At 40.3% G+C, this 72,089-nt stretch overlaps 2 protein-coding genes across 2 annotated transcripts; both read right to left on the bottom strand.

The window, feature by feature from the left end:
- Positions 1 to 1,950: 1,950 nt before the first annotated feature.
- LOC147630193 (uncharacterized) lies at positions 1,951 to 2,667 on the bottom strand. The gene is made up of 4 exons (XM_086811034.1): positions 2,569 to 2,667; positions 2,462 to 2,527; positions 2,269 to 2,373; positions 1,951 to 2,187 (listed from the first exon to the last, which is right to left on the bottom strand). The coding sequence occupies exons 1-4, from the start codon at positions 2,665 to 2,667 to the stop codon at positions 1,951 to 1,953; spliced, it is 507 nt and encodes a 168-aa protein (XP_086667160.1).
- Positions 2,668 to 24,866: 22,199 nt separating this feature from the next.
- LOC147630192 (uncharacterized) lies at positions 24,867 to 66,405 on the bottom strand. Its single transcript, XM_086810940.1, has 4 exons — positions 66,213 to 66,405; positions 65,496 to 66,112; positions 65,204 to 65,333; positions 24,867 to 26,058 (listed from the first exon to the last, which is right to left on the bottom strand). Exons 2-4 carry the CDS (start codon positions 66,080 to 66,082, stop codon positions 24,898 to 24,900), a joined length of 1,878 nt encoding a protein of 625 aa, XP_086667066.1. The 5' UTR covers positions 66,083 to 66,112; positions 66,213 to 66,405; the 3' UTR covers positions 24,867 to 24,897.
- Positions 66,406 to 72,089: the final 5,684 nt, after the last annotated feature.

Raw genomic sequence — 72,089 nt, 5'->3', positions numbered from 1 at the left:
GTACATACACATATAATAAATAGTACATACGTATGTTCTGCATACATAATGCATGCATGCATGCATTATATATGTATATATATATATATACACGAATGTATGTCATATGTAGTACATGTCATATTATATATATATCTATATAATACATATACATATACATATAAATATACATATACATACACATATACAATGTGCATGTACATACATAGTACATACACACATAGTAGTACATACATATATACATGCATACATGCATTGTATATGTATACATAATGTATGTACATACATAGTACATACACACATAGTAGTACATACATATGTTATGCATACATAATGCATGCATGCATGCATTATATATATATGTATGTATGTAAGACATTATGTATGTATGTATCTCATCCGGTACCCCATACTCTCTTATTTCCGTACAGAATCTAACTGGTTTTCCGTACGGCTTGCGGAAGGTTTCTATCCCGCATTCTTCCGTACTGTATGCGGAAGGTTCCCGTCTCGCACTCTTTCGGATCTCCTCTGTACCCGTCTCTTTGCCTCCCGGAACTCCATTCCGGTCTGCATTCCGGTTCATATAGATATTCCGACTCCTTTCGAATCCGCATTCCGGACCGTATTTTCCTTCAAAATGAAGACTAGAAGCAAACGGTGGCGTACTTCTATTACGCCCTAGACATGTTAGTAATTGACTCAAAATATATTAAGAGGCAAAATATACACAACCAAAAATTAAGTCTTTATGCCAAAATTTTGTATATACATGTCTATATCAAAAAGGGTCCTTACATTATGTAGTCATATGTATGTATGTATATACATGCATGTATGTATGCATGCACATTGGATGCATGCATGCATGTATGTATATATGTATGTATGTATGTATGTAAGCAATCCCGGCGAACGGAAATGGGGATGGACAAAAAACGGCAATTAAAAAACTTTTTTAATAATAACTACTTTCAAGCTACTTGGTACATGGTACTTGGTGCACTGTACTTGGTACATGGTAATTGGTACATGGTACTTGGTACATGATAATTGGTACATGGTCCATATAGTAACTGGTACATGGTACATGTACATGGTCCATAGTAATTGGTACATGATAATTGGTACATGGTCCATAGTAATTGGTACATGGTACATGATAATTGGTACATAGTCCATAGTAATTGGTACATGGTACTTGATAATTGGTACATGGTCCATAGTAATTGGTACATGGTACTTGATACTTGGTACATGGTACTTGGTACTAGATTCGGTGCTTGGTACTTGATTTAGTATCAGGCTCCATAATGAAACTTCGAACTCGCAATTAGACTTGGTACTTAAGTTGGGTATCATGTTGAAACCTCGTACTTGCAAATGGTTACATGGTACAGGTACGTGGTACATAAATTGGTACTTTGAAATCACGTGCTTTGAAACCTCATGGTTCGGATCTTTAAGCTTGAAAGTTAGCTTGAGTTGATACGTATCGTATAATCAGGGACCCCTGCAAAAAATATGAAAATCAAAATCTTGTTAATATTAGAGCCTACCATTGAAAAACGGTCACTGGAACTGCGATAAAGTTCTTGATTTGTCTCTATCTAGCTTTCCAAGAGCTTTTGAGAAATTGGTGATGCTTGCCAATCTTTTGCTTCTTTTGATGTGTTACATTGTGGGCTCGCCTCTTTTCTTATTTAGGATTTGTTTTGTTTTAAAACATACAGATAAATAAATAACGTTCTAGCTTCTCGCACATACTTAGGCTAATTAACTTACCGACAAATAATTAATTGTTTGACAATAGACAAATTCAACGATGCAACGAGAACATATGTCAATATATATCATCAACAAATATATGTACATGTATATCATCAACAAATATATGTACATGTGTCTACAGTGTGTGGTGATCAATCCTCTCATATACAAAACAAATCACTAAGTATCACTACGTGAGCCATCACTACATGAGTCGCTACTATCAGACTCGGAATCATCATCAACATCAGCACTGCCACCACCCGTGCTCCCAACCACAACACCACCATCACCACCGCCACCGCCCGTGTCCCCACCCAAGATCACACCGCCGCCACTGCCCGCCTCAGACTCTCGTCGTCGCCCCTCGGCCTCCTGTCGAGCCACCTCTGTCATGTCCTCCTCGCCATGTTGCTCCTGTATTACTTAGTGAAATCAAATAAGAATATATTACAATTAATATGAAAATAAACCACAAAATAAATTAGTGATACCCACAAGTGGATCAGGCCTGTCCGAAAGTGTCGTCTGCAAAGCGCGGTACCCGTAGTATGTAGCGTACTCCATCTCCTGCGCCGTAGGTGCACGACCATAGTCTTTGGTCTGCATCAAGACAGAACCAAAGACTTATTGATTTCTTCATTCAATAATAGTATCTTTGAAAGTTAAAATTAGAACGATTTATACTCACAAATGTGGCCACAAATCCATCTCGACCCATCCGGCCTAGTCTAGATGTGTGACCAACTTGTAGTCTCTTTCAAATTAATTCTAATATACATTAACAAAGGCACGCACCTTCTGCTGAGGAAAAGTGATTCGTAGGCGTCTCTCCTTGCGGAAGTATTGCCATGTCTCCATGCACATATCAGCCCTCCTCTTGTTTGTCTCCACCATACAGTAGCGTCTGTTTATTTTTCATATTGCATACCATAAAACTTGTTAGATTTCAATGTTTTCTTTCATGCATTGCTTTTTTCTTCTCAATCATTTGATTAATGACTCATGTTTTTATGGTACTTGAAAATTACCTAGTTGGCCCTTAGTTTGGGCCCTTAGTTTGGCTTCATAAAGCCGTTGGCACTCTTCAACTAAGGCCCTGGCGTCTTCGAGCTTTCTTATTTCCTTGTCAGCATTGGGGTATTCACCGACCCCCTTAGGAGTTCCAAGTACTCCTCCAAATGAGGATTTGAGAGATTGCTTAAATTTTGTAAGGGATTCATTGAATTCCTCACGTGCTTTTTCAACCGCATCATTCTTGCAATTTGCCTCTAATGACTCTTCCGTATAGAGCACGTCTTCCTCTTGAAAGGAGAAGCGATACTCCTTGGATTTTTGTATTTTGGCTGCTTTTGTACGTTGTTTGACATTATGAGGTTCAATCACAACCAGTGATCTCGTATGACACTCAACAATGCTAAGCCTGCTCTCTTGAGCTTGCTTTTTGCATTGCGCATATGTCATATGATCATGATTTTCAGTTTGGGGTGGTTGGACGGGTTCTAGTTTCTTGATTAGTATGCGAGGTTGTTAATCCCATTTTGGATTAACAAACATAATCCTCCAATTGAGGACATTAATAAGTGTCATGAAACGACACTATAAAAGTTGTACATTATGAGATATTGGCCACCCCAGGCCTAGTAAGTAACTTTTGGGTGCCCAAGTGTGAATAAGGGCCAAATGTATATAAGGCATTTTCTCATAATGAAAAGACACAATCCCCTTTGTGCTATAGAGAGCTCTCCCTTGTGTCTTGAGAGAGATTAAAGGAGAGAGAGAGCATTCTAGCATTGTTCCTCTTTTATGCTTATGTGAGAGAGTGAGAGAGAGTGATTACCTTATGCGATGGTGCGAGCGACTCTATGGTGATAGCGTGGAGGTGGAGCCGTGGAGGTGGAGCTTGGAGGTTGGAGCTTAACAAGCGAGCTTGGAGGCCTCAAAGGACTCAAGTTTGAAGCATTGGTAAGTATCCTATGATAGTTGTGATCAATTGCTCATCCTTTAGGTGAATGTGTAGAGTTCCCTCTTGGAGGTGTGGTAGCCCATAATATTTTTGGCACCATTTCTTCCGAGGAAACACCTTTGTTTCTTCCATCCTCTTGGAGTTTCAGCTCCCATTGCATAGGATTCATTATTTCCCTTGCATTCTGGTAGTACATTGTGTGGAAAATGAATGGATAAGATGTGTGTGGTAGGAAGAAATCATGAGAAATTGGTTGTGATGTTGTGTATGTTTGTGGTGGAGTGGTCTTAGGATAGAGCTTCACTGTTTGTTCTTGTAAATTTTGATATTTGCATCATTGAAAGCACCAACGTGGTAGGAAGAAATCATGAGAAATTGGTTGTGATGTTGTGTATTCTTGTGGTGGCCAAGTGGTCTTAGGATAGAGCTTCACTGTTTGTTCTTTTAAATTTTGATATTTGCATCATTGAAAGCACCAACGTGAATGAGCAGGTTGGTGTCTGGTTTTTCTTCTTTTTCAAAAATTCATAAAAATAAAAAACATACGGAACCATTGACTGTGCCAAGAACTTGCATTCCATTCCTTAGGAGTGGCACAATCAATTTGGTATCAATTGGATAAGTATTACGTACCAAAAAGCACAACTCTTGATGTGGGAAGTTTCACGTAAAACTGCAAAAAATGTTCACACCGTGAAACATTTTCTACAACTTCACGCCGCGAATCGCTCGTGAAATTAGTGCAGCAATTAACACTAGAAATCACGAGATCGCCTTGCCAAAAATAGGCAACCTTATCCTGACACCTCTGACGCCGCGAAGTCTGCCAAAATTTTTGAGCACATGAAAGTTCAGCAAAGTGTTCACGACGTGCAACCTTCTGAAGTTGTTCACGACGGAAACCCTTTCTTGTTCACGACGTGAAACCTTTTGAAATTGTTCACGGCGTGAAACCCTTTCTTGTTCAGGACGTGAAACCTTCTCTGTAGATTCACGGGTTGGCCAAATCCAACGAATAAGCAGACCAGGCCACAAAGGACGGTAAAGGAGGGAAGCCTATATCAAAGAGAGGGGATCTGACCCGAAAAATCATCGAAGACGATCTTACACCTGTGACGATAGTGCATCGAATCACCCAGGATCTTCCTATCAAAGATGTGTGGGATTAAGACATTCCGCAAGCACACACCTAAGTGTTTTGAGAAACGTGACCACCGCTGAAACTAGTATAGTGAAGAGTCCATGGAAGAAGGGTTCAGATACGCTAGGTTTAGGGAAGAGGAGAAACCACCCTCCCCAACCAGGTCCACTGGTATCATTGATATCGCCTAGGGATTTTTTAGTCTCCAAACTAGTCATGGACGAAGAAGCGCAATCTGCAGACATGGGTCCATCAACCAGCGCGCTGGACTCGGTCCACAACAAGAAGTGCCCATCCAACTGTTGAATTCTAGGTTGTCGAATACCGGCACCCCCCGAATAAGACGGGACATAGAAAGTGCGGCCAAAGGATGGGTCAAATATTCTTTCCCACCCCACCGAGGAAGTAGAGTTAGATCTCAAACGAAGTGAGGTGGAATGAAAGGTATCTACGAGAATTAAGCTTAAGGAAACAAGAGCTCGATACTCGAAGGACGAGAGCTCAGCAAAAGGAAACGGGTGGTTTTAACCCACTCCAGTCATGCGAGGGAAGGAACTAGAAATAGTTATGGGAAGAAGTGAGGGAGAAATTCCAAACTTGGAACCCATAAATGAGGAATCCAGAACGAAGGAGGGGTTTATAGCCATAGAAGAGGAGGGTAACCTAGCAAGCATGGCAGGTGAAGTAGAGGACTGTTCTATACACCAAAAAGGATATTGAGCACATGATCAATCACCCTACATTCCTACAAGACATGGAACTCCTAATTATACAAAGACATACGGAGGTGACTAATGAGGGTCACTCCAAGGTACAACGACTGGACCATCCCATGGACCAAAAATACCTAAAAGAGCCAATACAGGAAGGGGGGAGCAATTCCTCAAAGAGCTCGGATAGATCCAACCATGAACCTTACAGCCACAAGGATGGATCCAACCATGAACCTTAATGCAGCCACAAGGATGGACCTGCTAAAATATGGCAGTAGAGATGGGCTGGGGAATGGTTAGAGAACTAGGCACTGCTTTGGAATCCTGACCCTCCTAGATGAAACCACATATCATTTCCAAACTTATCCAAAAATTCTCTGGGGACGGGGATCCTATCCAACATGTAGAGATTTTTGAATCCACATGTGAAACCTATGGGCCAATCAGTGATGTGACAATGATTCATGCCTTTTCACTGACCTTGGAAGGAAATGCTCATCAGTGGTTTTATTAATGTCCTCAAATGGAGGAGTATACTTGTTAATCCAAGATGAGATTAACAATGGGAGGAGCCAAAGTTAGGAGGTTCTTGTCAAACTATGAGAACAAACAATTTATGACAGTATGGGAATGTTGGAAAGCTCTATATGAGCACACAACTAACCAAGCTAGTGATCCAATGACAAAGCTTCGTATGAGAGTTTGGATAGAGCTTAATAATTTTATAAAACTCTTACATAAGCAAATGACTTATGGTGATTATGCAAGTCAATTTGAAACAACAATCAAGATGCTTGTGAGAGTGTTTGCTTTTAAATGAGCAGCCCACACTATATACCAAAAATTACTTTGCATTAAGATAAATACTATGTAACAGAATTTTTTTAAATACAAGTAGGGAAAGACTTATTCAAAAAAGTCTTCTTTGTTTCCCCTTCTTCCTTTGTTTCTCTTCCTCAAAGAGATTTCCCTCCTTTTCGAGGTTTTCTTTGGATAGTTGTTCACCCTCCTTTTCAGGGGGTAGTCCTCTTTGGGTAATTGTTTGCCCTCATCTTCTTTAGGTAGCTTGCCTCTATATCTTAGTTACTTTTGGTTTTGGTAGCCTCTAGGAGAACGGGTATTCAAATCAAGAATTGCCTTAGCATAAGTTGTATATAACATAAAAAAATATCCTACCCTCGATACCCACAATTCTGGTCCATATCCATTTATATACATATAGCTTCTTCCTTCTTCATCAACATGATCAGGAATAAGTGTAGAACCTATGAGCTGGGGTCAAGAATAAGTGATCTGGCTAGGGTGGAAGTAGGGACCCATACGGACACATGTGGCAATCTTAAAGATACATGTGGTAGCCGTATGGATGCCACATGGCCATACATCCACACGTGCAAGCGGCACATATTCACATGTGTGACCATCAAGAACTGACACTTGGTAGTATGGCTCACACGTGGTTGGCACATGTGAGCCGTACTACCATGTGTGGTCGTACTTGGTGATGTCACATATCCCACAGTCTATAAATATAAGAAAATATTTTTTTTTCACATTTTTCTACAGCTAGAAAGACGACACGAATAGCCCACATACTAATCCAAGAATCAACCGAATTGAGCCATCATTCCCATATCACCACTTTGCTTTCAAGATCCCCACTCAGCTTTTAGGATCAGATCACCACTCAGCTTTTAGAATTAGATCACCACTTTGCTTTTAGGATCAGGATCACCACTCTACTTTTAGGATCAAGATCACCACTCTGCTTTCAGGATTCTACATCACCACCTTTTCTCTAGTCACCTTTTTCATCAGGATCCTAGATCACCCCCTTGTATTCTAAGGGGGCTTAGTTCTGATAACTATGGGTACTAGAGGTTCTGATATCTCATAGAAACAAGGCACGATATAAATAAAGAGGGGTAATTACAGTTACATAATTGCGTTGTCTTTCCATTTGGCTACAAGGTTATTCACATGCCTCTTTTTGTAATGTGGGTTTTTTATTTATGCTTGCTTGAATATACAACATCAGATTTCTTTTAATTGAATATTAAATACAATTTAAGAATGGCGCAAATAAATCAAATGGATTTGCTAAAATTTTCTAAATCGTGCCATTCTTCTATAATGTAGAATCTACATTAGCAGCAAGTTTTGTTGTGTGTCTGATACTATAATGCAGAATCTATATAAACACAAAGTTTTATTTTGTGTGTCTGATTTGCTTTCTTGTGTCTGAATTGTCATAGATGGTTGGTTCTTAAGAAGAAGAACCTTCAAGATTTAAAGAATGTATTAGGGCAACTTGTTGCTCAAGTAAAAGTTTTTCTTGATGGTTTAGAGTACCTTGATATAGCACCATCAGATACATATATGCTAGTAGAGAGAAATCGAGAAATAAATGATGTAGTAATCTTGATCTCTCTCAAGAATGCAAACTATCTTTTTTGAAAATTTTATTATTGTAGTCCTTTTTGAAGATAAATAAATATTTTATCCAGTGATTTGTTTTTTTGTACGCTACTTCGGGCCACCCTAACCCATGAGGCCTACTATCCTCTTTTTTGTTAGATCCTATAGTCTTTATTTATGTAAGAGAAATAATCACTATGAAATTAATATTGAGTTCAGTTTCTCATTTAACATTAGTCATATTATTATTTAAAATGTTGAATAACTATTTTACAAAATGAATCCACAAGACAAAATAGATGGGTGCAAAATTATATTATATTAAGAAATCTTCAAGATTACAGGGGACATACATTTCATACAGCTAGAATTATTTTCGGATCTTTGTCCCACCGTAATACTATCTACCTTAAATTTGAAGCTTAAATTTGAAGTCTGATGATATGGCATCTAATAGAACTTCCAAGGACGTGCACACATCCCTCAATGTCCATTTTGCATTCACAGGGATAACCTGGTTGTCACCATCACTCAAGTTGATCGTTAGGTCATATTGCATAAAATTTTCCTCTGAATTCAATGGCATCCAAGTCCCTCTACTCTTTTTCCATCGTCTGTACTCTAAGCTGGTGTACAAGGGTTTGCCGTCGAGAGATGTTGTATGCCATCACCACAGAATCAATACAAGCATTACATTTTATACAATCACCCCTATGGATGACTTCATTCACTTTCCATTCTGCTCCAACTGCATAATCCAAGTCAGAATTAGGTATATGTGGATAGCCACATTGCTTTTGTCCTCTTCATGTTTCCTTCTCGAAAACATGCCACAAATACATGGGGAGGCATAAACCATGATAGCTTAATCCTCTTAGAAATCCTTCTTGCTTCATGGACTTCTGAATATCCAATACAATCTTAGATTTAAATGCTAATAGAGTACCTTTGTCTGGAAAATCCCAATCTAATGAATTTAGGCTTGGTATAGGCAAACTCTCTAGTCTTCCATAAGCTTCTGGTATTGCACGGATAATATACATAGTGTTGTATAAAAATATCTGCTTATTAATGAAAAGGGAATATGGTTGATTAGAAAATAATACTTTCCCAAGATCACCTTGCATACCTTCGAAAGTCCTGATGAATGACTCCACACGTAGCCATTTAATGTTTGTTTTGATGGATAAACATCTATCAAATATACAATACATGTGAATAAATCATATAATCATAAAGAAAATAAATTAAATTATAAAAATTCTCTTATAATGAGCTTGCAATACAGATGCTAGAGTAGAAGGATGTATGTGCATGTCTCTTGTCGTGTATACATGTTGCACCTTTTCCTTCCACCCATATTTTGCTATCTTGAATTCCAAGATACACCCTTTTTCCAATGGTATTGTAGTAAGCCTCTTCTTTGCCTTTTTATCCTATGAGGACCGAAGTATATCATACATGTCCAACAACCTATAAAAAATGAGAACATATCCCAAAAAAATATGAACAAGGCATGAATCACCACTAGCAAGGACCACTACAGCCCAGCAGTAAAAAGGACTCATAGTCCAAACTACACTTTGTAATAAACAAGTCATATCAAACAAGTAGCTTACACCGCACAACCCATTGAAGGATCAATACTCCAATGGATTACACTTCAAATCAAATAAGCGATAAGAAAAGACAAAAGGACCAAAGATACCGAATAGTAGAACAACTTTGCTTTTCTGTGGGTGAGAGATGCAACACAAGAAAGGACTACAACTACCGAATAGTAGGACAAATGGTCCGATCACTCACATACATGATAATATTGCTCTATAGTAAGGACTAGCACTGTCCAATAAAGGACTCCTAGTCCAAGCTAAAGTGCCCTATGATGTAAAGTTGGAGGCATCTAAAATTAGTTTTTAAAGGCATAGTGAAAGGTGCCCTAAATATAAAAAACACTTTGCTCCCATAGTTAAAAAGTAGTCATAGTACTAGATTTTTCCTTACCAAAAAGACACTACTAGCCATTGGGGACTATAGCGAGGGTGTTAAAAATATACACCGTCGCTTACACGATGACGAATGCGTCGCTTAAGCTATGTAAAAAAATTATATAAAAAAATATGTCGCTTATGCGATGCTTTTTTTTAAATCGCTTATGCAATGCTGTTGAACGACGTTTTTTGCGACGCTTTGCAGACTGACTAGCGTCACTTAAGTGACCTTAATTTTTTTTAAAAAAAACCCTCGCTTATGCGAGGTTTTTTTGCTATCGCTTAAGCGACGGTAGGCATTTTTATGCTCCCGCGCTCACCAAGAACCTCATTTCTTTTTCGACGGGAGAGCACGAAGAGGTATGTCTATTTGTTTCTCTCTCTCTCTCTCTCTTTCTCTCTCTATATATCTGTCTCTCTCTCTCTCTCTCTCTCTCTCTATATATATATATATATATATATATATATATATATCTATATATATATATATAGATAGAGAGAGAGAGACAGAGACAGAGAGACTATACATATATATATATATATAGAGAGAGAGAGAGAGAGAGAGACGCACTCTCTCTATATATATATAGAGAGAGAGAGATGCACTCTCTCTCTCTCTCTCTATATATATATATATATATAGAGAGAGAGAGAGAGAGAGATGCACTCTCTCTCTCTCTCTCTCTATATATATATATATATATGCTCAGAAGTTCTGTCATGTTTGTAGATACCAAGCGCTGGACACCTTCAGAACATAAAAATTCTTCTTTCAAGGACTTTGTGCTCTCGGCGCGGCTGATAATGACTGCTTTAAACTGTAGCCTTTGGCAATGGTGTTAGCCACGTCAAATGCTAGTATCCCAATTTTGTTTCCTTTTGATGCAGTTGTGCAGATGCAAACCTGCTTCCAAGATTGAAGTTTGTATATATATATATATATATATATATATATATATATATATATAGAGAGAGAGAGAGAGAGAGAGAGAGAGAGAGAGAGAGAGAGAGAGAGAGTGCGTCTCTCTCTCTCTCTCTCTCTCTCTCTCTCTCTCTATATATATATATATATATATATATATATATATATATATATATATATATAAATAGTCAAGTGCATCCTCAGCAAGCCCATGTGCCACTGTATCTGCACTAAATAGGCAATCCCTTTTCTCACTCACCCCACAACAGCAAAGCCTTTACTAAGCAATGGCCAATAGTGTTTTCTTTTAGAGAATTGTGCTGCTAGCTAAGACAAAAGAAAAATCCACTATTTAAATATCTTCCTTGGATGTGGATAAAGAGAGCTTCTATGTTGGTTTTGCGTCTCCTTGGGCAAAAGACCCTTAGCCATATATATATATATATATATATATATATATATAGAGAGAGAGAGAGAGAGAGAGAGAGAGAGAGAGGGGTTGGGATAGGGCAGACATAGCTCAAGAGCTTCGAGAAGACTACATATTAGATACAGATGTACTTACAACACAACTGAGCAAAGTAGTCCCCTTCGTGGACTTAGGAGACCCTATCTCTATTATTGTAAAGGGTACACAGGCAAAAGTCTCCTATATGGACAAGAAATATAGCTATTTTTATTTTGAACCTCAATTTCGAACTAGATGCAATAGAACCCATTGTAATTTAAACTCTTAAGTCTTAAGAGTTCATTTTGAGTTATTTTTTTTCAGTTTTATGCCTCTTTGGCATCGATACCCAGAGTGGAATGTAAATAGTATAGACATGGGCAGTCTCCCTAGTGAAGTGGTATCTAGGATGCCTCGATCTCTAATGTCTGATAGGCTGTGTGGAGTAGTGACAGTCCAGGGAGAAAGAGAGGTATGCATGATCTGCAGCTACTCCAATAGGGCGTGCTAAGACTGTAAGATGATGTACATGAGGTATCAGAGATAGAGGAGCTAGTACATAGTGTTCTGTGCTGGCACCATGTCGCATATGATAGCACGTGAAATCTCCTGAAAGAGGCCATCTGGGGTCCTCTCGGTCGCAACTATCTGGATCTCTGGATCTGAGTAGCTCTCTCCAGAAACACTCATCAAGGCTTGTATACATTGCATGGTTAATCTCAGTGGTTGGTCAAAGAAGCTCGTGATGGGTTAACTGGGATGTGTATGTGGGCTGCCTGTCTCATGTGAAGTAAATGGTTTCTATGCCACCTAGGTAAAGCCACAAGCATCTCTAATCTAGATAGTCCGGAACTCTTGTGAGTGGCCCAAACCCCTCAAGGAAAAGATAGTGGAATTTCCCTCTGATCTCACAATACACTGAGTATCTGCATATGTAGTGCCCCCCCGTCTCCACCTCCAATGTGCATAGAAAGTAGATCCTACCCTCTCTGGGGATATTTGTTGCTCTCCCTGTCTCCACCCTGAGCTAGTGAGATGAAATTCTGATCTGGCCAATAGCAATCCTCATGTCACGTGAAATGTGCCTGAGCATGTAACGGGGCTCCCGAAAGAAGCCACTTGGCCTAAACTGTTGGCAACTGTCATGATAGAACTGCATCTTAGCGCCAAGCTGTTGTGGTGCTACCCATGTGATGTGTCTCTAGTCTAGATAGATCTCTATGGATGAGGTGATTAATGTCCTAGTGGGTGAGCTGTAGGAGAAGAGCATCGAGGCTGTAGTGGAAAGGAGGTAACTAGTCTATATGGAACCCATGTGCTTGAAACCATTGTGACCCTAGCGTACCAAGTTTTGCATGTGTCCTACCTCTGCTAGGCAGCGGGATGACTCGAGTTCCAGCATGGGGAGCCTATCTCTGCTCAAAACTATAGACCCTCTGGAATAGGGCATCCACCACAACTAGCAGGGAGGCTGCAAACTCTGCTGGAACAATGGCATGAGGCACTGATGGTTTACTCCTGATCATACGTGAATACATCATAATCTGTAGCCTCCACCCTCCTCCAATCCTCTCCACTAAGATTGGGGCCCCAAAAAGGTGCCCTAACATCGCTGCAGGTGTCACTAAGGTGTCAAAACACCATCTCTTGGCGTACAGTTCCTAGAAGTAAGCCTGAAAGCAGTGTCGCTCAAGTCTCGCAAGAGCTGCATATCCCCTAGCAATCCTGGCATGTGCTGCTGGTTTCATCCAGTATCGTGGCCCTATGAAAGTGACCCCCAGATAGATATACATAAGAGTGCACAATCTCCATTGTCTCCCCTACATATGCGAATCTCGTGTCTCTCGGTCCCACTGATGTGGTATTGAAGACTATGACCTTGGCTTTTCCAAGGTTAATGGTGAGGTTCCTCTGCTCACAAAAATCTTGCAATGCCTCCAGGTGCTTCTGCAACCCCTCTTTGGAGATAGACATCAGCACAATGTCATCTATATATGAAACAACACCAGATCTTTCCACAAAGCAAACATCTCTAAAAGCTGTCCAAAACTGTCACAAAACAGTCCCCAAAATCAGCTCATAAATCAGCCCGGTATGAAACCATGTGCTGCCCCAAACCCCATGCCAAATCAGTTCCAAAACTGAGCCTCGAAACTGTCCCGGATTTCTCCAAAACAGTCCCAAATCTCGGCTCCAAGATCAACCAAATGTAAGAGAGATAGGAGATCTTCTGACACCTGCACTACTGTTGCTATATCCTATACAACCAGCATAGGCAGGAGATGGAGTGCTTCACGGCTGATGTACCTACTAGATAGCCTGTGTAAGGAAAAGAGGGAAAGAGGCTTCACAGCACCTGTACGGCCTGCACACAAGAGAGGGGGCAGAACTATATAGTTGCTATACATTGTGTGGTCAGCACAAAAGAAAGAAGAGGTTGCCCAATTGCTTGTATCAGTATGGCCGGCAGAGGGGAAAGAGAGAAAACTGCCGCTTGAGTGCTCCCTGAATCGCTGCTGATTGAGAGAGAGAGAGAGAGAGATAGGTATATATATATATATACACATATATACATACTACTGATCCAAGAGGCGCCTCCCTTCTCCCCCTTTTCATAGAGTCGACCTCCTCTATTTTCAGCATGTGCTTGCTTTTCCCTTAGCTAAAAGTGGCCTTCCCTGATAAAAATATCCAAATTTGTGCTTTATATATCCAATCACTCTATAAATGACCAAACTTGCCATCTTTAGAGTCTAGATTATAAAAACACCTCATTAAAGGTAGGCGCCTGGCTTTTATTGACATTTTGAGCCATGCCCAAATACTAATATGTCCACCCCTTTGCTATTAGTGTATGAAAACACTAACTCGTCACTTTAATGATGAAAATCCCATGCCACCTTTGTCCAGATGCCATCTTCCAGGCCAAAACCTTGCTGATCCTCACAACAACAGGGCTGTGCAGAGGGAAGAGGCGGAGGAAGGAGGGGAGGCATTTAGAGGAGCGATCAACAGGAGGGCGAAGAAGGGCGGGCAAGGGTAGGAGAGAACAGAGGGGAAGGAAGAGGCGAATTAGGGCGGGCAAAGGCAAGGAGGGGAGGCGGAGGAGGATGGGGGGCGAAGCAGGAAGAGAGGCGGATGGGCGCAGCGAAGGAGGAAGGAAACGAAGGAGAAAGGAGGGGCGCAGCGATGGAGGAAGGAAGCGAAAGCATAGGAACAGAGGCGGAGGAAGGATCAGAGGTGGAGGGGAGCGATTCAGGCAGCGAAGGAGGAAGGAAACCATGGAGGAAGGAGGGGCGCAACGATGGAGGAAGGAAGCGATGGGGCAGAGGAACAGAGGCGGAGGAAGGACCAGAGGCAGAGGGGAAAGAAAGAAAGAAAGAAAGATTTTATTAACGTCTTCCAAAAGACCGAACTCGGCCTGTGCGACAAATCGGAGTACCTGTATGGGGTATCCTCTGTCATCCCAACAAAATGAAAAAGTACTGAACTAAAAAGTTGAATCTGGGTGTGCAATAAGTACAATGGGTGGTGAAGGGGATGGAGCTCTACTACTAGGAAACTCATGGTGCCTGCTCGTCTCAGGTTGGAAACTTGCATGATAGTTTTGAGCTGCAAACATGTAAGATTCCTCCCCCAGCCTTAGAGGTATACAGGAGTAAGAATCTCCCTTTCTGATCTTATAATTATTCTCTCTCTAAAATAAAAGAAAGATTCTGTTTAAAAAAGGAAGAACCTTTTTCCTGAATACTTCTCAAGAGTCCCACCTGTTTTAAGGATTCAGAACAATGAGTTCAGAAGTGAGAATCGATGTTTTGGATATCAAGGTTTTGGTCTCGAGTACGGCCCAAAAGAAGTTCTTTATCTCTTGGGAAGTATAAGAAGTTATCTCCCAGATATTGTGGACCAAAGAAAGTAGGTGATTTAGCTTACAAACTTCTTTTATCTCCTCATCTCAAAATTCTTAATGCTTTCTATAGAAAAATGTGTCAAACGCAAATCATGGAAAGACGGTAAGACTTCAGTGGCAAGTTACCGTTGGCTTCTAAGTTACGCTAGCTCCTTCCTTTATATAAGTCGTAACTTTTACTTGTCATTCACAGTAATCTTACTTTCATCGATCTTCTTTCTTTCTTAATCTCCTTCATGGCTTGGCAACAAGAATTAGTTTTATCCATGATGATTTCTCACCTTCAAGACGCAAGGGAGTCTGTGAAGAAAGATTTTATAGAGCAGTATGAGCGCTCACTTTTTCCTCACTTGGGAACTTCTGTAGCGCAGACCAAATGGCGGACCTATCAAGACATAACTAGGGTAACACCCTGGGGTCAGCAGCACTTCCGTAACAATGTCCGCTTGGCCATGGTTATTGAAGCTTTGGGTTTGGGTCCCCGATACTACTGCGTCATGAGATCAAGACATCCTGGGTTTTCTGAGCGGGTCTTCTTACTGGCGTGTTTTCTTCCTCATGAGAAGATATGCCTTTACCCCGTTTTTGGCTTGCCTCTCAGAGGTCCTTTTGTTAGAACACCTCATACCACTGAGATAGGCGCAGCAATAACCCACAGAATCATTCCCATAGATGAGTTACCTTATACTTGTGCAGCTTGTGAGGACTGCTTTTGTGACCATATGATGGACGGGCTTATGGAAGTGTAAAGAGTTCCTCTATCTTTACTGTATAAGTTCCGAGAATGAATAAAGTTTAAATCTTGTTCGTATTTTGAATCTTGCTCTCTTTAAGACTTATCTTGGTGGTTAATCTTGATTAAAATTTTTCTCTAAGTCTCATATTCGTGAATCTTGCGAAATTATCACAAGTTGCGAGATGAGGACATCTCGCGTTTTTTAAGTGGGGTAGAATGTAAGATTCCTCCCCCAACCCCTCTTTGATGTCTAGTATCTTCGAAGCCCTGTAATCAACCCTCTTCAGAAATATAAAGACCCTGTTGCTAACTATTTTAGCCTAGAGAGAGAAAAATTATTCTAGAGAGAGAATATTCAGATTTTGAATATTTTTGGATAGAAAAATATCTCTTATAATTCAGATGAGTTCCCCTGAAACAAAAATTTAAAAAGAATTTTCCAATGTGCAATTGGAATTAATTGGAAATAGGTATAAAGAACCTTAGTCTAAGGGTCTAGATTTTTAGAAATCTTTAGACTATGGTCCAATTAAGGTTCCTATGGGCCAATAGCATCAATCCATGTGTAGGGAAGAGATAAATCCAAATTTGTAAAAAGAAGATACCTAAAAATGAGTAAGTGCTCACATGAGGTGAAGAGTTGAAAATGTACAAGGTTTATTAGTAAAAAACTATGAGCAATATTAAAAATATGACATATGTAAGGAAGGGGAATTCTTTAAAGGAGGTGCATATTTCACATAAGATGAAGAGTTGAAAATGTACAAGGTTTATTAGTAAAAAAATTATGAGCAATATTAAAAGTATGACATATGTAAGGAAGAGGAGTTCTTTAAAGGAGGTGCATATTTCACATAAGATGAAGAGTTGAAAATGTACAAGGTTTATTAGTAAAAAATTATGAGCAATATTAAAAGTATGACATATGTAAGGAAGAGGAGTTCTTTAAAGGAAGTGCATATTTCACATAAGATGAAGAGTTGAAAATGTACAAGGTTTATTAGTAAAAAACTATGAGCAATATTAAAAATATGACATATGTAAGGAAGGGGAGTTCTTTAAAGGAGGTGCATATTTCACATGCTTGAATGAGTTTTAAACTCATAAAAATTGAGATATTTCATCTCTCCTCTCTCCTCATTCAAGTCTAGTTCCAAAAAGTTAGCTTAACTGACCTAAAAATGGTCAAATATTGACCAAATTGATTTAGAAAATTCTAGAATCAGTTTGTTTGGTTAGGAGCTCAATTTTTCCTATAAATAGAAGCCTCCCCCTTGTTGAAAAATAGATAGTGTTTATGCACCGTTACTCTACTCCACCTAAGCCAAGAACTGTGAATTCATTTAATAATTCACTAGTTTTTGGAGCTTCCCTCTTTCTTCAATCCCCATTAGTGGCTCCATCAACATACTTAACCAATTGATTGGTTGGGGGCCTCTACCGTGAACAAAGAATCAAGCAAGTTGTAAGGTAATTAGTGAATATTGATCTTTCTATAATTTCTCAATGTTTCTCTCTTCTCAACCCCTCTCAAGCTTGAGAAGTTTAATTGGTATGGTTTTTTTTAAATGCTATTGAAGTTTGAATAGTAGTGAAGAGTTACATAATGCTATTGAAGTTAATTTTCATTTATGTTTAAATTCTAATGATTTTTATGTAATTTCTCTCTCTCACTCAAGAAATGGTCATACTCATGATCCATTCTCAATCCAAATCAAGCTTTTCATAAAGCTTTTCCTTAATCCAAGATTAAGCTATGCTTGAGGCCAAATTAATGGCTTTTTTCTATGCTTTTAGTTTATGTATAATCCATTATGGATTAATGATCCAATTAGAGATCATTTTAATTATTTCCTTAATGATAAGCTTTATCCCTTAGAAAAATTGAGATTTATCAGTCATAGCAGCGGAGCTATGGCAAAATTTTTATAAAAAATTATGCATAAAATAATTTCATTCAAAGCATAAAAAGAGGACTTCCTACCATATTCTAGGAATTATCATCCTAGATTAATTGAAAGAATTTCATTATAATCATGGAGGAATTGAATTTTAATATCATGCATAAAGGATAAGTTTTTATATCAAAAGTGTTATTTTTACCATTTTTATTTCATGCATAGAAGTATGCATAATGGTTAAATTTTTATATCAAAAGTGTTATTTTTACCATTTTTATTTCATGCATAGAAGTATGCATAATGGTTAAATTTTTATATCAAAAGTGTTATTTTTACCATTTTTAATTCATGCATAGAAGTATGCATAATGGTTAAATTTTTATATCAAAAGTGTTATTTTCCTCATAAATGGATTTTATGCATAACTTAGATGCATAAGAGAAATTCTTTTATTCTAAAAGTGTAATTCCTACCAAATTGAATTTATGCATAAGAAGATGCATAAAAGATTGATTTTAAATTCGAAAGTGTTAGTCTCCTTAAATGGAATTTATGCATAAATAAATGTGTAGAGAAATCTTATACCAAATATAAGAATTCTCTTAAAAAAGATATGAAATGTGATAAGATGTGATAAGAGATGTATGAGATGTGATAAGATTTGATAAGATACGTATGGAAAGTGATACGATGTGATAAAAGGTGTATGAGATGTAAAAAGATGTGATAAGATGTGTATGAGATGTGATAGAATGTGTTAAGATGAGTTAGGATGTGTTAAGATGTATATGGGACGTGTTAGAACGAGAATGGATGTAATATGGTTGTATGAATGTGATGTGGATGTATACATGTAGATGTATATGTATGAATGTGAATGTTGATGTGGATGTGGATGTGAATGTGGATGTATAGATGTGAATGGGAATGTTGATGTGGATGTATATATGTATGAGGATGTAGATGTGGATGTATAGATGTGAATGGGAATGTGGATGTGGATGTATGTGAATGTGGATGTAGATATGGATGTATAGATGTGAATGGGAATGTGGATGTGGATGTATGTGAATGTGGATGTAGATGTGAATGGGAATGAGGATGTAGATGTGGATGTATAGATGTGAATGGGAATGTGGATGTGGATGTATGTATGTATGTGGATGTAGATGTGGATGTATAGATGTGAATGGGAATGTGGATGTGGATGTATGGATGTGGATATGGATGTGTATGTATGAATGTGGTTATGGGATGTGGATGTATAAATGAGGATGTGAAAATGGATGTATGCATGTAAATGTGGATGTATGGATGTGAATGTGAAAGTGTATGTGAGTTAATGTGTCGTCGATATGAGGAAATGGATGAGAATGAGTACACATTGAATGGAATGTGGAATAAGTAATGTGGACTAAGGAGGGATAATGTGGAAAGACGAGAGTTCGATTTAAAAACTGTATTTTGTGACTGTTTGTAAATGACTGTTTTATGTCAAGAATGCTGGGGAAGCATTTTGACCGTCTTGTGGATTAAGGTCATGAAGACCTAACTGTTAAAGTTGCAACTGCTGACGGAGAGTCAATGGAGGACGTCTCGCGTAGCAAGGTCGACCGAGGTCTTGACCAGCCTCGGTTCGATTTAAATGGTGAGCTTCCGGTACGGTGGATGAGGGACCAAGGAAGCGGCCTATGAGTGAAGCGCTAGGTCACCTGCGAAGGATCCTAGAGGGTGCTGACCATACGGTGCTCGGGCTCTGGGTCGCCGAAGATACCCACACGTGCGTCGTGGAAGATATTGGAACAAGGAGTAGGAGTTGTTTTCTAAAACCGGGCATGGATCTGGTTGATTGACCTTGCTGGTCCTCAACAGATGAGTCCATGGCTCTTTTATATGGATCTGTGGGTTGATCTTGCTGATCTTCCATGGAGACTCCATTCTATTATATGAATATATTGCCGGTTACTATGAGCTAGGAACCATGGAAAAGGCCCCTAAGAGAACAGGTGGTGAGCGTTTTGGTTGCCAATGATGCCATAAGTATACCGATGAAAGAATGACTGGAAATAAGGATTCAACCAGAGACTTTGAGGATTGTCATCAGTGATATAATGGTTTTATTAAAGGATTGTTTTAAAGCTAGTTGATGCTAAGAAAAAGGCAATTTCATATTGGGTGTGTAAGTGGTATGACTAGTTTTATGTTTGCATGAACTTCCGGCTAGGGGGCCTTGGAACTCTTTTCCTTGGTACCCGGGACAAAACCTAACCAAATTCCAAATTGGATCCCATCACTACAGTGGTTGGGCGGTTGGCTAACCCATGGGATCGGATGGGGTTAGGCTGGACTGATGGATCCGTAAATCGAGATTTAATTTCTATTATTACGATAGATGAAGTAAATCCCGGATAGAAATTGTTCTATGGATAGGAATCAACGGCTGTGCCTCTTGATGGGGAAAAAAGCGTTGATCCCAATGATCCAAGTGCAAGTTCTTCCTTGATTTGACCAAGTACCGTTAAAGGTGCAGTCAGATCAATTTGATCAGTAATGATCTTGACTACGTTAGAGTAAAGAGTTATCCTGGTGGAATCGCCCGTGCTTTCCGGGTAAAGGAAGTTTTTCCGGTTTCGGTTTTGGACCCAAATCCACTCAAAATTTTACACTTTCATGACATAAAATAAATTTCACCTTAAAAAATATTAAAAATTTATTGTAAAACCATCATTTGTTAATACCAATCAATGGAGACTTCAATTTACATCAAAATTTCATAAATAAAAATGATTGTTTTTTAAATTAAAAACAAAGATTTTCACATCTTTAAATCAAATTCTTAAGATAACTTCTCTAAATTTGAATTGAATACTTAAAAAAAATATTATAACAAAAAAATTTCTTAAAATAATGCGGGGGGACTAAATGTCATTAATTATACTTTTCACCATGTCCTTTTTATGATTCTTGATTGCTTTTGATGAGATTTATGATGAATTTATAGTAATGAAGACATTTCCATCACATAAATAACCATGCTTTCCAAAAACTAAATGTGGTTTTTGTAATTTTCTCAAAGAGGACAAGATCCTGATCACAATTCTATTTTCAAATAAGAAACTTGACTTTGTTAAGTGCTTGCTTTTCACAATTTGAAGATTTGTATGTTTTTTTGGTTATTTAAAGCTTGAAGGAAAGCAACAATGCTTAATTTGACCAAATTAAGCATGGTTGCTTTCTTACATGCTTTAAATAACAAAAAAAATACAAATCTTTAATTGTGAAAAACAAGCACTTAAGTAATGAGATTTCTTTTATGATCTCATCCTCTTTGAGAAAAGCACAAAAAACACATTTGCTTTTTGAAAAGCGCGATTCCTTTTGTGATGAAGATGTCTTTTATAATATAAGTTCATCACGTGTCTCATCAAAAGCAATCATTAAATGATCATAGTCCTCCCCCTGCACCCCTTTTTTCCCTCCCAAATCTGTTACTAACCATCTCTTTCCTCCCAAAAGTGCCACATGTGTCACCAACCACCCATCTCCTCCTCTAAATTGAGAAGGTCTAGGGAAGAGTTGTATTCCAGAATACAGCCCCTCCCCCCTCGCCCAACCCCCGGCCTTGCATCCCCCCCTTTTTTTCTCCAAAATATGCCATTAACCACCCTTTTCCTCCCAAATGTGCCACCAACCACCCATCTCCTCCCAAACGTGCCACCAACCACCCATCTCCTCCTTGCTTGAAGTCACTATCTCATTTTCAGTTTCGGAAGCCGCCTCCTTCCTGTATTCCAGAATACAGCCCTCTAGAGCTCGTATTTCAGAATACAGGAAGGAGGCAACTTCCGGAACTCAAAATGAGATAGTGACTCCAAATCTTGCATTTTTTCGAGCTCTAGGGGAGGGCTGTATTCTGGAATACAGGAAGGAGGCGGCTTTCGGAACTCAAAATGAGATAGTGACTCAAAATTCTAGAGGGTTGTATTCTGGAATACAGGAAGGAGGTGGCTTCTGAAACTCAAAATGAGATAGTGACTTCAAATCTTGCATTTTTTCGAGCTCTAGGGGAGGGCTGTATTCTGGAATACGACTCTGCCCTGCACCTCCAAAAATTTAGAGGAGGAGCAAGGAGAAGATGGGTGGTTGGTGGCACGTTTGGGAGGAGATGGGTGGTTGGTGGCACATTTGGGAGGAAATGGGTGGTTAATGGCACATTTGAGAGGGAAAAGGGGAGGGCGAGGGGGGAGGAGGTGTGGGGATGCTTTTTTTGTTGGGGGGGCAGGGGGGGATGGAGGTACAGGCCATAAATGGGAGGGGTGGGGGTGTGGGCGGAAGGGGCGGGGAATGGAGGGGGTGGAGCAAGTTGGGGGGGAAGGGTCGAGGCGGGGTGGGCGGCGGGGCGGGGCGAGGCAGGGTGGGGAGGGTGAGGAGGTGCGGGGGGGGAGGCAGTGTGGTGCTGGGAGGGAGCCCTGTGAGAGGGGAGCAGGCTGGGGGCAGAGGGGGTACAAGGAGCAGTTGGGGGCGCAGGGGGAGAGGAGGTGCAGTGTGGATTGTGGGAGGAGGGGGTAGGGCGATGGGGGTGATGTGGGGTGGGCGGAGGGAGCGCAGGGGGGGTGGTGTGGTGGGGAGCAGGCAGCAAGACTTTGATTTTTAATGAGTTCATAAATTTATATTACAAAAGATATATTCATCCTCGAGTATTCATCACAAAAGCAACTGATCTTTCCAAAAAGTAAATGTGCTTTTCATGATTTTCTTGAAGAGGATGAGATCAAATAAGAAATCTCACTGTGTTCAATGCTTGCTTTCCATAATTAGTGATTTGCATGCTTTTTAGTTATTTTTAGCATGCAGAAAAGCAACCATGCTTAATTTGGCATGGTATACTATAAATAACCAAAAAATATGCAAATATTTAATTGTGGAAAGCAATCACTTAACAAAGTCAAATTTCTTATCTGAAAATAGATTCTTCATTAAGATCTCGTCCTTTTAGAGAAAAGCAAAGTAAGTACATTTGCTTTTTGAAAAGCACTTTTTGCTTTTTGGAAAGCACGATTGTTTTTGTGATAAAAATCTCTTCTCTAATATAAATTTATCATAGATCTTGTCAAAAGCGGTCATAAATAAAAAAAACATGTGGTGAAAAGTATAATTGATGACATTCACCCCCTGTCCCACATTATCTAAAGATATTTTTTTGTTATAACAATGTTTTTGTAGTATTTACTTTAATTATAGAGAAGATATCTTAAGAAGATGTGAACATCTTTGTTTTTTAATTTTTAAAAAATAACAATCATTTTAATTCCTAAAATTTTGATTTAAATTAAACTCTCCATTGATTTGGTAATAACAAATGATTGTTTTAGACCAAATTTGTAAGCTTTTTTAAGATGAAAATTAATATTTGTCATGAAAGTGACCAATTTTGAGTGGAGTTTGGAACTTAAAAAAGTGTCTGAGCAATTTGAAACAAAAATGTCACTAAAACTGTCTAAAATAAGGTTACTAATTTTTTCCCACATAAATTATTAGTTTTTTCACATTTTTAGGTGTTTTTTTGGAGGGACAAAACTACACCTCACGCCCTGTTGTATTTTGAAACGATCGGCTGTTACATACATATATACATAATGTCTTACAAACATACATATATAATGCATGCATGCTTGCATTATGTATGCATAACATTAAACATATGTATTTACTACTATGTGTGTATGTTCTATGTATGTGCATGCACATTGTATATGTGTATGTATATGTATATGTATATGTATATGTATTATAAAGATAAAGTAAGGCTTGAAAATAGTTAAAGTTAGAGTGTTTCAATTTCAAAAAATAACAATAAAAGAGAGCTAGATAGCGTTGTTTACCAGAATTCATGTTCGTTTATGCACCGGTGTCTGACCAATCTCCGCAATAACAACAACAGCACGGAGTGCGATCACAATTGCAAGATAGCAAGTGACAGAGAGAGCAACAGTAGGTAGATCATGAGAAAAATATAGACAACATTATGTTTAGTGTAAATGAATCAGTCGGTATATAAATTCTGTATTTGTCCGTTTTTTTCCATTGCGCGTCATTGCTTAAGCGACGATAATCGTCGCTTAAGCGACGTTAAATAACTTTTTAAACATTTCGTCGTTTATGCGACGTAAATCCATCGCTACAGGAGTCACTACTATAGTCGCTTAAGCGACGTATCATAGCGACGCTTGTAGCGACGGCTCGACACGTCGCTTAAGTGACGCTTTTGGGTCGCTCCTGTCGTCGCTACGAGTCCATGGACTAGTAGTGAGAGTACTTTTTTAGACACTCTTATGGAAGTTTATTACTTACCTTTGTACACCTTGGTGTGCTTTGTCAAAGAAAAAGAAACTAAGTGTTGAAAACTTGAAATTTTACTCCTAGCTGTCTACATTTTAATCTAAATTTGCCATTAACAAATATTCATGACATGTGTACGATCATCCTAGCAAGGTCAATGACACTCATGACGTGTAGGATCATGCTTGCCCTTGCTACTACCATATAATATATTTGATCTTCCTCACATTTGCCTTCTTTTACTAATACAAATTTTTATAATGGGTTATACGTCAGATTTCTTTTTTCTCCCTGGTCGATTTTTCTTTTAAAAAAATCCATACATCAATCCTGTTTTTAATTAAACTTCTAAAAATCTTCGGTCAAATTTTCAAGGGTTCTTCTAATACAAATTTCAAGCAAATTTCTCAACACGAGCGCGCGTCCCTCTCTCTCTCACACACACTCACACACGCACAACGGAAGAAGCAGGTTATGCACAGCAATATTGCATCACTAAATCTCATGTTTCATCACTTGAAATTGAAGCCGTCGACGAGACATAATTGTGCACTGGGGAGAACGTCGACCACAACCTGAAAAGCGGCGGAAGAAGTATTTCCACTGAAGGAAACCATGCAACGGAGGCCATGATTCAAAATTTCATTCAAATGCCTTTGAGACGGTTAGCATTTCGAAGAGGTCAACCTCCCGTACTGATGCATGAGGTGGTGATTGTCTCCCTTTAGTTGCAAGTGTTGCCCACTTTAACTGTGTGCTGTTAGGATGATCAGACGCTAAACTATCAGATTGTTTCGGAGAGAATGTGTTTATCTCTTCCAAAGAAGCAATCCATTTTCTAAGGTTGCCTGTTTGCTCACCTGCAACAATGTCCTGGATCAACCCAGATAAACTCACCCGAGAGCCTGCGTGATTCTCTTCCTCGAATTGCAAGTCCAGCATATTCTCACTGTTGTATAATGAGCCATTGTTTTTGCTACCTCCCAATGTGGCCCAGTGATCTCCAGTTTGAGTACTCCAATTATCCGTCTGTGACTCTAATAAAGCTGGTTTCTTGATCATTAGTGCTGGAAATCCATCCTTATTAATCAGCAAATTAGAATCTTCAACACAATCCACATGATTAAATGCTGCTGCAGGGACCCGTACTTCTCCATTAGTACAAAAAAAGTACAGGCTCTGATCTGCATGAAGAGGTGAATCGAGTCCACTAGCTGATTTCAAGCTCCCAGACGATTTGGTTGCAATTATTTGCTCATTATAAGCCAGCTCTTGATTCCGGTCAACCTTTGTGGTTACACCACCTTGTAAAAGCTCGCATGCAGAAGTATCTAAACCTGTGCCCTGATTAATGTGGGATAAACTTTCTACAATCATGTGATGAGCCTGGCTGTATAATAGACTGCTTTGGGCACTAAGCAATCTCTGATTAGAGCTCAAATCCAGGCTAATATCTGTATCTCCAAGACTGATGCTGGATGGATTTGGCTTACGAAGGCACTGCTCAATTAGGGCACAGGTAGTGTTGCTTCTTTTGGCAGTACTGTTGTGCTTTTGAGCCTCAGCTTGCAGGATGTATTCGCGCAAGATGTTTCTTGGAGCGTCCATGTGATCTGCGCCGTCCATGGTACCCCTTCTGGATTTGCGACGAGTGTCTTTCCTGCGCTTGGTGGCATTCCACATGTTCTTGATGTTGTTCTCCGTCCGGCCCGGGATGAGCTTGGCAATGGCTGCCCATTTGCTCCCCATCTTACGATGCAACCTGATCAACATCTCCTCCTCTTCCCCACTCCAACCTTCGCGCTGCAGTGCCGTCTTATTACTGGTAAGCCCCTCTCTCTCTCTCTCTCTCTCTCTCTCTCACACACACACACACATACACACACAAGCAGTTAACAGGTTCTTAGTACGTTTAGGATCATTCCTTGCATTTGATTCATTTGATTCCAGTGGAGTCATTTGGATTGGCTATCACACTAATAGAGCACACTCTCTCTCTCGCTGACTCCCTCTCTCTCTCTCTCTCTCTCTCTCTCTCTCTCTATATATATATATATATATATATATATATATATATATATATATATAGTAGCACATAAGAAAGAAAAGGTAGATTAGTGAAATCAAAAGACACGGGCCTCTATTCTAACCTCTGTCCGCTTGTCTCCGTAAGAAAAGAAAAATTAGGTATAGTTTACATAGTTTTATAAGTTTATATATCATCTCATGGAAGTGTACTACTAACACCCATATTGAAAGTGAAGACTTTAATCAAAATACTGAAGATTTTAATCCAAACACGACAAGTCCATGCCCCAAACACGACAAGCCCGCCATGGGTGAATGCATAGAGATGAAAAATAAAAGGGCATCAAAAGAGAAGATTTGTGATTGATGATAAGGTGTGGAACATTGCAAAATTGAGTAAGGTGTGGAAATTGATTGACGTAAAAAAAGAGATGAATTTTTACACCAACTAGACTAGTGAAGGAGTTGATCATTAACTATGGGATGAGGAGAGCGATGCCTTGAAATGTTATTGTGCACATTTGAGTCATAATCATTGCGCAAATTATTATTTATAAGCTTTCATTCTACGTTGCAATCGTCTACCTTGGATTTATATTTATCATCACCTAGGGGTTCCACCTTAGGGGTAGTAGGATAGAGGGTTTTTTAAATACCCATTGCCCCAACTAGCCCCTAAAAAAAATGAAGTTAATAACACAACCCTAAGAGGAATTATAATGAAAGAGGTAGTAGCATGCAATAGCTTGGCCAATCAATTTTTACCTTACATAAGCTTTAAAAAGCTTATATTCATACAAGCTGAAGTACTCTTTAACCTTCTCAAAGGAAAGAAAGAAAGGCGGTTTTCACAAAAGCAAAAGGGAATTCACCAAGTGGATAACGAGGTTTTTTTTCTTTGACAATTTTCGACTCTTAAGAAGACTTTTTCAACAAGCTATTAATTGGATTAGTTCGGCATCAAGGAGTTATCTTCTACATTGGATGTGTTTCTTGGGCAATATTTTTGAGCTTTTGAAGATTACCGGAATCATATCTTTTTGTTGATTATACAACAACAAAATTCTTTCTATTATTTATCTTTCGACATATGAGCTTCCGACTTCTTACAAATTGCGGGTGAAAGCCAAGTATTGTTATTATTTCAACAAATTTTCACTTCTATATTTTAAAATTTGCAACCTTTATGTTTCCACATCTCTCTTTCATCATGAATTCTCAACCCCCAACCATTCTAGAGTAACGTCAATCACTTCAAAACCATATTCTTGTTGAGAAGAAGTTGAGGATGGATCTAGAACATAAATTATCCCACAAAAAGACGGATAGACATGTCAGTGATGGATCTTTAGACTCCGATGGGTGACCAAATTCAGAGAACTGTACAAGCTACTCTTTGAGCTCGAGAGTCTACAAAAGAAAAGAAGATTAGTCGTAAACCTTTTACTTTTCAAAATTTTGATGGCAAAAAGGATGCTCACACCATACTTGCTTGGCTCAATCAATTGGACGATTATTTTTAGGGAGAGAAATTCTCTAAGAAGGAAAAAATCAAATGTGCTACCAATCACTTGGTGGACAATGCAACATTATGGTGGAATGTCATACCTATCCTTGGTATCCTATACCACCAAGAGGTATGTCTTCAATCTAGCAGCAGATAGCTCTAGTATGAAATGGCAAGAGAATAAATACCATGCTCTACACAAGAGAACATCCCTTGAGAGTGTCCCATGCTCCTATTATATAGGAGTGCTCTCAAGTGACTCTTTACCCTCCATTTCCATGTGTGACCCTTGGTTGTTTGACCCTAACCCCAACCCTGGTTAGGTCTAACCCTTGTCCCACACTAGAGCATGTTTCCATGATCCCATGCTCACATACCTAGGGTGGGTTAGCCTCTTGGTTTATGCACATAATATGATGCTAAAATTTATGAGTAGGGATAATCTCACATGTTTCAAATGCAAAGAAAAGGAACACACAAAGAAATTATGTCCTTTGAATGGAGCTGCAACACCTTTGGCACCTGGGCAAAAGGCGGGACCGAAGAAGTCTATACCAAAGAAATCTTTGCATATTATAGAACTTCAAGGTAAATATTTTGAAGTCAATATTACACATCTTGAAGGAAGCGAATGTCCAGATTATACTTTCAGTAAGGACGTTTTTGGTCCAAACGAATTATTTTGTATTTACGGAACAATAAATGGACATTAGGTTCATATATTGTTTGATCCCAGTAGTACTCATAATTTTATTGACAACATTGTGGTACAGAGGATAAAACTGGAAACCAGTCAGAATGATCACATGTATAAGATCAGGAGGGTTGGAGGACAAGTCCAATTCTAGGACAAGAAGGTGTCAAAGCTACCACTATAGACATCTAGCTAGTTGTACTCAGAAAGACTTGATTTTCATGTCCATAAGCTTGGGTCATGTAGACATCATTTTAGGGATGGAATGGTTTCATTGAGAAAATAAAGATTTTTTTGTTGACTAGATTAAACATTTGATGTCTATCGGTCACAATGGAAACCTTGTTACTCTTAAGGGAAACATTGTTGTACCCAAGGAAACTTTCATTAATGAGCTTGAGTTAATGGAAAACCTTTTTAACTATGAACTTTTCCAATTGGTTATAGATCCAGTGTCATCATGTGTTCATTTTAATGTCAATACTGTTTCTTTAGATGTTTGGCAAAGTAAAGTGTTAAATTCCATTAAGAGAAAATTTCAAGATGTATTTCCTGATGAGCTATCTCACGGATTACCCTCCTAAACGAGAGTTGGACCACAAAATTGAGCTAGTATCGGCTAAAATACTTGTTAGTATTCCTTCGTATCGGCTTAACCATACTACTGAGGAAGATGAGGTAGCCAAGCAACTAGCTGAATACTTGAGGATGGTCGGATTAGACCAAGTAAGTCTTCGTGAGGTGCACCAGTTCTCCTGGTTAAGAAAAAAGATCAAGGTGCCTGGCGGATGTGTATTGATTACAAATGTCTTAACAAGGTTACAATTAAAAATAAATACCCATTACCTAGATCAGACGATCTTATTGATAGGTTGCAAGGAGCTAAGTATTTCACAAAGCTTGACTTGCGAACTGGTTATCATTAGATCCGTATTACAGAGGAAGATGTTTCTAAAACTGCTTTTAGGACACATTACGGCCATGAATTTTGAGTGTTACCCTTTGATCTCACTAATGCACTAGCAACTTTCCAACAGACGATGAATGATTTATTTTGGGATTTGTTAGAAAAATGCGTGGTGGTTTTCTTAGATGACATTTTGATATAGAGTAAAACTTTGGCTGAGCGCATGAGGATCATCTTAAAGAGGTTCTAGGAAAGCTCAGGAAGGAGAAACTGTATTGTAAGTTATCTAAGTGTGATTTCTTCAAGAAGGAATTGTTATACTTGGGTCATAAAATCTCTCAAGATGGCTTAAGTATAGATTTGGATCGAATCCAAAAGGTTTTGAAATGGCCAATTTTGCATAAAATCAAGCAGTTGAGATTATCTCTTAGGTTTCGTGGTGTTTCTTCGAAAATCTGTGAGGGATTATTCGAAGTTGATAGTGCTTTTTACCAATCTTCTTATGGGAGTCCAATTCTTCGATTGAGTGGAATGAGAAGCTACATGGAACTTTTGATACTTTGAAAAATAAAGTTCGAGATGCTTCTGTGTTGGCCTTATCGAATCCTAGCATGTCTTACGTCGTTGAGACTGATGCTAGTGATTTTGCGATAGGCGAAGCTTTCTAGGATGGGAAGCCTATGGCCTTCGAGAGAGTAAGAAACACAATCAGGGATTTTATATTCACGTGATCACAAAATTTTTCTTGTTAATAACATGTGTGAACATGTTATTAACATGTTCACATGTTAACATGTTCACAAAAAAGCCGGTGGCAAGCGACCTGGTAACCGGGAAAAATCCCGCCGGGCTTTTGATATACCCCGGCGGGCCCGCCGGCCTTATGCTTTACCTGGCGGGCCCCGGCGGGGTCGTCACATATCCCGGCGGGGTACATTTTTCTATATATATGGGCCCGGGGGGCCCTTTGGGATTTCATTGCTGACAGCATACACAGGTAATAAAAACTTGTGTGTGTGTGTTTGTGTGTGTGTTTGTGTATGTGGGTGTGTTCGTGCGGGCAGCCGCCCACTGTCGCAATGCGCGGCAAGATGTGGGTGGTCCGCCACACGAGGGATGTGTGTGTGGGTGAGTTCGTGCGGGCAGCCGCCCATTGTCGCAATGCGCGGCAGGATTTGGGTGGCCCGCCACACGACTGGTGTGTGTGTGTAAGGCCATTCTTCGGAATGGTGCTTACCCTGGGGCACTTAGTCGGTAACGCGGCTAGTCTGTGTCCTATGGTAAGTATGGCACGCCGTAGCGGTACTAGTCGGTAACGCGGCAAGCATAGTATCATTATGGCGATGTCACCTTCCCTTCCCTTCCCTTTGTCAAATGCGGACATATGGTCGGTAACGCGGCCAGTGTGTGTTCGTATCCTATTGGTATTCCCATAGAATCGGGCGGCATTTTGTCGTTAACACGGCAAGTTGGTGTCGTCCGCTAGTGCATAAAATGTTTTTTGCATATTGCGGCATTTGATCGTTAACGCGGTCGAAAAAGTGTCGTAAATTTGCTTGTGTATTTCGGCATATGATCGTTAACGCGGTCGAATAAATGTCATAAATTTGTTTGATTTGACTTGTATTGTTTTTATTGTGTTTGATCCATGCGATACTTGGTTGCTAACGCGGCATTAGTATTTCATGGATCAAAGTTTACATCATATTGTCTAACCGTTTTATTTTATAATATCGTGATTCGTAACTCGAAAAATATGAATCTCTCTCTTCTTACCCCCCTCTCTCTCATGATACACTTCACAACTCTTTCTCTATCTCTCTCATGATTCACTTCACAACACGATAGATGTGTAGATAATGATTTTTTTTCTCTCTTAAAATATACATACTTCTTAATAATTTCTTTTTTCTCCCTCTATTTACTTAAAAATTAAAACAATACATTATTTTTCTCTTTAGGAACTCCCAAAAACATTAAAAATGTGATTTAATGTTTCTTCTCTCTATCTGTCACAACTCTCTCTTCCTCTCCTCTCTCTCTCTCTCTCTCTCATGATACACTTCACAATTCTCTCTCTCTCTCTCGCAATGATACACTTCACAACTCTTTCTCTCTCTCTCTCATGATACACTTCACATCTCTCTCTATCACGATAGGTATGTAGATGAGGAGTGCTTTAGGATTACAAAACATTATTTTTCTCTCTTTAGGAACTCACAAAACTATAAAAAATATCATTTAATGTTTCCTCTCTCTATCTGTCACACCTCTCTCTCTTCCTCCCCCTCTCTCTCTCTCTCTCATTCGATAATGTATACACTTCGTAAGTAATAATGCGCTTGTTGCGGTTGTCTCACGTTCGATAATGTATTGCATGATGTTGAGTTCAGTAATGTTTGATATATTCTGTTTTTGTTTGTTCATTGATAAGTAATGATACACTTATTGCTGTTTTCTCACGTTTGATGATGTATTGGATGATATTGAGTTCATTAAAATTATTTGATATTCCGTTTTTGTATGAACATTGACGATATTGATATACTTGTTGTTGTTCTCTCACGTTTGATATTTTGTTTTTTTATGTTTAGTGTTATTTGCTAGATTTACGAAGACGATCAACATGCTTACTCCCGAAGAGCGCAAAATTGTTCTGCGAGCAATTCGCGTTGAAGCGGTCATCACAGTATCACAATGTACTGATGATGTCGTCAAGAAGATCAACGAGTTTGAGATACTCATGCGAGATCTCATAGACCAAATATGGGAAAATGCACAGCGGCGGCTTCGAAGCGGAGGCAACGCTGAGCTGCTGGATAGACAGAAGATAGCAGATTTCAACCATCAGCACATAACACGAACCATTTTGGGGAGCATGCGAGTAGCGTGCAGTGATCTTCGAGATGCTGCCCCGCCTGAAGCCAACATGCAACGTCTACAGTTATGGGACGTTGTATGGAGCGAGCAGAGGGCCAAGAGCAAGCGCATGAAGGCGTTGGATGCAGAGTCCCTCCCGAAAAGAGTGCGAATTGCCCAAGACGTCGCTGCAACGTCCAGTCAGGCAGATGCAAGTGGTACAGGTGTCATTAATCGTACCATCTACAATTCTATGTGCACACATCTTATTGGCATCCCGCACGAAGCTCTTCACGAAGGACGAACAATAGGCTCCGGTGTGTTTGGAACAGTAAAAGAGTATGCAATTAAAGGCATATCATTTTTACCGGAGCACATCACTTTTTGCGGAAAGTACTACAAAGGAGAAGGCAGCGCGAAGTTCGAGAGCTTCCAGGCAGAGCAGGGTATGCAAGTGCTACATCCATCGATTGTCCGATGCATTGCCTTTACAAAAGAGGCTCCTTGGATCACAATTTTCTCGTACTTTAATGGCGGCGCTCTTGGTGATACTCTACTGAAGGTTCCCTTCAGATTCAGTGAGTTCACCAGAGCCATTTTTCGTTTGGATCGAGGATGGAGACAACCGCCGCCTGATAATATCCCTTTAGGTCATCTAGAACTTTCAAAAATAAAAGAGGTAGTAATAAACATGCCACATATTATGCATGCCCTGGTGGAAGGTGTAGCGGCAGCGCATATGGCAGGTATTGTACATACCGACCTACATCCTTTTAATGTAGTGTTGGATTATACAAAAGAGCTAAAGCCACGCATAGGTATTATCGATTGGGGATTGCTGATGAGAGCGCCCAAAAAACGGGTGTCTCTCAATTTTGTTTATGAAGCAGACAAGAACCCCGAGAAGGTGGCACAGGCAGTCTCCCACGCAGACAGAGAGCGAAATAAACGGCCGTGGATAGCCCCAGAGCTTTATGATCCATTTTTGGCAGATGCATACACTCTTGCATCTGATGTTTTTGCCTTGGGATATTTATTACAAACTTTATATGACTTTTGGAAGAAAGTGCAAGAGTTGTGGATGGATAATAGTTCCCATGACAAAGTTACCATGGATACTATTATTCATAGAGTCAAAAATTGGATGTTTCTGCCTAATCGCGATGAGCGAAAATCAATTTTGCAAGTAGTTGAATTTTTTAGGTCACTAAATACTGACCCTACGAGGGCACAACGTCCTCTTGTAGAGCTATCGGTGGCATTCACCCCGACTTTGTAATGATACAGTATCAAGAGATGAAGTTTCAGGAATTTGAGAATTTGATGTGTCCAATGTTTCAAAATTTTGTTTCTCTTCAAAATTTATTGTGTCCAATGTTTCAAAATTTTGTTTCTCTCTTCATTGGGTCTTTGCAATATCTCTCTCCTCTTCTGGTGTTTAAGTTTATGTTTTCTCTTTAAAATTTGATGTGCGAGCATTGTTTGAAGTGTTTTTGGAGTCAAGTGGATATTTCTCATCGAGTCTTTGCAATACATATCTCCTCTCGTTGTGTTTGACTTCAAGATTTTGAGAGCAATGGTCAATTTATCTTACGTTGATCTTTACAGTTCATTAAAATCCTAATGTCGTTTACGTTCATGCAGATATGGAGCAAGCGCAAGCGAACGAGCATCAGGAGTTAGCCAAGAAGGCATACGAGAGAATGAAGGCCCTTGCACATGGCCTGACAGCCCGCGAAGCTACAAGAACAGCGTGCAGATTATTGAAATGGACAAATCCAACTTATGCCCAATGGAAAGACATAAACAAACGGGTAACCACAGAGATGATAAAGGCAATATGGCCATGTCCAGATGGCGAGATAAAGAAGGGAAGATGGAAGATTTCTCGTTGCACTAACAATGATATCAAAACTAATGCCGAGCGCATTTTCTTGGAGGTGTACGGCCGTCCTCTCCATAACGCCGACGCTCCACTGTATTTTGCTAAAATGCTATATGCTCACTTTGTACTGGAAACTCCAGTGGACTTCGCCTCCAGAGAGGCCACTGTCAACACCCACGACATACGTGAAGAGACAGTTACATTCACAAGAGAAGAACTTGCTCTTATGGTGGAGGGCGCCGGACTGGAGCTAAACCAGGTCAAAGAAAGCTTAGGGGCACAGCTAGCAGAGAAGGAGAAAGAAGCTGACCGATTAACTCAAGCGTCAACTCCTCCCCCGGCCAATAGAGGAATTCAAGAGCAGCTAACAAAGATCAGCCAAGACGTGCAGAGCATCTCTTCACGTATTGCTCCTGTGCGCCAAGGAAATCACATCTCTCATTTTTTGATACATCCTGATCTTGTGGGAGTTTCTGCTGAGGCTACAAGTTCCTCCACCCCCCAATGTCCTGTATGTTACAAAGTATTCGATGGGTGGAGCGGCCAGTATATACTACCATGTGGACACTACTACCACTTAATATGTTTAGTGAGACAAATGCAAAATACTTCCACATGTGCATTGTGCAGTGTCCCAATAAATCAAGGTATTTATACAGTGTTCGGCATGGCTAGCGAATATAAACCACCAGGACCTTTAGATGCAACTCCTAGTGCAATTCGCAATTTATTTCAAGATGAGAGCTAAGAAAAACAAATTCTACTTTTGTATTGATAATTTCTCCAAATATGATCATTTGTACAAGTACTTTTTATTAAATTAATGAAGTGACTTCTTCCTCCATGTCAGTATCTTGCTCCAAAATTCTTTCACCGTTTACTCTCTCGTCTGCTAAATTAAGCTCATCTAAGTCAATGTCTAAATTGTCTTCTATCTCAAGGGTGGTGCACAACGTACATCCAACATCAAAGTTCTCGTCTACATCTTCACAATTGTACATCCATCTGGGCATATCTTCTTCATACTCTTCGCTTTCGATGTCTCGCAAGATCTTTTCATTGCAGTACATGTAAACAAGTTTATCTGCTCGATCCGCAAGAAGTCGATTGCGAATAGTACTATGAATATATTTATACATGCTCCAGTTTCTTTCTGAGCCTGAGTTTGAAGAGCACTGACTTAGAACCTTCATCGCAAGGTTGCGCAATAAAGCATAATGCTCACCACCATTCATCATCCACCACTTCCATGCAGGTTGCTCTTTAGCCATTTGTTGAACAAGGGAGTTGGAAAATAAACCCTCTTTCAATCGAAATGAGGTCATCTCCTTTATGCACTGTACACGATCATCATCATTATTATAGAAAGTGTTTACCACTTTATAAAAATCTTGCACCACCTCAACGTTGGACATCAAATCCATATTCCAATATTCAGGATCTAACATGTAAGCAGCACTGTGCAGTGGTGAATGCGCTCCAATCCATCTAGCATGAAAGTACTTCAACAGAACTTTTCTTTGTCTACTAGAGAATGGTACACGCCATTGCTTCTCCACCACTGAATGCTCTAATTTCTCAGGACACTCCAAACTCCGCTGGACAGTCCACCATTGCATCCATGCTTTTCCGAGATTAGGCGCTCTTTGATCAAGGCTTCGTACAGCATACATAACAGGCATCATTACATGGTATGCATCCATCACACTGTTCCACCAACTTCTCGTAAGCGCTGCCTTCAAGACTTTGATTTTCTCTTTCACTTTTTCAAGTTGAGTGCTCTCCCAGTCATGAAATGCCATGCATGTAAATGTTTCACAAACTGCATCTTTATTTCTAAGAAGAGACTCAAAAGTGTAAAAGTGAGTGCAAAACCTAGTCTCCGCTGGAAGCTTTAACATAACTGACATGCGAGGTCGAAACATATCCAAAACTCTCTGTCTCTTGAGCATGAATTTCACAAGCTGGCGAGCAGTGTCGACGATTGAGGCAAACCATTTGGTATCATCAGATTTATACCAATCTTTTAATACAAGATTCAAACTATGAGTATTACAGCCTACCGGAAAAATATGTGGATATTGTCGCTGTAGGATTCTGGATGCATTTTTACAATTTTTTGCATTGTCCATGACGACTTGGACTACATTTTTGGCACCCACTTCCTCTATCACAGTGCTAATAACTTGAGCAATGTAAGCCCCAGTTTTGATTGAACCAGCTGAATCCACGGCACGGATGAAAGTCTCACCTCTAGGTGAAATAACCATTACATTAATTAATGGTTTTCTTTGCACATTAGACCATCCATCACTTACTATACTACATCCAGAAAGCTCTATATTGCTAAGAATAATTCTTTGTACACGTTCTTTTACCTGCGCATAACATTTCTCTAATAGATCATTTCGCATAGCATGGTACGTAGGCGGTGAAAACCCTGGTCCAAACTCACCAATTTTCTTCCATGCTCTCTTCCAATGCTCACTGTCCACCATCATCATAGCACTCCCAGAAAAGTAAATCGCTTCAGCAAGGACGAGTTGTGCATCATCGAGTCGACCTTGACGTAGGCTTTCTTGCAATGAAGTTTGACGCATGGGTATATTTCCTACGTCAAAGTTTTGCTTGCAAGAAGATGCACTGGGTAGATTACTTTCTGGCTGCATATTGCCGTTCGGGGTACAAGTAGGCGATGTAGCGGGAGTTTGATGATTAGAAGAACAGTGTTCTTGCTGCCTTGATACATTAACGGGAGGAGTGTCATGTTTTCTTGAATCTTTCTTTTGAATTTCTTCTCTTATGCGTTTGGCCACTATAGGTGCAGAGGGGTGGGTACATGACTTTTTCTTCGGTCCGCCTAAAAAGTGTTCTCTTAGTCGAGGCGCCCCACCTGATTTTACTGCATGGCATAGCTTACACTCCCAATCTATGAATCGATCACCAACGTTAATTGCATATTGCCACTCTATCCCAGGTGCCCTTTTTTTCCTGCTATTTGAAATTTGGACTCTATTGGAGGTACCACTGGATCCAACATTGTCCTCCATCTCAACAAATAGCCTATTCAACCAAGCATATAACAATGAATACACAAATGAAAAAACAACAAATCACTCATGTATAACAAAACATACATCTGCAGACAAAGTACTTCGAAACTATCTTGACAAATACAAAAGATCATCACATAACACAAAACTATTTCAAACTATCTTGCAAGGTCTTACTACAAAACTACTTCGAAACTATCATGCACATTGCACCCCCAATGAAGGATGCCTTTTGTACCCAATTAAGGATACTTTACACAATCAAAGATCTATGCTTGCCCAATACTCTAGTATAGGACAATAGACCTTCTCTAACATTCACAAAAAAAATCAAAGATCTATGCTTGCCCAATACTCTAGTATAGGACAATAGACCCTTGTCTACTCTAAACTATATCAAGTATCAAGAACCAATACAAGCCCCTAAGCAGGACTCTTGGCTCCATCAAACCATTCATAAAGCAGAATGAGGTAGATTACGTACGTGGCTCAAATGCAAAGCTGAATGACTCCAAATTTGTCCCTAAATCTCCGCAAGTATTAGCTACGAACCACATCCTGCCCCCAGTTCAAAGAACTAAGGACGAGTGGCCCAATAGCCTTAGGAGTGCCTACAAGGAAAGACGACAGCCCCTAAAATAAGGACGTTCTTCCCAAGAGGACACTTCTAGCAACTCGAGAGCTCTACAAGTACTTTGAGGAGAGATATCACGCCCCCAAAACAAGGACTATCTTCCCAAAAGTTGTACGACGGGTGTCGGGCAGTGTTTATATACAGAATAATACCCCGCCGGTGTTTCTTGTTTTTCCCGGCGGGCCCGCCGGGCTTTTAGCTTTCCCGGCGGGCCCGCCGGGAAAACCTCATACCCCGGCGGGCCCGCCGGGAATGGTGGAAGCCCGGAGGTATTACTGGAATAGTGGGTTCCGGCAGGTCATTTCTCAGGTCGTGTGAATATACATTGTGATCACAAGTTTTAATATGTTAACAATAGGTTTTGTTAACGTGATCACGAAATTGTGAAGACGTTAATGAAATCCCTGAACACAATGATGCACAGACTACGTTTCTAATTCTGGAGAAAGAGTTGTATGCGATCATTTATGCTTTAAAGACATGGAGACAGCATCTCTATGGGTCTCAGTTTGTGTTCTTGACAGATCACCAGTATTTGCAGTACATTTATGATTAGTCGGACTTGAAAGGTAGAAAGGCTAGATGGGTTGAGTTGATGCAGGACTTTGATTTCATGATTAAATATATGAAAGATGGCTCGAATCGCATTACTGATGTGTTAAGTCAAATTCATGAAGTTCATGAACTTAGCTTCACGGAAATTACTTCTAACTTGTACGATTTACTTAGAGGAAAATACAGTACATATATTTTCTTTGAAAATAATTAGAATTTAGCAAAATCAGGGTCTAACTTTGAGGTAGATCAAAACCTGGTGAATCAAGGAAAAACCAACTAATTTTTTATTTGGAATGGTCTCTTATTTCGAAATGATAAGGTTTGTGTATCGGATATGTTGAAAATTATACTCAGGATCTTCTTTGAGTGCCATGATGCACCATCGGTAGGACATCTTGGCATACAACGAACCTTGGCTTTGGTTAGAAGGAAATTTTACTCGTCGCCAAGAATGAAAGATTTTATTTAGAGTTATGTGTCCGATGTCATCAATGTCACATAAACAAGGCTGAATGCCTTAAATCTGTTGGGTTATTACATCCTTTGGATATTTTGTCTCGAAAGTCAGAAAGTATATCCATGGATTTCATTTACGGGACTTCCACGTACCAGCAACAAGGGTCACGATGCCATTTGGGTAGTCATGGATAGATTGACAAAAATGGCTAGGTTTTTACCCACAAAGACAATAGTCAACTCGTTGGAATTGGCTTACCAATTTGTCGAGAAACTGTTTAGACCGTATGGTCTACCTTCTGATATAGTGAGCGATCAGGACTCTAAGTTCACGGCTCATTTTTGGTAGAAAGTTTTCAAGAAATTGGAAACTACTTTGAGTATGAGTTCCTTTGATCACTCACAGTCTGATGGGAAAACAGAGTGTGTGAATTAGATTTTAGAGAATATATTTTGTGCATATAACTTTGGAAAACCATCGAGTTGAAAAAAGTATCTTCCAATGATGGAATTTGCCTATAAAACAGTTCTAAGCATACGACTACTGGTTATAGTATGTTTATGCTTATGTATGGGTATCAATCCAGGGCACCTATTGATGTCAGTCTCAAGGACATTAAGCTTGATGCATTGAGGGATTTCTTGCATGACATGCCTGAAATGCTAACCCAAGTTTAGGATTCTATTAGGAGTACTCAGGATAGAGCATGGTTTTTATGTTGAATAGGGGACGTTTACCTCGGTCTCTTGAGACAGAAGCGTTGGTTTATTTGAAAGTTGCTAAAGATTCTCAGACTTTATCAACAAAAAAGTGCTCAAAATTATCTCATAGATATTCTTATTCCGAGTTATACGTCGATTGGCGTGCTTGCATATGAGCTAAAACTACCTCCACATGTCAGAGTTCATCCATCTTTCATGTCATCAAACCGAAAGAGAAGTTGGGAGGTGAGAATAACACAGTTACTCCTCACGAAGTTGCTAAGGTTAAGAATTTATATTATGTTCCATATGAATCTAAAAAGGTACTTAAAATTAGGGAAAGAAAATTTCGTAATCGCTTTTAATCCTTGAGGTTAAAATTAAGTGAAAAGATAGGGAAATCGAGGATTCGACTTGGGAGTCAGTTGAGAACGTTCAACATAGGTTTTCTTTTTTTCATTGCAAGAGTGCAATGTTTTGAGAGAGGGGAAGTATGTTATGTGCACGGCATATTATATGCATATACTAGGAGGCTAACCCGTCCCTAGGCATGTGAGCATGGGATCATGAGAACATGCTCTAGTGGCACAAGGGTTAGACCTAACCAGAGTTGGGATTAGGGTCAAGCAACTAAGGGTTACACATGAAAATGGAGGGTCAAGAGTCACTTGAGAGCTCTCCTATATATAATAGGAACATGGGGCACTCTCAAGGGATGTTCTCTTGTGTAGAGCATAGTATCTATTCTCTTGCCATTTCATACTAGAGCTATGAGCTACTGGATTGAATACATACCTCTTGGTGGTATGGGACACCAAGGATAGGTATGTGGTTCTTCATTATTATGATGTGTGCATCCTTAGGCTTGGGGTGGTTGGGTGGATGAGTATATGCCTAGATTATGTGTGATGATGCATAGTGAATAGCTAGAGAGATCTTTGGGGTTTTAACAGTTAAAACTCCAAAGATATCTCTAGCTAATCACAATGCATAAACACACATAATCCAGTCATATACTCATCCACCTGACCACCCTCGAGCCCAAGGATGCACACATCATAATAATGAAGAACCACATACCTATCCTTGGTGTCCCATACCACCAAGAGGTATGTCTTTAAACTAGTAGCACATACCTCTAGTATGAAATGGCAAGAGAATAGATACTATTCTCTACACAAGAGAACATCCCTTGAGAGTGTCCCATGCTCCTATTATATAGAAGAGCTCTCAAGTGACTCTTGACCCTCCATTTCCATGTGTGACCCTTGGTTGTTTGACCCTAAGCTCAGGCCTAACCCTTGTCCCACTAGAGCATGTTCCCATGATCCCATGCTCACATGCCTAGGGCGGCGGGTTAGCCTCCTAGTATATGCACATAATATGATGTGCACATAACATACTTCCCCTCTCTGAAAACATTGCACTCTTCCAATGAAAAAAAGGAAACCTGTGCTAAACGTTTTCAACTGAGTCCCAAGTCAAATCCTCGATTTTCCTATCTTTCCACTTAATTTTAACCTCAGGGATTAAGCGATTACGAAGTTTTCTTTCCCTGATTTTAAGTACCTTTTCAGGTTCATGTGGAACATATGATAAATCCTCGACCTCAATGAGTTCGGCGAGGAGTAACTGTGTTATCCTCACCTCCCAGCTTCTCTTTCAGTCTGCTGGCATGAAAGACTGGATGAACTCTGACATGTGGAGGCAGTTTTAGATCATACGCAACCGTGCCAATCCGACGTATAACTCGGAATGGACCATAATATCTAGGAGATAATTTTGAGCGCTTTACTGTTGATAAAGTCTGAGAATCTTTAGGAACTTTCAAATAAACCAACGCTCCTGGCTCGAGACCAAGGTGAACATCCCTTATCAGCATATAAAACCATGCTTTATCTTGAGCACTTATGATAGAATCATGAGCTTGGGTCACCATTTTCTACATATCACACAAGAAATCCCTCGATGCATCAAGCTCAATGTCCTAAAATTGACATTAACAGGTGCCCTAGGTTGATACCCATGCATAAGCATGAACCGACTTTAACTAGTAGCTGTATGCTTAGAATTGTTATAGGTAAATTCCATCATTGGAAGATACTTTTTCCAACTCGATGGTTTTCCATAGATATACGCATGAAGCATATCCTCTAAAATCTGATTCACACGATCTATTTACCCATCAGACTACGGGTGATTAGAGGAACTCATACTCAAATTAGTTTCCAATTTCTTGAAAACTTCTTGCAAAAAATGAGCCGTGAACTTAGAGTCCCAATTTCTCACAATATTAGAAGGTAGACCACACAGTCTAAACAGTCGCTCGGCAAATTGGTAAGCCAATTTTGATGCTTTGACTATTGTCTTTGTGGGTAAAAACCTAGCCATCTTTGTCAATCTATCCACGACTACCCAAATGGTACGTGACCCCTGCTGGTATGTGGAAGTCCCGTGATGAAATCCATCGAAATACTTTCCTACTTTCGAGATGGAATATCCAAAGGATGTAATAACGTCTCAGTAGATTTAAAGCGTTCAGCCTTGTTTATTTGACATTGATGACATCGGACCACATAACGGAATAAAATCTTTTATTCGTGGCTAGTAAAATGTCCTTCTAACCAAAGGCAAGGTTCATTGTATACCAGGATATCATGCCAATGGTGCATCATGGCACTCAAAGAGGATCCTGAGTCTAATTTTTGGCACATCCGGCACACAAACCTTATCATTTGGGAATACGAGACCATTCCGAATAAAAAATTGGTTAGCTTTTCCTTGATTCACCAGGTTTTAATCTACCTTAGAGTTAGATCCTGATTTTGCCAAATTTCAATGTTTTCCAAAGAAAATATATGTACTGCATTTTTTCCTGAGTGAATCATACAAATTAGAAGTAATTTTTGTGAAGCTAAGTTCATTAACTTTACCAATTCAACTCAATGCATCAACAATGCGATTCGAGCTACCTTTCTTGTTGAAATATATGATGTACAAGTGAGAAAGAGGTTATGTAGGTATGAACACACCCTAAATAAAGTGGGCAGGTGGGTGGAAAAGGGATTTAGAGTTGGCCCAACCCTAGCCCTTGGTGAACCCTATATAAAGGGCAAGAGGCTTCACTTTTGGTAACACAACAAAACCAACACATGAGGGTGAAGGTTAAGCCAACTTTGGAGTGGCTGAAATAGAAGGTAATATAGAAGCTTTCTATACATCTTGTGTTCTTGCTCTCTCTCATATATGTTGCTCTATCTTGCCATCAACTATTGCTTCCATTGTGTATACTCCCCATTATTTTAACATGGTATCAGAGCGAAGGAGCTCAGGAGATGCACTACTAGAAAACCCTTGGTATCATGTGCGTGAGGTATTTAAAAAACCCCTTAACTAAAAAAAATTTCCCAGTAAAACAACTCCTCTTTACTTATGAACTAACGGATTTTTTCTATAGTTGAATTAAAAAACCCCTCTTGTTAATGTAATTTTGTTAATTTTTCTTAATATATCTAATTAAAAAACCTCTTATGCTGAACTCACGTGGTACATTAACATTTTTTGAGGTGAACCCCTCGAGCGAAGGAGCAACAAGGGTGGTGCACGAAGCCACAATGGAAGAGAGGGTACCAACGATATTACTAAGGTTGAGGGAAATTTTAAAAGTTCCTCACATGATAATCAACTCTTCTAGTTAAAGAGTGAAGCATGTTTGCTAGAATTGGAAGTGAACCACATTTCTCTATAATCACTTTTGTAAAAGCCTAATCTATAAAGGCTACCTACCTTGTCATCTATCCTATGGTTGAGAGGGAGTCATTTTGTTCTTGTATATCCAATGCTCACCTTGCTCCATGTTTGGAATTGTCCCATGGTGACATTGAGAGGGGGTGTTAAAATATATGATGTACAAGTGATAAAGGGTGAGAGAAAGAGGTCATGTAGGTGTGAACACACCCTAAATAAAGTGGGCATATGGGTGGAAAAGAGATTTAGGGTTGGCCCAACCCTAGCCCTTGGTGAACCCTATACAAAGGGTAAGAGGCTTCACTTTTTGTAACACAACACAACCCACACATGAGGGTGAAGGTTAAGCCAACTTTGGAGTGGCTGAAATAGAAGGTAATATAGAAGCTTTCTATATATCTTGTGTTCTTGCTCTCTCTCATATATGTTGCTCTATCTTGCCATCAACTATTGCTTCTGTTGTGCATACTCCCCATTATTTTGACATTTTCTATATTCATGAAATCAAAGTCCTGCATCAACTCAGCCCATCTAGCCTTTCTACCTTTCAAGTCCGGCTGATCACAAATGTACTGCAAAGACCGGTGATATGTCGTCTCAAGACCACAAACTGAGACCCGTAGAGATATTGTCTCCATGTCTTTAAAGCATAAATGATTGCATACAGCTCTTTCTCCAAAGTGGGTACCTAGTCTGTGCATTGTTAAGTTTCTTACTCTCGAAAGCCACAGGCTTCCCATCTTGGAACAAAGTTGCACCTATCGCAAAATCAATAGCATCATCTCAATGACGTAAGGCCTACTAGGATCCGGCAAGGTTGACATAGGAGCATCTCAAACTTTATTTTTCACAGTATCGAAAGTTCTTATAGCTTCTCATTCCACTCAATCGAAGAATCAGACTTCTTATTTTTACCCTTAAGAAGATTGGTAAAAGGCACTGTCAACTTCGAATAATCCCTGACAAATTTTTGAAGAAACACCACGAAACCTAAGAAATATCTAAACTGCTTGATCGTACATGGTATTGGCCATTTCAAAACCTTTTAGATTCGATCCAAATCTATACTTCATTAGGACATTTCGGAGGTCATTTGGAGAGCCTTTTAGAGGCGAGAGAAAATAGAGTGCAACCAATGAGGAAGAAGCCAACATAACGTTGAAAAATAGCTCAATTCATTGAAAAATTTCAAAAAATAGTCAAGCTCACATTCAATGAGGGTATCTTTTTTAAAAACGGTCGAGTACACATTCAATGCGGGTATCTATTTCAAATGAGGTACAGTTCCTATATTAAACACGGCTTATGTCATCATTGGATAAGAAAAAGCATTTAAAAGCTAAACTTTGTAGACAATGGAGTCTATACATTTCTTCTCATGGTATTTTGGTGTAGAATTTGGAGCCTTTGACATCACCATTACGTCTACAGTGGCCAAAAACCCCTAAAATAACTTTTGAATCACTTAAATTCAGACACTCGGAGAGGCTAAAATGACCAAAACAAGGGGAGAACTGAATCATAGCCAATTGACATGCATAGAGGCCTTGGCTACTTTGCCAAGGCCTCTATGCACGTCAATTGGCTATGATTCAGTTCTCCCCTTGTTTTAGAAGTGGCCAAGGCCTCTATGCGCGTCAATTGGTGGCTATGATTCAGTTCTCCCATTGTTTTGGTCGTTTCTGCCTCTCCGGGTGTCCGATTTAAGTGATTCAAAAGTCGTTTTGGAGATTTTTGGCCGCTTCGGATGCATTTGTGATATAAAAAGTATCAAATTCTACACCAAACTACCACTATGTATAGATTGTTAAAGAGTAGCATGAAATTTTTGAAAAAGGTGCCATATGATGACGTGAGTGCCTTTTGCGAATCCCAAAAAGTTGAGAGCGATGTGTAGCTAGTGCACATATTTCAATACCTTGTTAAATCCACTTTTTTTAACTTGCGATAGTTTCTTGTCAAGTACACATTTAATGGAGGTATCTTTTGAATATTTTTTCTAGAGAGAGAAAATAAGAGTTTGTGAATTTCTTACAAGGCCCTACAAATGACCTCCAAAATTTTCTAATGAAGCCATCTCGAGAGATTTTATGACCCAAGTATAATAATTTCTTCTTGAAGAAATCACACTTAGATAACTTACAATACAATTTCTCCTTTCCCGAGCTTTCCTAGAACCTCTTTAAAATGATCCTCATGCTCAACCAAAGTTTTACTGTATATCAAAATGTCATCTAAGAAAACCATCACGCATTTTCCTAATAGATCCTGAAATAAATCATTCATCGTCTGTTGGAAAGTTCTTGGTGCATTAGTGAGACCAAAGGATAACACTAAAAATTCGTAATGGCCGTAACGTGTCCTAAAAGTAGTTTTAGGGACATCTTCCTCTGCAATACAGATCTAATGATAACTGGTCCGCAAGTCAAGCTTTATGAAATACTTAGCTCCTTGCAACCTATTAATAAGGTTGTCTGATCTAGGCAATGGGTATTTATTTTAAATTGTAATCTTGTTAAGACGTTTGTAATCAATACACATCTGCCAGGTACCTTGATCTTTTTTCTGAACCCGGAGAACTGGTGCATCCCATATAGACTTACTTGGTCTAATCTGACCTATCCTCAAGTATTCAGCTAGTTGCTTGGCTACCTCACCTTCCTCAGTCTAGCTAAGCAGATACAGAGGACTACTAACAGGTACTACTAGCTCAATTTTATGCTCCACCTCTCATTTAGGAGGTAATCCGTGCGCGGTAACACATAAGAAAATACATCCTGAAATTCGCTCTTAATGGAATTTAATACTTTACTTTGCCAAACCTCTAAAGAAACAGTGTTGACATCAAAATAAACATATGACGACATTGGATCCATAACCAATTGAAAAAGTTCATCGTTAAAAAGGTTTCCATTAACTTAAGCCCATTAATGAAAGTTTCCTTGGGTACAACAACGTTTCCCTTAAGAGTAACAAGGTTTCCATTGTGATGCAATACACTGCCTACAGGTCGCACATTCATTGGACTGATGCTTCTGACTACCGCAATGCTTACATGCTTTCTGGCCCATAAGCCAAGTCTATCCGGTTGTAGCAGACTGTTCGTAGCACATACTGACTTCACAGAATGTCAAGCGGATGCCGAATTAGATTCTGAACAAATCAGCCCCTCCAACTACTCGGTCGGAACTTGGCATCACCCTTGCATCTGGATTTGGTCTAATCGGGTTGCCCACCTTGACCTCTAGTTAGCCAATCTCGACTGCTCCATTCCGCTATGGGATGGCAACCCACATTCCAGTGGCTCATGTTGGCGAACTCAGCTGAGTGATGCGGATAGCAAATCACAGAATTCGGTCACTGGACTAGCACACTGTACGGAGTGCTCTCAGGGCTAGGTAGGTGTCGGGGTAGCAAGCGAACAGTTCTGATGATGCTACTGCCATCCTTCTTGCCAGCAATTCTCAGAACTCCGGCGGCTTAGAAATAGCAGCATCAGATATGCACCTCTCTTTGACTTGCAAACCCTAGTCTAGTTGTTATTGTTTGCTGCTCGGTGTGTTGGGTGCCATTGTGTTCATCACCAGGCCATCTCTCGCTTGCTTGCTACGACCTGAATGATGACGGGTGCGGTACTTCACTTAGTTTCCAGTTAGAAAGCGGAAGACTTTTTCGCTTTCTGGATTCAACAAGTCTGGGGGCATTGGGGTTAGCAGGCCGGATGGAGGTAGAAACCGCAATTTGGGGGAGTGCGAATGAGCAGTCCAGGTGGCGGAGTTTGCGGGCGAATGCGAAGTGTAGAAGTGGAAAGATGGGTTGATGTCCAGAATCTGAACGTCGGGTTGCTGCCAAAAACAGCAGTCTGGGAGGACGCGGAGTCGGTAGTTGCGGAGGGGTCCGGATTCGAGAAGTCTGCACGTTGGTTTTTCTGTAAGTCTGGAATTATCAATCCAGGTGGCGGAATCAGAATGTGCACGTTGATTGGAGGAACCCAGAGTGCGGGTGTGTCCGGGACTGCAGCAGTAGGGTGGCTCGGAACGATTACCCAGTGAACCAAATCTCCAGTTTGGCGAGATCCACTCCTGGAACTGTAGATCCTACTTGAGGTCGAATCCAACAGCAGTTCTGTGTCTTGGGAGTTTCTTTTCAAGCTTCTCTGATAAAAGATGACCGCCGTTCCTGCTTGGCATCAAATGAAGAATCTCCCAGTAACGGAATAGCCAGCTGTGCACCTACGGAATGTGAGAGCAGCCATTGCCACAGCAGAGGACAACCAATCGAAGAGTCAAGCTGAGAACCATGATTGCAAAGACGGGGCTGTGTGACCTCTACCCCGCCGCTTGGAGCACCTCTATATTTGTTGGATGGTAAGCCCCAATCAGGGCTTGCCACCTGGCTATGCCCAAACGGCATGCAGAGGCGGTTACAACCCCTCTTATGTAAATATCAACTTCATGAAATAAACGAACACAATCTTGTTCTGTGTCCCTGCGTATCTATCTGAGATGACATGAGAGAGAGATCATGCTTTCTGAGTTTTCTACATGGTATCGGACAGGCGATCCTGGCGCGCCTGTGACGGGCTCTGACAAATCCTCGCTTCCACCCAATGACCTGCTAATTTTACTCGAGGACTTCTACACAGGAATCCCTGCCAGAATCCAAGGCGAAACATCCGCCAAACAAGGCCAAGATGCAGCCGGCAAAAGCCAAAGAAGGCCAAGATGCAGGCGGTGCATCCTCTGATCCACTTCAACATCAAGGTGCTGACGGATCCTCTGCACCATCTTCAGATATCTGCCAAGATGTGACCCTGCATGCATCCTCTGAGCGATTTCAGCCAGAAGGAAAAGAACCTGGCCGCACCAAAACTGGCCAAGAAGCCAAGGTTAAAGCAGATAACCTAGACCTGCTACCCACATGTGAAGGGTGAAGAGACGACGACCTGCAGAATCTCTCCAATGGAGGAAATCATCCTCCAACTAAAAAACAAGACCCTCTGCCCAGCAAGAGAGGCGCGAGGGCGACCTGGATGCAGAAGACATCCCAATCAATGAAGCAGCCCAATTTGGGGTAGATGAAGCAGACAATTTCCTGCGTGCCAACTTGGACTTTGCAGAAGTCAAACTTGTGTGAATAGCTCAGAAGCGAGCATGGGCGCGCCTACAACAATGCCATCTGTTGTTGTTGTGTTCGCTTCTCTACCCGCACAACACCCTCCAATCGTTGCACGTATTCCATCTGCCTTCATCTCTTCCCGCATGTTGGAGCTGTTAATTCCTCCTCTGCGACCTATGCTTCATCCCCATCTACTGCGTCCTGCTCATTCCTTCCCACTGCATGGTTCTACTTTTGCGGTAACTTTTTCAGTCCATGCTCCGTTGATGCTACCAATACCTCGTCCCCGTGTGAAGATGAAGGTAGAATTGTTCCTGCTTCGCCTTCTAAAATATTTTTTGGATCCAGGAGACGTGTTTTTTCGCTACTGCTAGCCTTGAGCAACAAGGCCCATCGTGTCCTGCACATGATCCGTGTCTCTCTATCGATTGTGATATCCTTCTTGAAGGTCTTGTTGCCGGACATACCTTTGATGTTGCAAATGAAGATGAGCAGGATGGTGATTTAGTCGATGTCGACCATGATGTGGATATTGATTCTTACGTTGAGAGTCGTGATGCTGCAGCTGAGCCTACTGCTGAAACAGAAGATGAGGATCTGAGTGTTCAAGATGATGGCCAAAGTAACAACAGAGATGATGGAGGTGCGGATGCTGATAATGGAGATGCTGAGGCAGCTAATGTTGCAACCCCTGAATGTGATGTTGATTCTTTCAATGCAATGCAAGATGTAGCTGCTGCAGATCTTGTTGTGAAGGCTACTTCTCTTTCCTTTTTCATTCCCTTGAGGTGGAGTAATGGTGATCATGGTCAATGTCGTGAAAAAGTTCTCTGGTTGCAGCTTCTGCTGTTGGTGAATCCAAGTATGATCAGATTGAAGAATATGAAGACTTTGGTTTTTCTTCTACTGGCCATCCAAGCACACGTAGATCCGGGTTGATTGCATCTTCATAATTGTAGAAAATTATAGCATCTAGCTTAGGATGCGAGGCACCATAAACCCTAGTGGAAAAATGGGGTGCATCTTTCTCAGTGCATAATAAAACTCCACCTCTCTCCTCAAGACCCTGATTGGGCTTAAGGGGGAGTGTTGGATGGTAAGCCCCAATCAGGGCTTGCCACCTGGCTATGCCCAAACGGCATGCAGAGGCGGTTACAACCCCTCTTATGTAAATATCAACTTTATGAAATAAACGAACACAATCTTGTTCTGTGTCTCTGCGTATCTATCTGAGATGAGATGAGAGAGAGATCATGCTTTCTTAGTTTTCTACAATGAATGCACAGGGAAGGACTGTTGAAACCTAAAACGAGCTCTTGGCGGCTGTTGGGGTGGGATGGAGCAGCGCTGGTGGCAGTAGCAGAAAGCCTCTGTCTTCTCGGTGGGTGGGGGGCCCAGCGAGTTCAAGCGCCACACCAATGACGATGAAGGGGAGGATTTCAGAGGTCGACAAGGTAGTAGCAGTAGAAAGACAAACCCCCCACAGAGCAAGCGCTATAGCTCTGCGTTGGCTTCCACATCGGGCAGTTCCCATTCACAGCAGCAGCAAACAACCACTGGTCTTCACCATCAAAAGGAGGTTGCAGCCAGCATGGGTCACCAAAGTGTTAGTGGCCCTCTTGCCCTAACAGAGAAAACAAAAGGAGAGAAGGGAAAGACACAGAGAAAGAAGAACTGAACACCAAAAACAGAGTTGTCCATTGCAGCCCTTGCTCACACAAAAATCCATAGTCGTGAATCAATAATGCGTGAATGCCCATACACCAGGCACATAAGCACATAGTAGGTGAACACCACCTAACCTTGGCACGCCCGGTCCCTATAATAAAGTGCGCTGTCTCATCGACTATGACATCTGGTGGCACTGACCGGATGTGGCTGTCTGGCCGCCGATAAGAATATATCAGCTTATGTGGATAGGTTTTGGCAAACTTTGTTACAAATATGGGTAATCAAGAAGGTTCACACCAAGGATCAAAGAAGGAAGTTCATAACAGGTTTGAAACCTACAATTCGATCAAAGGTGAATATGTTTCAACCGCATTCCCTTAGCTTGGCTATTTCGTTAGCCTTGAATTGTGAAAAGAAAAATGGTTTTCCTAAGAAACCAATGACACCCCAAACCTCAACATCAACATTTTTGAAGTCTAAAACCTCTCCAAAATCATTTGTTGATACATCTCTTAATGACCATAACACACGTATTGATACCAAGGTAGATGATTCACAAAAGCTAATAAACATGATTCAAAGAAGTGTTACGAGATTGGACATATCGCATCAAATTGTCCACAGAAGTTAAAGTTTATTTCACTTGGACTTAATATGATCGACGATGATGAAGAACAAGACTACCATGATGTCTACTCCGACTTTTGAGGTAACATATTTATTTCATTTGATTATTTTTACAAGAAATTTTATTTAATACTTTTTATAAATTTCAAGGAGAGTTTTTATGCATCAAAAGTAGAACTTCTTGGAGGAATTTGCCTTCCATCTTGAACTATACTTTATAAAATTTTCATTATGTATTGGTCTTATGGTATAGGACACGAGATTAATCATGTGTAAAGCCTTTCGATACATACTTCTCTAGATTTGTGTGGGATAATTTCTGGTCGTATGGTACACTAGAATTTATTACACGTAAAAGTCCATGATGCAATGTTTTTTGTTATAATTAGAGAAGATACTTAAATTCATATATTATATGACAACTGATCTCGTTTGCTCGCAATAAGCAAACATGCAACTGAGGTCAGCTGCTTATCCAAGCAGGAGGGATGTTACGTAATGTCCACCCTTTAGTTGTATGGAGATGCCCGGATGCTAGTGTGCCATCCTACTGAATTGGTATCATGGGTGACCCCATTTGAAATACTGGTTACCTAGTGTTATTGGAATAGCTTGAGACCATGCTTGACGGGCGTATGTTCTTGAGGTGTAACAAGTAGTGCCATGCTTCAAAACTATATTGTGGTTAGAGTGAACTGAGTAGGCTATGCTAGACAACTACACACGGTCGAAGTAACAAGTGGTTTATGCAATTGATGTGCCATGCTAATTGAAAGTGTAACAAGTGGCTGCCATGCTAGATAATGGGTATAATGATACTCTCATCTTAGTGAAACAAGTGATAAGTGTGTGTTGTGTTTATGCCTATCAATGTTTCATATTGGCATTAATTGTAGAGCAGGGCAATTAATTGAAACAACTAATGAGATTACATTTGTGAGATAGTTGATGAGTAGCGCGCATGTTGTACGTGGAGGATCTTGTCTATATCATCTCAAAACATTATTATTCTGTAATATTTTATTGGCCGAGTACCAAATTTTTATACATATTATTTATGCACGCTTGTGCATGGCATTGCTATATTCCTAGCATATATGTTAGAAGAGTTTTGATTATTTACACTTTTCTGTGTGAACAAGCTCTAGTGTTCGAGATGTTTTTATAAAAGTGAAAAAGCAAGCCCAATTTTTTACGCACAACTATTAATAGCTTCTTGAGCTATTTATTAAATATAATTCTCAAAATACTCATGTCGTGGAAGTAGAGCTACATGCATGAGGGGGGAGATCGCACCCAATAGTGTGTTGATGGTGATATTGTTCTATTTCTCTTGTTTTATGCTATGCTCTATCAAATCAATTTGATTCAAGTCTATGTTTTAATCTTTGATGTATTTGTCGTGAGTTTTTAATTATTTCTTCAAGAAGTACAAAAGATCCCATGACATATACTCTCTAGTTTCACACACATATGAAATGCTATAACTACTTTTTTGAGACTCATTAAATTCATGATGGTTGGATGAAAGTCTTTCAATAGCAAATGTGTAGGTGTTCACATATTGGCCTGCTCCATCCATTAGCAATTTATAGTTGCCTAGGCATACTACCTCTGGGTACTTCTTAGACGTACATATTAGCTTAGGAAATAACCCGCTTTAGTTTTGTTGTTAATTTTACCTTAGCTTAGGAGTAGCTTAGGAAGAAGATCTCAACAATCATGTTGGTTTTGTTGTTAATTTTACCTTAGCTTAGGAGTAGCTTAGGAAGAAGATCTCAACAATCATGTTGGATCAGAGATAACACTTCAATTCTCGATCCACAAGATTATGTATGTGCTAAACCACTAATGTATAAGTAGAGAGAGAGATATACGCACAAGAAGGAATACAGAGAGTCAATTATGTATCTTTCTTTCACAATTCTGTGTGAGTACTATAATGTTCTGTAATTTGTGTGATGATCACATGAATGTTCATTAATGTTTTGTAATCTATGTGATGATTATATAAATGTTCATTAATGTCACAAATCATGTTTAATGTTAAATTCATAAATATTGTGTTAGTTTATTTGCCAACACTTTTGGTGATCCTGCTTGCGAATCAATTCCTCGCACATACTCTTGTTTATAATCTGAGGGTCATGCAAATTTTGCATGGATCTGGCATGGGTGGATTTTTAAAACCTTGCCTGTTAACTTGTAGATCATTCATCGTTGTTTCTTAGGGCATCCTTCAGTTCATATTTATTATCAGACTATGATGATGCTCATTGTTCCATCTTACATGTTGATGTGCTCTCCTTATGTGAAGAGGTTTCACCTATTCCGCATAGCTTTGTTTTGTTAACGTGTTTATGGCATCTCGTTGATCAAGTCGAAGTGATTATATTTCGTGGGTGTTCCTCTATAGGTATGTTAGAAGAAGGTCTTTCTTTTTCCACACTCAAGCAGGTTTTATCACTTTCGAATGGCTATCTAATAGTTTTTCCCACCCATGCTCAATTGGATGTGCAAGACTTGCTTCTTCTAGAAATAGAGTGTGGTAATGACTCTTGTTAGATTATTCAATTATGATGGATCAAGACCAATGTTATGATGCTCACCACCCATGAGCATCGACATTACGTAGCACTGGACAGTCTCTGGGAGGATTCGCTTGATGAGGAATATGAGGCTGCTCAGAACATATATATATATATATATATATATATGTAACGCCTCCGCTACGGCTGCGTCTTCCTCAAGCCGCCATAGCCTAGGCGTGGAGAAGAAGAGAGGGTGGAAGTCGGTTCACCTCCCAACCACATAATGACGAGTTAGGGTTTCTCGTTGGGTTTTATACCAAAACCCTGGCCTGTGTCCACACCTCCTAGCCCGGCCGCCCATCTTACTTAAGAGCCGTGCTAACTTAGATGTGTACACACATCGACCAAACCCTAACGCCCATTAACCCCTGAACCCCGCTAGCACTAATAATACTCTCGAGACTCCGAAAGCTATTAACTTATGCTAGGGTTCGACTTCCGTAGGACCATAGTCCTGACATTACTCCCCCCTTCGAAAAGAGTTTTCGTCCTCGAAAACAAAAGTGGGGAAACGTTTCCTCATCACACTAATGTTTTCCCAAGTGGAGCCTTCCTCTGGACGGTCCTTCCACTTGATAAGAGCTTGTTTCCGAACTTAGTGGCGAGTACGTAACATGTGATAATCCAATACTCTTTCTGGTTCATGAGGCAGTATTGGGGGTTCCACATATTCTACCAAGAAAGAATCATCCACTGGGCTTTCATGACCCATAAGGCGTTTCCTCAAACGGCTTATGTGAAAGATGGGATGAACCTTGGAATGTGCTGGTAACTCAAGTTTATAGGCTACTGGGCCCACCTTCTTGAGTATCTTAAATGGTCCACAAAATCGGGGCGACAATTTTGGTACGGGACCCGTTTTTAAACTGGTGGAGTTTTCTGGTACCTTCAGAAACACCCAATCACCTTCTTGAAAGTGAAGTGGCCTACGTTTCTGGTCCGCAAACTTCTTGTAACGATCTTGTGCTTGACGAACATTTAATCGTGCAAGGCGCAACATATCCATATGGTCTTGGATAAAATCCTTAACCTGACTGATTTTCTCATTCGCCAGTCCCACCGACACTGGTGAACGTGGCTGAAAACCATACATCAACATGAAAGGGCTAAAGCCTGTCGAGACATGCTTTGCACTATTGTAAGCAAACTCAAGAATAGGCAAATAAGACTCCCAATCAGATTGTTTTTTGCTGACATATGCCCGAAGCATATCTTCCAGCACTTGATTAACCCGTTCAGTCTGACCATCTGTCTGCGGATGATCAGCTGTACTAAGGTTCAACATAGTACCCAACTTACTGAATACTGCTCGCCAAAAATGGCTGTTAAACTTGCGATCGCGATCACTGACAATATTGGATGGTAAGCCATAAAGTCGGTAAACATTCTCCACGAAAAGGCGTCCCAATTCTGGAGTTGTAACTGTTTTCTTAGTAGGCACAAACCGACAAAGCTTGGTTAATCGATCCACGATTACCCAAATGGCATCATGTCCACGATTCGTTGTGGGCAAGCCCGTTATAAAATCCATAGATATACTTTCCCACTTGCCGTCAGGAATCTCTAATGGATGCAGTAACCCGCCAGCTTTAAGACGTTCTGCTTTGTTCACTTGACACTTCTGACACTGCAGAACATAGTCAGTAACATCCTTGTGAAGTCCAGGCCAATAGAAATGCTTTCTTACGAGGGCATACGTTTTGCGAATGCCCGCATGACCTGCACTTGGACTATCATGACACTCAAAAAGAATTTGGCGCCTAGTGTCTAAGTCCAATGGAACACAAACTCTCCCCTTGTGGAGTAAGTATCCATCATCGATGGAAAAGTTTTTCCATCGCTGTAGTTCATCTTGTGATAAAGAAGAACCATGTGTGGAAGAACTGGAAACACTACCGTTTGAGTGAGAGGGACCCCTCATTTGAACATGATTCCACACCTTTGAGTATGTTGAATCCTGCTTGCATTTGCCTCGTAAAGATTCTAACAATTCGCTTTTCAACTCTGTGAATAGCAGCGAATTAATCTCCGGCATACGACTCAAAGCATCAGCTACAATATTGTAACGTCCTTTGCGATAGCGTAGCTTGCAATCATACTCCTGAAGGATCTCAGCCCATCTGGCCTTTCGACCCTGCAAATCTGTTTGGTTCATAAACCACTTTATGCTTTCGTGATCAAAAACAAGCTCGAATTGCGCACCATATAAGTAATGTCGCCATTTTCGTAAGGCATATATGATGGCAAAGAGCTCACGCTCATAAGCTGAGTAGTTTTGTTGAGCACGATTGAGCTTCTTGCTCTCATAGGCAACAGGATGACCATCTTGAATGAGAACCGCACCCACTGCCTTAGCACTGGCATCCGTTTCAATCACAAATGGTTTTTGAGGATCCACAATTGCCAAGATGGGAGCTGTAGCCAAAGCAACTTTAAGCTTATCAAAGCTACGTTGTTGCTCCTCACGCCATTGAAAGGTAATTGCCGCACCTTTCAATTGATCAGTCATGGGAGCGGCAATCTTTGCATAACCGTTCACATATTTGCGATAAAATCCTGCCATTCCCAAGAAGATTTGAAGTTCTTCCTTACTTCGAGGTGTTGGCCATCGCATAATAGCATCAACCTTACTAGCATCCATAGCAATTCCGTCTGCAGAAATTACATGACCTAGGTATTGTATGCTATCCTTGAGAAATTCACACTTACTTTCTTTCGCGTAAAGTGCATTCTCGCGTAGTAACTGAAAAACTTTTCGTAAGTGTTCCAAATGCTCTTCTAAAGTCGAACTATAGACCAAAATGTCATCAAGAAAGACAATGACAAATTTGCCTAAGTACGGCCTTAGTACGCTATCCATAAGCGTCATAAACGTTGCCGGGGCATTAGTAAGCCCAAACGGCATAACCAAAAACTCATAGTGTCCAAAGCGAGTTCGGAACGCAGTCTTGGTTATATCATCAGCGTTAATACGCACTTGATTATATCCTGAACGTAAATCAATTTTAGAAAAATACTTCGCACCGTTGAGTTGATCAAACAACTCATCTATCTTAGGTAGCGGGTATTTGTTCTTAATGGTTACCGCATTCAAGGAGCGATAATCCACACACATACGCATGGATCCATCCTTTTTCTTCACCAAAAGAATGGGCGATGCCCATGGTGAAGCACTATGGCGAATGAAGCCCTTACTAAGGTAGTCAGCAAGCTGACGTTCCACCTCAGCTGCTTCAGTCGCACTAAGCCTGTACGACGGCTTACTAATTGGTTTGGTGCCCGGAACGACATCAATGCGATGAGGCAAAGCTCGTTCGGGTGGCAAACCCTCTGGTAATTCATTAGGAAAAATATCTTTAAATTCTTGTAACAGTTGTTGCAAAGACAAAGCATTAACTGGTTGCTTAAGATTATTTAAAGAGATTTTAGAAGAAGGTAAAGAGGAAGAAGGCATCGCTGAGGAAGATTCATTTGAAGAAGAAACATCATGCACATCAAACCCACTAGTTTGAGACACACAATAACAAAAATAGACTTCTTCTATTTGATTACTATGCTCCAAAAAAGAGAGTTCGGCATTACATATGAGTGGTGTTGGGGGTACATCACGTTCCCCAATAAGTAAAACATGCTTACCATTGGCCTCAAACGTAAACGTATTATGTTCATAACTCCTTTTGAGGGATGACCCTAACCCATACAACCACTCCCGTCCTAAGATGACTGTATCCGCACGAGACATATTCATCACTTGGAAGTCAAGAACCATAGTGTGTTCTTGCACAAACACAGGCACTTGCCGTACTAGAGTATCCCACACATCGTGATCATCCCCCTGAATGGTGGACACCACATAACGATGAGAACTCTTTGTCTCCGGCAACTTTAATTTCTTAACTAATGCATAGTTCAAGAAATTGTGCGTGGCACCATCATCAATGAGAATACGTACTCGATGACCATAAATGGAGCCATGCATACGGACCAAATCATGTGGTCCAACTGTCTCTTGCCACATAGATGCAGTGAGATTACACTCATGCATCTCGGCAGTGTGCGAAACCTTTACCGCAGAATACTTAGGATCAGCATCCAAGGGAAGTGTTTGCACCATGTGTACAGCCTTCTCCTTGACCTTCTCCTTATCCTTATTCTTGCAAGGCAACTGTGGACAATTTTTCTTCTCATGATCACTACCTAAGCAATGATAACATAGTTTCTCCTTCTTGGCCCGTTCAAAATCTTGTGGAGACAACGGACCACTTGACCCTTTAGACTTCTTTGTGTTTTCAGTAGAATTGCTGGCAAGTTTATGCTTATTAGCATTAAATTGCGAGCCATTGAATTTGGCCGGTCTATCCATGCCCTTCTTATCCATAGTGTCATCAAAGATAAGGGCACTTTGGATAGCCGCTTCCAAAGTTTTAGGATATTGGGTTTTAACCTTTGCCTGATATTCTTTATCAAGGCCTCTAACAAACCCACGAACCTTTTGAAAGTCGTCCAAACCATCTAGCTTGAGAATGACTTCACGGTATTTGGACACATACTGATTAAGTGTAAGACCTTCCATCTTGCACTTGTCCTAGGCTGTCCAACTCCGATCTTTCTCATTTTGCGGTAAGAACTCCTTTTTAAATGCTGCCGCAAACTCCTCCCAAGTCTTAGGGCGAGTTTTAATAGGTAGACTCATCCACCACTTGTAGGCTTTACCTTCAAGTGTGAGACTCGTCTCAGTGACCATAACAGCAGCGGGAGAGCGGCGTAAGCGATGCAAGTCCGTCCACTTGTGTAAAAATGTATGGACCGCATCCTTGTTACGATCGCGCTCCTCTCCCTTAAACACAGGCGGCTTCACGTTTTTCAACACTGGCCCCTTCTTGCGTTGCAGATGGTGCAATAGATTCTACTATAGGATTTGGAACAAGAGGAGGCATAACTATCGGAATAGGCCCTCCACTTGTCGCCGATCCACTTGCAAAACGTGCCATAAATTCAGTAAAAAGCGTGCTCATGTTTGTGAGATTGGTATTGACATTTGTTATAGTGCGCTCAAGTGCAACTACCCTTGAAGTGAGACGCCCAAACTCTACCGTGTCTACCAAACCATAATCATCTATTGGACTCGCACCCCCTTCGGCATCGGTCATGTTGTCATCCCGATCAGGCGCAACGGCCTGTCGCGAATCACCCACACCACCACCCAAAGGGTGTGCCTCACTAACATCATGCATATCATTCTCAAAATCGAAGTGAACATGAGACGGTTCCGCTGAGGCCATGGTATGCACGTGTTTACAAATAGAGAACGGATTACCTTCAAAAGCGAACTCCAATTGAAGCGTCGTAGAAGAATTCCTCTTGCATGCACGGAAATCGAGAAGAAATCACCACTTGAGTCTTCAATCAACACATGCATGCAAAAAAGTGTGTTGCATGTAGCATGTCGTTGAAGATCCGTCCACCAAAAACTTCCAAACTTGGAGCATAGAAAACTCCTCTCACAAATTGAAAGAAGGAAAGTTGAAGGTGAAAAGGTCACTTTCCTTGTAGTTTGTGTCACTTTCCTTGTAGTTTGTGTCCTCCCTTGAAAGAATAAGTAGAGCTCTTTTGAAGAGAAGAACAACACAAGTGAAAAGGTGAAGTGGCTAGCACACTTGCCTTGGAGCTTGAGATTGTGGGTTCAAAACCCCACTCCTTGGATGGTGAAGCCTCCCCCTTGTGCCACTCAAGTAAGGGAGAATTCTCGCGCGCTCGCCAACGGCGCGCCAACGATTGCTCACCGATCGCCTTCGAGGACTGCCGGTCTGCCTTGGTCGCCGCCTTAGGCGTCCGCTGTGGACGGTCGCGTGTAGGCTGCGCTCGTGCAGGTCACCGTACGGGCGGCGACGCTCGTTTCTTTTGCTGCAGCGTCGAGCTCTTTTTCTCGTGCAGGTCACGCCGGTCGCCGCTAGCTCTGATACCAGTGTAACGCCTCCGCTACGGTTGCGTCTTCCTCAAGCCGCCATAGCCTAGGCGTGGAGAAGAAGAGAGGGTGGAAGTCGGTTCACCTCCCAACCACATAATGACGAGTTAGGGTTTCTCGTTGGGTTTTATACCAAAACCCTGGCCTGTGTCCACACCTCCTAGCCCGGCCGCCCATCTTACTTAAGAGCCGTGCTAACTTAGATGTGTACACACATTGACCAAACCCTAACGCCCATTAACCCCTGAACCCCGCTAGCACTAATAATACTCTCGAGACTCCGAAAGCTATTAACTTATGCTAGGGTTCGACTTCCGTAGGACCATAGTCCTGACAATATATATATATATATATATATATATATATATATATATATATATATATATTATATGTGTATATGTATATAAATGTGTTATATATATATATATAGCATATATTCACACACAAAGCCCTTCGTACTGAGTTTCTGACTAAGGGAAGTAGCAAATAGAAAGGATTAGTACAACAAATAGGTACAGTTGATAGGGCAAATGCACCGCTAAAGATAGAACTAATAAGCACAATATCTGTTAAAGATAGAACTAATAAGCACAATATCCGCTAGCCGCAACTCGGATGAAAACTTCACAATGTGAAATCTGCACATCCACTAATACAGCTAAATTATATATGTAGATGAATCCAAGAACATGCCCAAATTCACCTTTTAGGAACGTGCAAGTTATATACTCACAAGACTATATAACTATCAACTCCATTATGCATAGTATGGACTAGATACTACGACATCCCCACTAACGTCATCAGTGCTCCCCAATAGTGGGTGTAGAACTTTGTATCAAGATATACTCTCACACACACACTCCACACACACACATAAGAGTATATATTCACACAAAGCCCTTCGTACTGAGTTTTTGTCAAACTTCCGGAGATGCAGGGCAGACCCAGCCATAATGAAGCCTAGCACGAAGGGAAGTAGCAAATAGAAAGATGGTAGTCACCCCACACGACTATAGAACTATCAACTCAATTATGCATAGTATGGACTAGATACTATGACATCCCCACTAAGGTCATCAGTGCCCAATAGTGGGTGTAGAACTCTGTATCAAGACATGCTCACACACACACACACACACACACACACACACACACACACACACACACACAAGAGCATATATTCACACAAAGCCCTTTGTACTGAGTTTCTGTTAAACCTCCGGAGATGCAGGGCACACTCAACCATAATGAAGCCTAGCACTAAGGGTAGTAGCAAATAGAAAGAATTAGTACAGCAAGTAGTTGATAGGGCAAATGCACTGCTAAAGATGAAAAGAATAAGCATAATATCAACTGGCCGCAACTCGGACGAAAACTTCACAATGTGAAATCTGCATGTCCACTAATACGGCTAAATTATATACCTAGATGAATCCAGGAACATGCCCAAATTCGCCTTTTAGGAACGTGCAAGTTATATACCAATGGTAGTCAACCCACAAGACTATATAACTATCAACTGCATTATGCATAGTGTGGACTAGATACTACGACATCCCCACTAACGTCATCAGTGCCCAATAGTGGGTGTAGAACTCTGTATCAAGATATGTTCTCACACACGCACTCCACACACACACACACACACACACACACACACACACACAGAGGCACACAAGAGCATATATTCACACAAAGCCCTTCGTACTAAGTTTCTGTCAAACCTTCGGAGATGCAGGGCAGACTCAGCCATAATGAAGCCGAGCACTAAGGGAAGTAGAAAATAGAAAGAATTAGAATAGCAAATAAGTAGTTGATATGACAAATGCACTGCTAAAGATAGAAAGAATAAGCACAATATCAACTGGCTGCAACTCGGATGAAAACTTCACAATGTGAAATCTGCATATCTTCTAATACGGCTGAATTACATGTGTGTGTGTGTGTGTGTGTGATGTACCACTTATTGTTGACCTTGTCCAAGCTTGGAGAGACAAAGAGATTAAGATGCTCTCTATGCCATCATCTAATGACATGGAAGATAGTGTGTTGACCATGGTTCAGCATGTCTCCATTGCTACAAAAGCATGGACCTTATTACTAAGTGAGTATGAAACCACAAATCCCTCAAGGATTTAGAATCTTAAAAATTAGCTTCAACAAGAGAAGCTAAATGAGGGTGAAATGGTGGAGGTGTTTCTCGCCAGAATGAAAGATCTCCATGACCAAATGGCTATAATCACTATGAGTGTGTTGTCCTTGGATCTCACTTATCGTTGTCTAAGGATATTACCACACCTAAGTATGATAGTTTTATTACATCTTTAAATGTTGGTGTTATCTCACATTTGAGGAGTTCAGCTCATTGCTTCGGGACGAGGAGATGAGGATGCTGAGTCACAATGGTGGGGACCAAGCTTTCTTCGCTAACACAAAGAAGAGGGGTTAGGATTCTAATTCTTCAAATTAGAAGAAAAAGACTCAATGCTTTTACTGTAACAAGAAAGGGCACATACCAAAGAATGCACGAAAAAGCAAGCAAATGCCAAGAATGACACTCTAACAACCAAGAAAGAAATCCAATCATGTTGCAAAGATAGAGCTATTTGTTTGCCAATGAAGAAGTGTGCAGTGAGACAACAAATGTTATAGAAAATGATGATTCTTAGATTATTAATAGTGGGGCTTCTAGGCATATGACCAGTTGTAATGATTGGTATTCCTCCCTAAAGCCTGTGGGAGATGACATCATGGTGGTAAAGGGTAATAATGTAAAGTGCCTAATAAAAGGTTCAACTACTATTTCACTTATGCCTATGGACATTCACCAGGACGTCTTACATGCACATAGGGTGAATTACAACCAACCGTGTCCTACTGAGATTTTGGCATTTGTAGTCCAGAACGACTTGAGTAGTAGCAAACTTTGGCATGTTAGATATGAGTCTCAATATGTAGACTCTTTCGAAGATACAAAAAGGTAAGCATTCCACCCACCAATTTTTGATAGTACAAACGTATGTGAAGCTTGAATAAGTGTGCAGTGAGATACCTAATGTTGCAATAAATAATGATTCTTGTATCATCGATTTTGGCATTTGTAGTCCAGAACGACTTGAGTAGTAGCAAACTTTGGCATGGGAGATATTAGTGTCTCAATATGCAGACTCTTCGAAGATACAAAAAGGTAAGCATTCCACCCACCAATTTCTGATAGTACAAACGTATGTGAAGCTTGAATAAGTGTGCAATGAGATACCTAATGTTGCAACAAATAATGATTCTTGTATCATCAATAGTGGGGCTTCCACGTATATGTCCAGCCGTCTCGTAAGAATTGGTATTCCTCCCTAAAGCATGTGAGAGATGACATCATGGTGCTAGTGGGAAATGATGCAAAGTGCCTAATAAAATGTTCAGGTACTATTTCACTTATACCTAAAGAAGGTTGTATAAAAAGTCTTTCAAATGTTCTTTAGGTCCTAGATATGAAGAGAAAGCTCCTTTTTATCTTGGCCATCATGGATCATGACTTGCAGGTTCACTTCAACAAGAATGGTGCCGACATTCTTAATGGAGATGATAAGATCATTATGAAGGGCATTTGGAGGAACAACTTATATGAGCTTTCAGCGTTTATAGTTCACCAGTGAGTAGTAGCAAACCGGGTAGCAAACTTTGGCATGAGAGATATGCGTATCTCTATATCTAGACTCTTTTAGAGATGCAGAAAGGTAAGCTAGACGTTGACCATTCACCATCAATTTTTGACAATCTAAATGTATATGAAGCTTGTATGATGGGTAAGCAGCACCAGAAGCCCTCTCTATTGTTGTATGTTGATTGGAACACTCATAGAGATGTATGCCTTAGTTGAGGTAGGAAGGACATTATGAGGAAATCCTCCAAGGCGAATATCTCTCTAGTAATTAGTAAAGCAAGAGAGTGGATGTCAATGCGTCCAGCATTTCTTTCCCATGTTAAATATGCATTAACATGGGAAAATTTACTATCCATGCCAACTCCATACACAACAATTGTCCTCCAAGAAAGTGGATGCCAATAATGCCTCTAGCACTTATTTCCCATGTTAAATGTGCATTAACATGGGGAATTTTACTATCCATGCCAACTCCATAAATGCAACCCACCCAAGCCTTAGCCTTATAGCCTCCATGATGCTACATAGGCACATGTATGCCTCAAGTCCCATCGCTTTGCATTGTTCAAACTGTCACCACCTTGATGAAAAATCTAGAGCCACCTTGATGTTAAATCTAAAGTCACTAAACCTAACTTGTCAATGCATTCAAAACCCCTGGTCTGTCTTTTATGCATGTTACTTTTAGACTAAACGTGAAGGGACCACTTTTTTTATAAGCGAACCAAAAAAGGCTCATGTACAAAATGTACAAAAGATAGAACAAGGAACTTGACATTTATATAAATAGACAATCTTGTCCTATTCACATTACCAATCAATTATCACAAAATTTGAGAGCTCTAAAGGGGTGATGATGTTGGTTAGTGGGCGAGGTGGTGGTGGTGGCTAAATTAGAGGTAGTATTCTTATTGAAAGTATGGATATATTTTAAAAAAACTTAGCCACCTCCAAAAGAAATGCATGGTTGTTTGTGAGTCGCACTTGGTGTCAAATAAGACAAACCTAAGAGCTTGAAATCTATCCTTGGTCCTTGTTGAAGGTGCATTCAAAAGGTCGAAGAAGCTAGAGATAGCACAAACACTTAGCTACACAATAAGGCTAAATTGTAAATAGAGATGTCAAAGTTCTAGATTTGTCTGTGTGTGTGTGTGTGTGTGTGTGTGTGTGTTTGTGTGTGTGTGTGTGTGTGTGTGAGAGAGAGAGAGAGAGAGAGAGAGAGAGAGAGAGAGAGAGAGAGGGAGAGGGAGAGAGAGATATGTATTCCATTTCAACTTTTTCCATGGTATTAGAGTAGGTTATACTACCTGGCTATCTGTGCCACCTCAACAACATCAGTGTTAACCTGGCATAACTTGACGGAGCCCGATGTTGGGAGATACTAACAAGACAAGGTTATGTATGTAGTCTCTTCACGTGGGTTAAATAATGCCACATGTAAATGTGCCAATTACCACATTGAAATATTTAAGAGGTAATTAATTCATTCATTCCTTATCTATCTTATACCATAGTGAAATATATATATAAGAGGTAATTGCATTGGGCATTCTCCCTTAATGAGCGACTAAAATAGTATCCAACACATGATATGCCGAAATTTTTATATTGCATCACCCTCTAAGATCTCTCCCCAAAGGACAAAAGGCAATGCTCCGTGTATTAGGTCTAGGCTTTTCTATTGCATCATCTTCGTTTTTTAGACACTTAATTCCATTGAAGGACTCAATGCAAAGGCAATGCAAAGGCAATGCACTCAATCTACTTGGTCTAGGTTTTTTCCATTTCTTCATCCTCCTTTAATCACACTATACATTAGTGACTTTTAAAAATGTAATAAATTATACCTTAAAGGGATGCGCTAGTTTTATTTATCATTCAATAAGCCATGGAGAAAGAAGAATGTTTTGTGTGCAAACTCTTCTTTGCAAGAAGTCATGTGTGAGACATGGTGGGATGGTTAAGGGAGAATGCCACGAACAGAGAGGTCGTGGGTTCAATCCCTTCCTATATGACATTTCTTCAGTACCCTCTCCTGTGTAATGCAACACTTCTAAACACATATTACAAAATAAAAGACACATGGTGCACCTTACTAGTTGTGAATATGACATTTCTTCAGTACCCTCTCCTGTGTAATGCAACACTTCTAAACACATATTACAAAATAAAAGACACATGGTGCACCTTACTAGTTGTGAATATGTATTATGGTTTATATAAGCTCCAGAAACTAGGTTAGTTATAGCTTATAGTGCAACACAAGATAGTAAAAGTGTTACCTTGATATCGGGCCGAAGGTGGTTTTGCCAACGTTCACGGCACTGCTTTCCGATTCTCCCATCAAGATGCTGAGCAATTACAGACCATTTTCGTTCACGTCCATACCGCTCTACAAGCTGTTTCAAATACCTGCATTAACAAGGAGATTATCTCGCTGCAACCTTAATTATAAGACGACAATACTAATAAGTTCTCTTATTCCTTAGGTTAATCTAATCAGACAGCTGATAACTGATTAGCAGTTAAACCATGAACTAATTATTGACTGGAGCTGTTTGCAGAAATTGTTACCTGTCCTCTTCTGGTGTCCATTGCCCCCTGGTGATACTAGACTTCTTGTTAATCCTGGATTTGGGTGCAGTGTAATCCTCCCCTGATCTCCTTAGTTCTGCTGTTCCATGCAGCATCTGCCGCAACTCAGGTTTGTTGTTATCCTCATATTTATCATAGTCCTCATGAGTTAAGCGAGTGTAATCTCCAGAAACAGTGCTCTCCAGTGTCATACAAGAGCTTTCTGATATATTGTTTAGGCTATGAGTAAGCTCGTAATTAAGGTCTTCTGCACTGGAGAAAAACCTGCTAAGGATGTCTCGGGCATGAGCTTGCCCTTTCATTTTCTTATTTTGCATCTCTGATAAATTGAGATTTAATTTGTTGGATTCTGTATTGAGACTAATGCTCACAGTATTATATGTGCCCTCCAAACCAGCTTCATGACATGAATATGCTAATCGTCGATCCGTTGAGAACATCTCTTGTTCTCCATCTTCTAATCCGGGCATTAGATCGTTGATTGGCAGTAAAACCTCTTGGTCAACGTATTCATCAACCAATCCTTGTTTGTCTTCACACCAATCGCGCGGCGTCAATTCATTCATTCGACTTGCTGCATAGAGTTGTGAATTAATCTGCAAAGGCCCACATGCTATGGCACTATATTAAACATGTGGAGGCCACAAGCTTAGTGATTAAGGCGTAATTCGATAAGAAATTAAGCACAAAATTAACCTTTTGCTTATTATGCTTTCGCTCTCCTGTGATTGATTAATGAGCTAGGGTTATCCCACTGGTGCATGTTGTGATTGACAGGTAAGCTGAAAGCAATCAATGGATATATGAGGAGAAGGTCCATGCCAGAATAATATATTTAACACCAATAAACAAACGGCAGACATTAATCGGGTTAACTAACCCTAAATAATGGTGAACTTGGTGTTAGGATAAGGAGGAAAGTGTTTGGTTTGAATAAGAGAAAGTAGTACACAAAGGAAAGCTTGCAGAAAAAGGCAGTCTCTAATGATGCTGCTCATTAAAAATAATAATAAATTTCCTAAATTCCTGTTTAATTACAATGTCGCAGGATGCCAGTCTTTTTTTTATTTTTCATTTTTATAATCATCATTATGTTGATTGCGCCAGCCCACGCGAATTGAAATGCACAATTGAGATAGGCTTCTCGTCGTCCAGACATCGTGGCCGCCCAAATCAACGACCAAGATCCCATGTAGCCAACGTCGGTTCGCCTTCCCTTATAGCGTGATTATTTTATTTGGTTTAAAGCATAAATAAATAAATAAATCAGCTTCCAAAGCCACTACAATAATCTGGTTATTGAGAAATACAAAGTTGAAAACCTTAGCCCAATACATAGGCTAAGGTTTCCAATAAATAAATTGATAAAATTCTTCATAAATGCCTCTACCATCTCTAAAAATTCCCATCTCCCAAGCGGCTATAGATGTGAGAGATCTGCGTCCATAGATATTTTTTAAACATTATGAGGAAATTTCCTATGGATTCAAAATCCCCTCCACTTGTCCTCAAATTCCATCAATGGACACTTTTCATCTTGTGCGAGAGAAGAAAAACTAATGTATAGAGAGTGACTGGGCACGTGTATAGCGAGTGGGCATGCGGATTCGAGGTTGCCTTTTAATCTACACATGTTGACGCATGCAACCTGTACGTCAACGGGTGGTCGACGAGATGGGCCCTGCATGGCTGATCCAGCCAGTTTGTGGCATCAGAGTGATGAGGAGGGCTCGAGTGGGTGGGGGGATTGGGAGCCTGATTCTAAGGAGGAGATAAAGTGAAGAAGAGGAGACGGCGGCTGAATGTTCCAAGAAGAAGTGTGTACCCGACTGGTAGAACGATAGATTATGTTCTGAAGGTATGTTTGAAGCTTAATCAAGAACTTGTTAGAAGCCAGGTGGGGCTGTTCTCTCTCAATGTGCAGTGTCTTTATCTTTTGCCCTGGTAAACCCCTTTCTAAAGTGGAATTAGGGAGGTGGCTTCAAGAAAGTATCCTACATGATAGCGTAGTCTCCAAAGTTTTTTACTTGGGAAAGGCTTCTTCAATGTCCTCTTTGTTAAGGGTCAATCTATGTCTGAGTTATTTGCTAAAGGACCTCTGTTTTTTGGACAACGCTTAATGCATGTCTTTCCCTTTGATCCGTTATTTGATGTTAACAAGAGCATGGAGAGTGCATGTCCAGTTTGGGTTGAGGTGGTCGGTCTCCCCCATTAGCTTAGGCCAGCTCTACGTGATATTGCTCAGTCTCTTGGCCCAGTGTTGTATATCCCTAACGACGAGGCTGCTGGTGGTAGGCAAGGCAACAGTGTTCGCATCATTTGGAATACTTCCATAGAAACCCCGAAGTCAATCGATGTGGATTTGGGTCAATTGGGTATCATAGAACTAGGTCTCAAATTTGGTGCATTTCTAGGTGCATGTTTCAAGTGTGGAGGGTTTTGCCATATTGCCAAAAATTACCCGGAACAGATAGCGGCAAAAGGGGATGAGGTGAAGAATGGTAGTTTGAGTGGGGTAGACAAAGCTAAAGCTTCTGCTGAGAGTCAGAAGAATGAGGAGAAAGGAAAAGAAGTAATGAATGAGATTGGTAAAGGTTCTTCTTTGGAGGGTGAATGGGTTAGGATTAAAGGGAAATCCAGTGTTAGGCAAGCTAAGATAGAAGCTAGGAAAGCCCAATCTAACCGGGGGTAGAGGGTAAAACTTTGGATGCTTAAGGGAGTTAGTCCCGTCTTTTATTCTAATCCTTTCAATCCACTTAATGATAATGATAACCGCCCCTCGTCTGAACAAAGATTTGACTCCATAGTTGAGGAATCTTGGAAAGGAATTCAAAATAAGCAAAATAATATGAGGTGTGAGGAGGAGGTTGATATGGTTTCGGACACTGTTCTATCATGAGTAGCTATTATGAGTTCTCTGGTTGTACGTGGAATGTTAAAGGAATTAAAGATTAAAAAAAGAATGCTTCGTTTTTGGGACTAGTGAAATTATGGGGCTTCTCGGTTTTTGCCATTCAAGAACATAACTTGTCTGGAAAAATCCCTAGAAAGGATAGATTTAGATCGTGGGTGATTATGTATGGGGGTGTTGATTTAGGCTATAGTGGAGGATGACCATAGTTAGGGGTGATCTTAATCTTAGTGTCATTGCCAACCATCCTGATGGTAGGATTTTGGTAGTTGAGATTTTGGTAAACGGGGAAAGAATATGGATTATCAATGTGTATGGGGCTCACAACCACAAAATTAGGAGCGATATGTGGAATTGGATTGCCAATTTAAATATCCAAGTTCCATGCATTGTCCTAGGTGATTTCAACATGGTGGAAAAAGTTGTGGATAGGTGTGGTGGTAGTACTATCCTCTTAGGAAAGGAGAAGGCAAAATGGGAGGATTTAATAAGAGGATAGGGCCTTAAGGATAGTTGGTGGCATTTAGGGGATTGGAGAGATAACCTGGGCCATACCTATTTCAGTCTCCAATATTTATCCTCTTCCTCCAGAAATCACACAGCCAATAAGCTACTTGGGCGCCCCACACTTTGAGAGTTTCTGTTGATTGCAGCTCTGCTAGATTTCTGATCACATGCCTCTTACGTGGTGTGTTGGAAAATAAATGAGGGGCTGACATTGATCTTTGTCATTACCCCACAAGGAAATTGAGAGTTAATAATTTACTCCTCAAGGATCCTCTCCTTGTGGAGTATACTGAAGAAGAAATTAGAAAATTGAAAAGGAGATGGGGGGTAGAAGGTGCTTGGAGAGGCAGTTTGCCAATGAGATGCAAGGGATTATTAGAGCTGTGGGCAAACTGAGAGTTTAGGAGAGGAGATGTGAAAGAAGGAAATGGACTGCTCAATTAGAGAAACTTCATATTAAGAGATAAACAAGTGGACTGAATGTTGAGGAAACCATCTTGTATTTCAAATGCCAATTAGGCATCAAGGATGAGGATGACAAATGTGCTAGAGAGGAGGATAAATGGTCTAAATGGAAATTTTTTAGCAACAAAAGAAAACCTGAAAGCAGTCTTTTCAAAGTCTTAAAAAGAAGGAGTTATAGAATGGGTTAAGTTTTTGGGCTCTACTCTTAGTCTAAAGGAAGACTGTTCCTTGAGGAGGTTTCAAGCTGAAGCTATGCTTTTGGGGCAATTTAGTCAAAATGTGGATCCAGACAAAGCAAGATGGCTAGAAAGGGGTGTAGATGTAGAGGAGTGCTGGTAAACCCTGTTAAAATTGGGGAGAGACAAAGCTCCACGTTGGGATGGACTTTCTACAGAATTCTTCATAGCATTTTGGCCTTCTTTAAAGGATATTGTGGGTGAAATTTGTAGGAAAGCTCTCAACACAGGTAATATGGATAAAGACTTCAAAGAAGGGATGGTGAAACTGATCCCAAAGCAAACTGCCTGTAAACAGATTTGGGCACATGAGACCCATCACCTTGTTAACTGTGATCTACAAAATTCTCGCCAAAGTGATTGCTCTTAGAATTACTGCAGTGTTGCAAGAAGTTGTGTCTAAAAAACAACATGGTTTTATCAAGGGTAGGTCAATATATGATAATATCTTTGCTGCATTTTTAGGAAGAGATGTGGCTATCAAAACCCAACAAAAATGCATCATGCTTCAACTTGATTTAGAGAAAGCCTATGACAAGATTCACTAGTCCTTTGTGGCAAGAGTTATGAAAAAGCTTGGTTTTGGGACCAAATGGCAACTTGTATCTATGCTCTTTCCTAGGGTGGATATTCCAATGTGTTATTGAATGGAAGAGTTGTAGGTGGGTTTGAGATTAACAGATCAGTGAGATAAGGATGCCCTTTGGCCCCCCTTTTTTTTGCTATTGCCTTTCATCCTTTGGTGGTATCCTTAGAGAATGCCTGCAGAAATGGGAATATCACTGGATTAAAACTTAGGCATAGTGATCAACTGATTATACAGTGCTTTGATGATGATTCTTTGCTCCTTTTAAGAGCCGAGAACAACAATGTTAGACTGGCCCTAGACATTGTACAAGAATTTGCTATTGCTTCTGGCCCCGAATGCAATATTCAGAAATCCAAAATCATCAGCTTGATAGAAGATAATGATTTTGATCTGCAGAGATGGGGATGTGAGGTGTTGTAAAGGCGTCAAATTGTTAGGCTATTGGGAATCCCCTTTGGTGTTGGGGAAACTAACAAGCAGTTGATGGATTGGGCAATAAATAGATTTTTGGAAAAATTAAAGAAATGGGAAGGTATCAGAGTTCCCTTTCATAACAGGATTGATATTTGCAACACAATGATGAATGCTTATACTATGTTCTTATGTCCAGTGCTGGACTTTGGCAAGTGTCATTGGAAGAAAATTATAGGGCCTATTAGAGACTTTCTATGGAGGAATGGTAAAGTAACCAAAAGAACCTCAGCCTGGTACAAGCTTGGGACAAATTGTATGTTCCAAAAGATGAAGGTGGTATTGGTATTATTCACATGCCAACTCACTATATTGCAAGGACTGCCTTCTTGAAGCTTCCTCAATGTCTGCTTTAGATTACCCCTTGGGCCTTATTGATAAGGGAACTAGTTGAGTCCTCTGAGGTTTTGCTAAAGGTAAATGGGTGCATTTGGGTTGGAAGGATAAACTATTTTCTTTTGCCCCTCTTAAGGTTACTAACTCTATAGTTTATAAAATCTTATGCAAAAGATGGAAAGAGTGCTTGGGTCTCATGACTTGGGATGGGGAATGTAGGGTAACTGGAAATTCTATGTTGAGCTTGGGAATTTGGTGGACATGCAAATTTAACCCCCCTCTAGGCTTACTTGACATCTCCTCAGCTAAGAGGCTCAATAATAAAGGTCTTAGGTACTTGAATGATTGTTGGGATTGGGATATGGTTGGATGGAAAGAGGTGGATCACATAACTTGGGAGTTTCAATTGTCTCGTAGGGAGAGAGATCTGGTAATTGAGGCATTTGAACTAATCCAAAGGGTGTTGTGTTCTACTATAATTGATGAATCAATTTGGATTAAAGATTGGTCTTAGCTTAATTGTGTCAAGCTATAAAGGATGGCAAAACTAGGGAGCTATACTCTTCGATAAGATGTGGGGATGCTAATGTGGAATATTGTAACAAAATTTGGAAAGTGAGCTGGAGCCCTACTTCTTGGAGAAAGAGGTGGAAACTTTTATGGGAAAGCCAAGTTCCTAAGAAGTTCTAAGTATTTATGTGGAAGGTTGGTATGTGGGCCCTACCTATTGGTTTTAAACTCCAAAAGAGAAGTATCTCTAGTGGTATCTGCCCCAGATGTAGATCCTCAGTAGAGGATGGTAAACATGTTTTTTGGGACTGCCCAACAATCAAAGGGACCTGGTCAAAGATCTCTAAATGGACAGAGAAAGGTTTGGGAATTCAAACATTATGGGGGGACTGGATCCTGGGTAAATAGTCAGTCATCATCAGTGATGAACATGCTGGGCAGATATTTAACATTATCAGAGCTTGTGTTTTGTGGAAAATCTAGTCCACTAGGAATGCCATTATTTTTCTGAAGGTCTCAAGTGCTGGTATGCAAGAGTCAGATTTAAT

This window comes from Cibotium barometz, chromosome 17, assembly GCF_041138505.1.
Source record: "Cibotium barometz isolate CiBa-2024 chromosome 17, ASM4113850v1, whole genome shotgun sequence".
NCBI lineage: Eukaryota > Viridiplantae > Streptophyta > Polypodiopsida > Cyatheales > Cibotiaceae > Cibotium > Cibotium barometz.
This window is presented reverse-complemented; position numbering and strand designations above follow the sequence as displayed.

Bases quoted from the DNA above. Each gene is read 5' to 3' on its own strand.
- LOC147630193 (XM_086811034.1), bottom strand. From the start codon at position 2,667: ATGGTGGAGACAAACAAGAGGAGGGCTGATATGTGCATGGAGACATGG. The intron at 2,528-2,568 runs GTGCGTGCCTTT...TTAATTTGAAAG, and splicing joins TCACTTTTCCTCAGCAGAAG to AGACTACAAGTTGGTCACAC. The intron at 2,374-2,461 runs GTGAGTATAAAT...GTCTTGATGCAG, and splicing joins ATGGATTTGTGGCCACATTT to ACCAAAGACTATGGTCGTGC.
- LOC147630192 (XM_086810940.1), bottom strand. From the start codon at position 66,082: ATGAATGAATTGACGCCGCGCGATTGGTGTGAAGACAAACAAGGATTG. The intron at 65,334-65,495 runs GTAACAATTTCT...TTGTTAATGCAG, and splicing joins TGGACACCAGAAGAGGACAG to GTATTTGAAACAGCTTGTAG. The intron at 26,059-65,203 runs GTAACACTTTTA...ACGGCACTGCAG, and splicing joins ACCTTCGGCCCGATATCAAG to CGCGAAGGTTGGAGTGGGGA.